Genomic DNA, 71255 nt, shown 5'->3' with positions numbered 1-71255 from the left:
TCATTGATTCTATCATAAACTTTAAAAATCACTTTGACAGTTTCTCAGAGGTCAGCTGGGCTCTTCATTTGGATTGCATTATATTGTATAGGTCTGTGTTTGGGTATATAGCTAGAGATATTAAAAAAGGTTGAGTCTTGACTCTTATATTGCTCAGACAGAAATGTTGCTGCCAAGGACCTGAGTTCAATTCCCAGAACCTGCATTAAAGGCCAGATGGAGGGGTATGTGCCTGTAATCCCGGCATGAGGAGGCAGACACGGGATCCATGGTCCTTGCTGGCCAGCCAGTCTAGACATATTGCTGAGATAAGATTAGGTACCAGAGAGATGGCTCAGCAGTTAAGAGCACTGGCCACTCTTCCAGAAGACCCAGATTCAGTTTTCAGTACACACAGGCATGCTCACAACCATCTGTAACTCCAGTTCCAAGGATCTGCCCTCATCTAGCCTCAGCAGACATAGCACACACAAGGTACACAGACCTACACACAGCCAAATAGTATTCAAATAAAAATAAATACATCTTTAAAATTAAGGTGATTGAGGGTGATTGAGAAAGACACCAAAAGTCAACCTCTGGTCCACATACATGCACTCGAATGTGCACATGACCTGTCCACACACATGTACACACAGCGTTGACCACCCACCAGAGGACACCTCCAGACAAAAGTGACTACAAATGCTGATACTTCTCAGCTAGTGGTAGAGCGTCCAGAGCCCTCTCCCGTCTGTGATGGGATTTTAACTGTCTCATCTTGTGCAGGTGACCACAGCCACGTGACTTCCTGTGTGCAGTTGCGGTATTAGAACATTTCACATTCCTCCCCAGCTCCAGCTCTTACAGTCTTTCTGCCCCCTCTTCCTCTGTGTGCCCCGAGCCCAGGTGAGGGGAGTTGTCACAGAGGGTATCTCTGGTTTGAACAACAAACATAATCATGTTGGCTGGTTTTGTTCTGTCCCTTTTACAGAAGCCTTGCAGACTAAGGAAGAAGATGATGCATCAGTAGAGGCACATGAACAAGGTGAAGAAAATATTTACTTGTGGCCAACCTCTCAGGAGGCTGGGTGAGAGCTGTACATGACATTCAGATGGGAGGTGGGGTCCTGGTGTCACAGGTGTGTCCACCTGAACCCTCCAGGTGAGTCCTGGTTGTGAGCATCACAGACAGAGCCATGTGGCTCAAAGTGATTTGTGTTGGGTGGTGATTTATGAAAAGATCAAAATAACCCCTAATTCCAGCAGACTGGGACAGAGGCACAAGTTTATTTGACTTGTTCTAAACACAGCTGAGGGTGACCACCTCCCCTGATCAAAATTAGAGATTTCATGTAGGATTTAAATGAGCATACACAGTGATGGATTTCAGTGTATTTATTTTCTTCAGTGGTTTTATTATCATACATTGTACATGATGGGTTTGACTCTATTTTCATACACCTAGCCGCCCTTCTGCTTTGACTTTCGGTCACCTGATGTGTTTCATCAGGGTGGCTTACAGGAGCTGGGGTGAGAGGTTATCTACAGAAACCTGGGCCCCTCACCACTGGATACACCACTGAAGACAATCCCATTGCCCCAGCCTCCATTAACTGCCTATAGACCCTCAGGGAGGGGCAGGGCCTCCCAGGACTCAGCTGGCCTCAAACTCTGTATGTAGTTGAGGATGATCTTGAACTCCTGATTCTCCTGCCTCAGCATGTGGACTGGTGGAATTACGTGTGTGTGTGTGTGTGTGTGTGTGTGTGTGTGTGTGTGTGTGTGTGTAGCCACATCCAGTTTATGTGGTGCTGGGGATGAACCCAGGGCTTCATGCATGCTAGGCGAGCACTCTGCCAGCTGAGCCACATCCCAGACCCACTGTGTCGTTGTTCATGGACTTTGTTCTAGTCCGCGCTCCACACCCTGTTGCTGGTCCTCTTCACCCAGTGGCCACCTTCTCATGTCCCTACTTTGCTTTCTCCTCCACCACTGAAGAGCTCTTCTTCCTGTCTCAAGGTCTCATTTCCAGATTCATCACACACACACACACACACACACACACACACACACACACACACACACACACAGCCACGAAAATATGCAGTATTTGTCTTTCTGGTCTGGCACATTTCACCTAACATAGTGATTGCCTGTTCCATCCATTTTACTGAATGAGTAAAAGTCCATTGTACATATGAGTCACAGTTTTTACTCATTCCTTGTGTTGACTTAAAATATTCCACTGTGATGCTTGGCATATCTTCAATCCCAGCACTCAGGAGGCAGAGAAAGGTGGGTCTCTGTAAGTCCCAGGCCAGTCAAGACTACATAGGGGACCCTGTCTCAAAAACATTGAATAAGTGAATAAATTTTTTGTGGAGCCAGAGAGATGGTTCAGTGGCTAAAGAGCACTGGCTGCTATTGTAGAGGTCCAGGGTTCAATTCCCAGCACTCATATGGTAGATTGTAACCATCTGTAACTCCAGTAACCAGCAATCTGAGGCCTCCCCTGACCTTTGCAGACACCAGACATGGGCATGGTACACATACATATATGCAGGTCAAACACTCATACACAGAAAATGTTTAGGTCAAAAAAACATGTATTTCATGAGCAAATGGCACTCTTACATTCTCCTATTGGTGGGGTTTTTCTTTTGCTCTTGTCAGTGGTTAAGATTCCAGCTGCAAACACGTGGTGTCTGCTGAGGCAGTGATTGAAAACAGTGATGGACTTGTGTGAGATATTTACATTGTAAGACTGGTAGAACTGGGGGTCTGACCAGCTCAGAAAAGAGTGGGGGAGCTGCGTCCTGCTTTGCTTCAATAGACTGATGGGAGGCAATGCTTGGAGTCAGGACGCTAGACCAGTGGTTCTCAGCCTGTGGGTCATGACCCATTTGGGGGTCAAGTGACCCTTTCACAGAGGTCACATATCAGATAGCCTGCATACCAGATATTTACATTAGGATTCATAACAGTAGCAGAATTATGGTTATGAAATAGCAATGAAAATAGTTGTATGGTTGGGCTTAGCACAGCATGAGGAACTAACTGTATGAAAAGGTCACTATGAGCCAAGCACTGTGATGTACATGCTCTAAATGCCACAGTATCTGCTCAGCAGCCTTAGTAAGGGAATCAATGTCTCCATTTTACCCATGAGCAAACAGTCATGGAGGATTGATAGTGAACGTTACACTGACTTAGAGAATGAGATCAACCTCTGCTCAAAAGTAAGCTTGCAAATACAAGCTTTTGCCTAGTTATGTCTTAGAGGAATGGGACTGCCACTTTTGTTTGGAGGTAATAGGTAAAATTAGCTTGGGAGATCTCTCTGTCTCTCTCTCTCTCTCTCTCTCTCTCTCTCTCTCTCTCTCTCTCTCTCTGTGTGTGTGTGTGTGTGTGTGTGTGTGTGTGTGTGTGTGTGCAGGATTGGAGTTTGGTTTCCAGCACCCACATCAGGTGTCTCATAACCACCAGTAACTCCAGCTCCAAGAGATCCAACACCTTTGTCCTCTGCGGGCACAGGTGCTCACTCACACCCACATAGACATGTAATTAAAAATTTAAAACCTCTTTTTAAAGGGGGAGTGTTTTTGGAGGAATGAAAGCTAAGGTTGACCTCTGGCACCCACATTAGCATGTACACACATAACCTGCAATTAACACATACCACACACATGTGCACACGCAATTCTACTACATTGTCTAGATTAAGGTGTGGGAGGGTAATTTGGAGTTTCTCAGTCTAGTTGACTGGCCTATGTGCATATGCTTAGACCTCTCCCCCCACTGACTTTTAAGTGTTGTTTCTTTCAGGGCATATGACATTCTACATTTATCTGCAAAATTTTGGAGCCATTTCTTGATCTCATTGATTCTATCATAAACTTTATAATCACTTGGACAGTTTCTCAGAGGTCACCTGGCTCTTCAGTGGATTATATTATATTGCGTAGGTCTGTGTTTGGGTATATAGCTAGCTATATTAAAAAAGGTTGAGTCTTGACTCTTAAATTGCTCAGTCAGTAAAATGTTGGCTGCACAAGGATCTGAGTTCAATTCCCAGAACCTGCATTAAAGGCCAGATGGAGGGGTATGTGCCTGTAATCCCGGCATGAGGAGGCAGACACGGGATCCATGGTCCTTGCTGGCCAGCCAGTCTAGACATATTGCTGAGATAAGATTAGGTACCAGAGAGATGGCTCAGCAGTGAAGAGCACTGGCCACTCTTCCAGAAGACCCAGATTCAGTTTTCAGTACACACACGCATGCTCACAACCATCTGTAACTCCAGTTCCAAGGGATCTGCCCTCATCTAGCCTCAGCAGACATAGCACACACAAGGTACACAGACCTACACACAGCCAAATAGCTATCAAATAAAAATAAATACATCTTTAAAATTAAGGTGTTTGAGGGTGATTGAGAAAGACACCAAAAGTCAACTTCTGGTCCACGTACATGCACTAGAATGTGCACATGACCTGTCCACACACATGTACACACAGCATTGACCACCCACCAGAGGACACCTCCAGACAAAAGTGACTCCAAATGCTGATACTTCTCAGCTAGTGGTAGAGCGTCCAGAGCCCTCTCCCGGTCTGTGATGGGATTTTAACTGTCTCATCTTGTGCAGGTGACCACAGCCACGTGACTTCCTGTGTGCAGTTGCGGTATTAGAACATTTCACATTCCTCCCCAGCTCCAGCTCTTACAGTCTTTCTGCCCCCTCTTCCTCTGTGTGCCCCGAGCCCATGGTGAGGGGAGTTGTCACAGAGGGTATCCCTGGTTTGAACAACAAACATAATCATGTTGGCTGGTTTTGTTCTCTCCCTTTTACAGAAGCCTTGCAGACTGAGGAAAAAGATGCATCAGTAGAGGCACATGAACAAGGTGAAGAAAATATTTACTTGTGGCCAACCTATCAGGAGGCTGGGTGAGAGCTGTACATGACATTCAGATGGGAGGTGGGGTCCTGGTGTCACAGGTGTGTCCACCTGAACCCTCCTTGTGAGTCCTGGGGTGAGCATCACCGACAGAGCCATGTGGCTCAAGGCAATTTATGTTGGGTGGTGATTTATGAAAAGTTCAAAATAACCCCTAATTCCAGCAGAGTGGACAGAGGCACAAGCTTATTTGACTTGTTCTAAACACAGCTGAGGGTGACCACCTCCCCTGATCAAAATTAGAGATTTCAGTAGGTTTTAAATGAGCATGCACAGTGATGGATTTCAGTGTATTTATTTTACTTCAGTGGTTTTATTATCATATACTGCACATGATGGGTTTGACCATATTTTCATACACCTAGCCGCCCTTCTGCTTTGATTGTTGGCCACCTGATGTGTTTCATCAGGGTGGCTTACAGGAGCTGGGGTGAGAGGTTATCTACAGAAACCTGGGCCCCTCACCACTGGATACACCACTGAAGACAATCCCATTGCCCCAGCCTCCATTAACTGCCTCTAGGCCTCAGGGAGGGGCAGGGCCTCCCAGGACTCAGCTGGCCTCAAACTCTGTATGTAGTTGAGGATGATCTTGAACTCCTGATTCTTTGTGGACTGGTGGAATTCGTGTGTGTGTGTGTGTGTGTGTGTGTGTGTGTGTGTGTGTGTGTGTAGCCACATCCAGTTTATGTGGTGCTGGGGATTGAACCCAGGGCTCATGCATGCTAGGCGAGCACTCTGCCAGCTGAGCCACATCCCAGACCCACTGTGTCGTTGTTCATGGACTTTGTTCTAGTACGCGCTCCACACCCTGTTGCTGGTCCTCTTCACCCAGTGGCCACCTTCTCATGTCCCTTTTTGCTTCTCTCCTCCACCACTTAAGATGTCTTCTTCCTGTCTCAATGTCTCTTCCAGATTCATCACAGCACACACACATATGCACAAACACAACACACACACACAAACACACAAAACACACACACATATACACACACACAGGAGAAAAATGCGGTATTTTTCTTTATGGGTCTGGCATATTTCACCTAACACAGCGATTGCCTGTTCCATCCATTTTACTGAATGAGTAAAAGTCCTTTGTACATATAAGTCACAATTTTTACTCATTTCTTGTGTTGACTTAAAATATTCCATTGTGAGGCTTGGCATATCATCAATCCCAGCACTCAGGAGGCAGAGAGAGGTGGGTCTCTGTAAGTCCCAGGCCAGTCAAGACTACATAGGGGACCCTGTCTCAAAAACATTGAATAAGTGAATATAATTTATTGTGGAGCCAGAGAGATGGTTCAGTGGCTAAAGAGCACTGCTGCTATTGTAGAGGTCCAGGGTTCAATTCCCAGCACTCATGGTAGCTTGTAACCATCTGTAACTCCAGTAACCAGCAATCTGAGGCCTCCCTGACCTTTGCAGACACCAGACATGGGCATGGTACACATACATATATGCATGGCAAACACTCATACACAGAAAATGTTTAGATCTAAAAAAAATGATATTCATGAGCAAACGGCACTCTCATTCTCCTATTGTTGGGTTTTTCTTTTGCTCTCGTCAGTGGTTAAGATTCCAGCTGCAAACATGTGGTGTCTGCTGAGGCAGTGATTGAAAACAGTGATGGACTTGTGTGAGATATTTACATTGTAAGACTGGTAGAACTGGGGCTCTGACCAGCTCAGCAAAGAGTGCAGGAGCTGCGTCCTGCTTTGCTTACAAAAGCCTGATGGGAGGCAATGCTGGAGTCAGGACGCTAGACCAGTGGTTCTCAGCCTGTGGGTCATGACCCATTTGGGGGTCAAGTGACCCTTTCACAGAGGGCACATGTCAGATAGCCTGCATACCAGATATTTACATTAGGATTCATAACATTAGCAGAATTATGGTTATGAAATAGCAATGAAAATAGTTGTATGGTTGGACTTAGCACAGCATGAGAAACTGTATGAAAGGTCACTATGAGCCAAGCACTGTGATGTACATGCTATAAATGCCACAGTATCTGCTCAGCAGCTTAGTAAGGGAATCAATGTCTCCACTTTATCCATGAGCAAACAGTCATGGAGAATTGATAGTGAATGTTACACTGACTTGTAGAATGAGATCAACCTCAGCTCAAAAGTTAGCTTGCAAATACAAGGTTTTGCCTAGTTATGTCTTAGAGGAATGGGACTGCCACTTTTGTTTGGAGGTAATAGGTAAAATTAGCTTGGGAGATTTCTCTCTGTCTCTCTGTCTCTCTCTCTCTGTTTCTCTCTCTCTCTCTGTGTGTGTGTGTGTGTGTGTGTGTGTGTGTGTGTGTGTGTGTGTGTGTGCGCATGCGCAGGATTGGAGTTTGGTTTCCAGCACCCACATCAGGTGTCTCCTAACCACCAGTAACTCCAGCTCCAAGAGATCCAACACCTCTGTCCTCTGCAGGCACAGGTGCTCACTCACACCCACACAGACATGTAATTAAAATTTTTAAAACCTCTTTTTAAAGGGGGAGTGTTTTTGGAGGAATGAAAGCTAAGGTTGACCTCTGGCACCCACATTAGCATGTACACACATAACCTGCAATTAACACATACCACACACATGTGCACACACAATTCTACTAAATTGTCAAATTGAGGTGTGGGAGGGTAATTTGGAGTTTCTCAGTCTAGTTGACTGGCCTATGTGCCTATCCTTAGACCTCTCCCCCCACTGACTTTTAAGTGTTGTTTCTTTCAGGGAAATGACATCTCTACATTATCTGCAAAATTTGGGGCCATTTTTGATCTCGTTGATTCTATCATAAACTTTAAAATCACTTTGACAGTTTCTCAGAGGTCACCTGGGCTCTTCATGTGGATTGCATTATATTGTGTAGGTCTGTGTTTGGGTATATAGCTAGCGATATTAAAAAGGTTGAGTCTTGACTCTTAAATTGCTCAGTCAGTAAAATGTTGGCTGCCAAGACTGAGTTCAATTCCAGAACCTGCATTAAAGCCAGATGGAGGGGTATGTGCCTGTAATCCCGGCATGAGGAGGCAGACACGGGATCCATGGTCCTTGCTGGCCAGCCAGTCTAGACATATTGCTGAGATAAGATTAGGTACCAGAGAGATGGCTCAGCAGTTAAGAGCACTGGCCACTCTTCCAGAAGACCCAGATTCAGTTTTCAGTACACACAGCATGCTCACAACCATCTGTAACTCCAGTTCCAAGGGATCTGCCCTCATCTAGCCTCAGCAGACATAGCACACACAAGGTACACAGACCTACACACAGGCCAAATAGTATTCAAATAAAAATAAATACATCTTTAAAATTAAGGTGATTGAGGGTGATTGAGAAAGACACCAAAAGTCAACCTCTGCTCCACATACATGCACTTGAATGTGCACATGACCTGCCCACACACATGTACGCACAGCATCGACCACCCACCAGAGGACACCTCCAGACAAAAGTGACTCCAAATGCTGATACTTCTCAGCTAGTGGTAGAGCGTCCAGAGCCCTCTCCCGGTCTGTGATGGGATTTTAACTGTCTCATCTTGTGCAGGTGACCACAGCCACGTGACTTCCTGTGTGCAGTTGCGGTATTAGAACATTTCACATTCCTCCCCAGCTCCAGCTCTTACAGTCTTTCTGCCCCCTCTTCCTCTGTGTGCCCGAGCCCATGGTGAGGGGAGTTGTCACAGAGGGTATCTCTGGTTTGAACAACAAACATAATCATGTTGGACTGGTTTTGTTCTCTCCCTTTTACAGAAGCCTTGCAGACTGAGGAAGAAGATGCATCAGTAGAGGCACATGAACAAGGTGAAGAAAATATTTACTTGTGGCCAACCTCTCAGGAGGCTGGGTGAGAGCTGTACATGACATTCAGATGGGAGGTGGGGTCCTGGTGTCACAGGTGTGTCCACCTGAACCCTTCTTGTGAGTCCTAGGGGTGAGCATCATGGACAGAGCCACGTAGCTCAAGGCAATTTATGTTGGGTGGTGATTTATGAAAAGTTCAAAATAACCCCTAATTCCAGCAGACTGGGACAGAAGCACAAGCTTATTTGATTTGTTCTAAACACAGCTGAGGGTGACCACCTCCCCTGATCAAAATTAGAGATTTCATTAGGATTTAAATGAGCATGCACAGTGATGGATTTCAGTGTATTTATTTTCTTCAGTGGTTTTATTATCATATTGTACATGATGGGTTTGACTCTATTTTCATACACCTAGCCGCCCTTCTGCTTTGACTTTTGGTCACCTGATGTGTTTCATCAGGGTGGCTTACAGGGGCTGGGGTGAGAGGTTATCTACAGAAACCTGGGCCCCTCACCACTGGATACACCACTGAAGACAATCCCATTGTCCCAGCCGCCATTAACTGCCTCTAGGCCTCAGGGAGGGGCAGGGCCTCCCAGGACTCAGCTGGCCTCAAACTCTGTATGTAGTTGAGGATGATCTTGAACTCCTGATTCTCCTGCCTCAGCCTGTGGACTGATGGAATTACGTACGTGTGTGTGTGTGTGTGTGTGTGTGTGTGTGTGTGTGTAGCCACATCCAGTTTATGTGGTGCTGGGGATCGAACCCAGGGCTTCATGCATGCTAGGCGAGCACTCTGCCAGCTGAGCCACATCCCAGACCCACTGTGTCGTTGTTCATGGACTTTGTTCTAGTCCGCGCTCCACACCCTGTTGCTGGTCCTCTTCACCCAGTGGCCACTTTCTCATGTCCCTTTTTGCTTCTCTCCTCCACCACTGAGATCTCTTCTTCCCGTCTCAAGATCTCCTTCCAGATTCATCACACACACACACACACACACACACACACACACACACACACACACAGAAAATTATGCGGTATTTGTCTTTCTGGGTCTGGCACATTTCACCTAACATAGCGATTGCCTGTTCCATCCATTTTACTGGATGAGTAAAAGTCCATTGTACATATGAGTCACAATTTTTACTCATTCCTTGTGTTGACTTAAAATATTCCATTGTGAGTCTTGGCATATCTTCAATCCCAGCACTCAGGAGGCAGAGAAAGGTGGGTCTCTGTAAGTCCCAGGCCAGTCAAGACTACATAGGGTGATCCTGTCTCAAAAACATTGAATAAGTGAATAAATTTTTTGTGGAGCCAGAGAGATGGTTCAGTGGCTAAAGAGCACTGGCTGCTATTGTAGAGGTCCAGGGTTCAATTCCCAGCACTCATGGTAGCTTGTAACCATCTGTAACTCCAGTAACCAGCAATCTGAGGCCTCCCCTGACCTCTGCAGACACCAGACATGGGCATGGTACACATACATATATGCATGGCAAACACTAATACACAGAAAATGTTTAGATCAAAAAAAAAATATTTCATGAGCAAAGAGCACTCCTCAAATCTCCTATCGGTGGGATTTTTCTTTTGCTCTTGTCATTGGTTAAGAAGCCAGCTGCAAACATGTGGTGTCTGCTGAGGCAGTGATTGAAAACAGTGATGGACTTGTGTGAGATATTTACATTGTAAGACTGGTAGAACTGGGGCTCTGACCAGCTCAGAAAAGAGTGGGGGAGCTGCATCCTGCTTTGCTACAAAAGCCTGATGGGAGGCAATGCCTGGAGTCAGGACGCTAGACCAGTGGTTCTCAGCCTGTGGGTCATGACCCATTTGGGGGTCAAGTGACCCTTTCACAGAGGGCACATGTCAGATAGCCTGCATACCAGATATTTACATTAGATTCATAACAAGTAGCAGAATTATGTTTTTGAAATAGCAATGAAAATAGTTGTATGGTTGGTCTTACCACAGCATGAGGAACTGTATGAAAAGGTCACTATGAGCCAAGCACTATGATGTACATGCTGTAAATGCCACAGTATCTGCTCAGCAGCCTTAGTGAAGGAATCAATGTCTCCATTTTACCCATGAGCAAACAGTCATGGAGGATTGATAGTCAATGTTACACTGACTTGCAGAATGAGATCAAATCAACCTCTGCTCAAAAGTAAGCTTGCAAATGCAAGCTTTTGCCTAGTTATGTCTTAGAGAAATGGGACTGTCACTTTTGTTTGGAGGTAATAGATAAAATTAGTTTGGGAGATGTCTGTCTGTGTGTGTATATATGTATGCACCGGTGTCTGGCACTGGAGATTATGAACTCAGTTCAGTTCCATATGCACTCTGCTGCTGAAAGGAGTGTCTGATGCTCATGAAATCTGAGTCACCTGTGGGTGGCAAGTTAGACACATAAGCATAGACTTCTATGCAGGCATCAAAGAGCACTCTGGAGGATGATTGTAATAATTAAATCTGTAGATGAGAAAACAGCCAGGAGGTCTTGGATCCAGCTGCAGACTGGCTCCCTGGAACTTCTGGGTCTGCAGGAAAACCTAAATTCATTAGCATAGCTAATGTTTAAGATGAGGATATTGCATCGGTCCAATTCAGCAAACAGAGATTAATATCTCAAGATGAAGTGCTTGCCTTGCATGTCCAAGGACCCGAGTTCAGGTCCCAAGAACCCACATAAAAAAGTTGGGTATAAGCCAGGTGGTGGTGGTGCACATGCCTTTAATCTCAGCACTCAGGAGGCAGAGTCAGGCAGATCTGAGTTGGAGGCCAGCCTGATCTATAGATTGAGTCCAGGACAGCCGTGGGTACACAAGAGAGAACCTGTCTTGGAAAAAAAAAAAAAAGAAAGAAAGATGGTTGTGAAAGCAATGTGCTTGTAATCACAGCAGTGGCAAGGTGGGACAGGGAGAAAGGCAAATCTCTAGAGCTCACTGGCCAAAGATGGCCCAGCCTACTTGGATCTTGTTAGAAATACATTGCTCAGAAGAAGCTGGGCTGTGGATGTAATTAAGTTGGCAGAGTGTTTGCACAGGATGTATAAAGCCATGGGCTTCAGTCCCTAGCACCACATAGAATTGGGGCCTGATGGTGCACACCTGTAATCCCATCAGTTGGGTCATAGAGACAGGAGGATCAGAAGTTCAAAGTCAGTGTTGGCTACATAGCAAATATGACGGTCTTTTCTCAAAATAGGTAATGAAGTATCGAGAACACTGTACACAGCCATCTGACTTATAGCAAGAGAGGGGGGAGAGAGGCATATTTGATTCATTATACATATAATAGTGAACAATTAAAGGCAATTAGCATATTCATCACCTTAAATGTCCATCATTACTGAAAGTCCATTCAGATTCCTCCCCTCTAATTTGAGATGTTTTAAGCCATTGTTATTAGACTCATCTTGCAAATATGCATTTCGGTCTCAACTAAAAATAAGATTTTGTTCAAATTTTTCCTTTAGCTGCCTCTCATCTGACTTCAAACCATCTAGGTGACATACAAGGCTATAAGACCCATGTGATAACTAAATTCAACACACATGTGGTTGTACACTCTGACAACCCAGAGATGCGAGTGTTGTTGGAGGCCCTTAAGTCACAACAGAAAACCTTCTCGCCTCACACTGTTATCCTACACGGAAGACAAGGAGTTGGAAAGTCGGCTTTGGCCAGAAGTATCATTCTGGGCTGGGCACAGGGTAAACTCTACCAAGATGTGTCCTATGCCTTCTTCTTCTCTGTTAGAGAAATAAAATGGAGAGAGAAGAGCAGCTTGGCACAGTTGATTTCCAGGGAGTGGCCAGACTCCCGGGCTCCGGTGACAGAGATCGTGTCCAAACCGGAAAGGCTCTTGTTTGTCATGGATGGTTTTGACGATCTGGGTTCTGCCCTTCTCCTTGATGACGTGAGGCTCCCTGAAGACTGGGAGGATGAACAGCCCACATACATCCTGCTGTACAGCCTCCTGACGAAGGCTCTCCTACCCGAGTCCTTTCTCGTGATCACCACCAGAGACACGGGCTTGGAAAAGCTCAAGTCAATGGTGGTGTCCCCCCTCTACATATTCGTGGGAGGACTGTCTGCAACCAGGAGGGCTGAGCTGGTCCTCGAGAACATCTCTGACAGCCACAGAAGCCATCAAGTCGTCCATTCCGTGAGAGATAACCACCAGCTGTTTGATCAGTGTCAAGTCCCCGCCATATGCTCGCTGGTCTGTGAAGCTCTGCAGCTCCAGGAGAAGCTGGGAGAGAAAGCCCCCCGAGTCTGCCAGACCTTCACCAGTTTGTATGCCACCTTGGTGTTTTACCAGCTCACGCCGAGAGAGCCTTCCCGGAGCTGTCTCAATCCGGAAGAGCGCCTTACCCTGATAGGCTTATGCAGGATGGCAGCCGAGGGCGTGTGGAACATGAGGTCGGTGTTCTATTGGACTGACCTGCAGACCCGCGGCCTGAGGGAGTCTGAGATCTCGGCCCTCTTTCACATGAACATCCTCCTCCGGGTTGACCACGGCGCCGAGTGGTACTATGTTTTCTTCCACCTCAGCCTGCAGGATTTCTGTGCTGCCTTGTATTATGTCTTAGAAGGGCTGGAGAAATGGGATCGGCCCTCTTTCATCATTAAAAACCCGAGGAGCCTCAGGCGGACCGACTTCAACACTCACCTCCTTGGGATGAAGCGCTTCTTATTCGGCCTCATGAACAAAGACACAATGGCAACCCTAGAGGTGCTGCTGGGATGTTCCGTGCTCCCCTCTGTGAGGCAGACACTCCAAGACTGGGTCTCGGAGCTAGGTCAGCGGGTCAGTGCCACCAGCCCGATGGATGTCCTGGATGCCTTCCACTATCTCTTCGAATCTCGGGATGAAGAATTTGTTTGCGGGGCGCTGAATAGCTTCCAAGAAGTGTATCTTCTGGTTAACCAGAAGATGGACTTAATGGTATCTTCCTACTGTCTCCAGCACTGTCAGAACCTGAGGACACTGCGGCTGGATGTCAGAGACATCTTCTCAGTGAATAAGAATACTGATCTGTGCCCTTTCGTTCCCCCGGGGTGAGTACCGGGTGATTTTCATCCTAAGCCAATTTGTAAATTTTGTGTTGTTGGGCTTAGATATGACGTTCAGTAATATTCAGGGTACCAGACGGCTCTTTTTTTTTTATTTCTTATTTATTTTTTTTAATTTTCCGGAGCTGAGGACCGAACCCAGGGCCTTGCGCTTGCTAGGCAAGCGCTCTACCACTGAGCTAAATCCCCAACCCCCAGACGGCTCTTAAAGAACAATTCACTTATTAACAGGACCTGATCCAAGTCTGGTTTGTCATTCGCTACTAGATAAGCCCTTTTAAAACCCTTGAGTCCCATGCTGGGGATAGAGATCGGTCCGGAGATAGATCTCGGAAGACTGCTTGCCTGGCATGAATGAAGCCCGGGGTTCGCTCCCCAGCATGGCATAGACTGGGTGGGGCATGGAACACACTGCAAGCCCGTCTCTCAGGAGGCAGGTATCAAGCTAGTTTCTACTACTAAGCCAATCAGAACAGCCCAATTAATAACATACCGAGAAAAGGATTTTTGTTCAGTGTGGCCACATTGGAAAAAAGGGACAAAATAATCAAAGGTCAATAAGTCTCTATTGATCCCCCTCCCCATAGTCCATCTTCTGGATCCTGAAGTGAAGTTAAAATAGAGAGGTAGAGGTCCAAGGACATGTACATCTAACTAGTTCTGATCAAGGTGTGATCCCTGCCTGCCATTGACTCATAGTCTTGTTCCAGTCTCTCCAGCAAGGTGGGCTGCTCTGTGTGGAATTTCTTTCTGGGAGGCAAGTACCCCTCTAGCTGGTGGCAGGCTCCAGCCTTTCCCTTCTCCCAGTGTGAGATTCCTGGGAGATTGGCAGTTTCTTGGGGTCCGTTGTTTCCAAAGTCTGATAGATTGATGGACGAAAAGTATCTAGACTGGAGAGAGGGCTCAGGGGTTATTGCTGCACTTCCAGAGGACCAGGGTTCAGTTCCCAGCACCCAGGTGAGGTGGTTCACAGCTGCCTGCAACCTACAGCTCCAGTGGCCTCTGCAGGAACCTGCATTTATGCACACATAGTCACACACAGGCACATGATGTACAATACACATAAATAAAAATAAACATTGAGCATTTTTAAATAAAGTACCTTCATCTCTGTAAGGTAGTTACAGAGGCAGGAAGATTGGATAGTAAAGATTTTCTAGGACCATTTTAGCAGGTTTTAGATCTGTAATGCATTAATATCATCATATATTAAATCATGATGTGCTCATGATCTCTAAGTTGGATCTCTTGAGATTCTGTGACCTTTGACCAGCTTCCCTTCCCTTCCCCCCAGTCTCTGGTGACTCCACCACTCTCCACTTCTGAGGATTTTTTTTTAATTTTAGTTGCCTTTAGTGTGTTTGCGTGTGTGTGTGTGTGTGTGTTTGCGTGTGTGTGTTTGCGTGTGTTGCGTGTGTGCATGTATGCATATCATGACACACGTGTGGAGATCAGAGGAAGACAATGAGCAGTAATGGATCCTCCCCTTCCTTCCACTATGAGGGTCTCGGGGTTTGAACTCAAGTCTCCAGGCACGTGTGGCAAGTGCCTTTACCCACTCGGCCATCTCAGCGGCTTGGATTTGACCTTTCTCTGAGCCCCGCACACAGGCATGCAACCATTCACCGTTTGCCGTTCAGTTTTGATCAGCCTTTTGTCCTGTTGTTACCCGCAAACACCTGTAACATGAGAGGCACATGGACAGTACGGTGGTCACGAACACCACGTCAGCGACTGACCCTCTGTGCATGTATTTCTACATTCAGCACGTATACCACGGACACATGGCGCAAAGCATGAAGGAGCCAGGTGCCATAAGTTGAGAGCTGGCAAGTCACAGCTCAGGCCACTCCTTAGCTCCCCCCCCCCAGAGAGGTATGCACAGGAAGGCGCATCTGGTCTCTTGAGACCTTAACATCTGGACTTCCTAAGAATGTCTTCAAGGGGCAGGCCCATGTTCTAACAATACTCAACGGTGGGACTGCTGTATCTCGTACTTCTGTCTTAATTCTGGAGGTCCTTGTGTGTTGTTTTTCCATAGCAGTTTGTTAAATCTCCCTGGAGAAATGCAAAGAAATCTCTACTTAGAGTTGGAGAGATGACTCAGAGGTTCAGAGCACTGGCTGTTCTTGCAGAGGTCCTTAGTTCAATGCCCAGCACCTACATGGTGGCTCACAACCATCTGTAAGGAGATCTGGTGCCCTCATACATGCAGACATACATGCAGACAGAACACTTGTATACATAATAAGTAAATCTTTAAAAAAAAAAAACAAAAACAAAACTCTACTCACCCCAATTAGGAAACCAATAAAAATACTAGAGTAATCATTCTATCAAAGTCAGTTTGGTGAAATGGCAAGTTTATAGGGTTGCTTACAGAAACATGGGTGACCCCCAAAATGACTGCATCACAGGAGAGTCTCACCTCTTATAGATAACAGCCTCATGGAAAGCTGTATTGTGGAGTCATGTCTTCAGTTAACCATTTACTTCCACATATATTCTGGCATCCCCCAAGATCACTTGCAGCAGAAGGAGGGAAAGAAAGAGCTAGAGCCCCCAGGCCAAGGGTCCTGTAACCTAGTAAGGATTATCAATAATTCCATTGTCATATACCTGGCTGTTCCTTTATTGTTCTGTTAATTGCCTTAGCTCACTGGACGTGGAGCTCTCTAATCCAAGATGGAGAAGGAAAGATCACATGATCTTCAGAGCTAAAAAAGAGAGACAGAAAGAGAGAGAGAGAGAGAGAGAGAGAGAGAGAGAGAGAGAGAGAGAGAGAGAGAGAGAAAGAAAGAAAGAAAGAAAGAAATCCAGGCTGGAGAGATGGCTCAGCAGGTGAAGAGCGCTTGCTGCTCTTCCAGAGAACCTGGATTTGGTTCCTGACATTACATTGTCTATAACTCCAGCTCCAGGAAGATTTGATGCCCTCTTCTGGCCTCCGTGGGCACAGGCACACATACGTACATACCCACACATAGACACACATGCGCACTCACGCACGCATGCCCGAAGACACCCATACACATAGAAATTAATTTTTTAACAGCATAACAATACAGCTGCACCATTTTGCCACTAGGGGGTGCTAGACTTTAAGTCAACGTGTGTCTGGGCGGGCTGAAGGCTCCTGATCACTCTAGCATACTCCCCAGGGGATGTTGGAGTATGGAGAGAGGCTGAACGTGGGGCTGGTCCCCTAGAGCAGGAAGCAGCATCCACTGAGCTGACTTTATTTTCTCAGCTGTCCTGGGCCGCCTGACAGTCTAGTCTCCCTCCTGTGGCCTCACTGTGGTGGTCACTCGTGTTCAAATCCACCTGCTCAATCCCCTGCCTTTCCCCCCCTCACCGACACAGGACACAGAACAAGCCCCTCATCCTGGAGTGGTGGGAGAAGTTCTGCCGTGTCCTCGGCACCCACAAGAACCTGAAGCAGCTGGACCTGGGCAACAGCGTCCTGAATGAATGGGCCATGAAGACACTATGCCTCAAACTGAGGACTCCGACCTGTAATGTACAGACTCTGACGTAAGTGCCACCCGGTCTGATACAAGCAATCCTTCCCAGGGCTTCTCCTTGCCAAGACAAGGTCCATCTATAAACCCTGAGACGTGTCCTGAGAGGATAAGTGCTTATATTAAAAGATGTATGTAGGAAAGGCGCAAAGCTACACAAAGAAACACTGTCTCAAAAAACCAAAAAAAAAAAAAAGATGTATGAACCAAGTTCCCTGAAGTACAGGATGGGAGCTGACTAAAAGACCTCATTTAAAACTAAACAAAACAATGAGGTGCATAGGTTTGAGGCAGGCTTAATTGCTATGGGTTTTGGAGGGTGCATAGGAGTTGGTTAGCAAAGGAAGACTATGAGAAGGAGGACTTTGGGGGCTGGTCATAGAATATGAGGGAATAGATCAAGGTGCATGACTTACGTAGCTCTCTGGAATCACTCTTTAATGCCTTTAAACTAATGAATATTGTACAAATCTATCGACCGCTGATGGTTAAATATACCAAGAGTAAGAGCAGTGAGTCTGGGAAAGACACCGATGTGAAGATTCAGTTTGCTGGAGGAAATGGGCCCTGACGTGGGAAAGCAGAATTTATAGAAATGATACAGTATAGAGAGATCTAAACATAACAGGGCCTTCAACATGGAGGGGTTTCCCTTTAGAGACTGCAGAGCAGCTGTTGAGTTGAGAACAAGGTGGAGGGGCTGGAGAAGATACTCGGTGATTAAGAGCACTGGCTCTTCTTGCAGAGGACTCGGGCTCTGTTCCCAGCACCCCACAGTGGCTCACAACCTCTGTAACCCCAGCTCCAGGGGGTCCAAGCCCCTCTTGCCGCCTCCACAGGCTCCTGCACACACACTCACGTAGGAACACACACATGCACATTAAGATCTTTTTTAAAAGAGTGTGACTATTAATCCTGGCACTCGAGAGGCAGGGGCAGGTGGACCTCTGTGAGTTTGAGGCTAGCCTGGTCTACAGAGTGAGTTCCAGGACAGCCAGGGCTACAGAGGGGGAAACCCTGTCTCAGAAAAAAAAAAGTGTGAGTGTGAGAATGCCCAATCCAAAGGCACCACTTAACTCAGCAAATCCCCCTGAGAAGTCTATGTCAAACCCCCAGAACAAAGGAAAGGTCTGACTTTGTACACCATTTAGGAGTAGTGAGAAGTTTCACATCATGTGATTTAGTTGTACATGACATATGTAACAAGGAGCATGGAGGACCCAGGTACCTTCAGTTGAGGGCTAAGTCACAACAGAGACAGCTTCATAACTCTTGTCCCAGTGAGAGCTGTAGGAGGCTGACCTGTCCTTGGGCTGTGGTTGGCATGGCCTGTTCTCAGTCTGTGGGAGGCGTGGCCTGTTCACCTCAGGCTGTGGGAGGCGTGGCCTGTTCTCCTGAGACTGCGGGGTCTAGCCTTCTATAATAAATGCTGTCTTTTAAGGGCAGCCCCATGCTCTGACAATATTAAAAATCAGAGCCTGCCACAGATGTCATGTATCTTGGGGTAGGAGAAGATACATCAGCTCTACTTGAGACAAGAAGTCCACCCCTCAACTTGCCCTCCCAACCCAGGGGGAAGCCACATGACATGGGCATGAGGCAGGTTCAGTTCTTGTTGGCTAATGAGCAAACGCCCAGAGTTCCTGCCCTGACTTCCCCAGGTGATGAGCTACAAGCCGTAAGATGAAATAAACCCTTTCCTCCCCAAATTGCTCCTGGTTGTGGTATTTTATCACAGCAACAGAAACCCCAACTAAGACAATGACCCAGAGCAACCATGGGGAGCAAAGGGGTTGTTTCATCGTGTAACTCACACGCTGCTACAAAGTGAGCTTGAGACCAGCTTGGGATAAATTAGACCCTGTCTCTAAAGGGAAAAAAAATTGTCAGGAGCGAAGACGGCACAGGGCTGTAATGGAGGCACTGGAGAGGTGAGTGAAGAAGACCAGGAGTCGAAGGCCCCCAGCACAAGGCACTGTGAGACCTAACTCAGAAACAAAGGGTAGTGTGTACATAGTCACCATTTTGAGAGCTAGTGTAGAAGCTTAAGAGTGTAACGAGTCTTGTTTGGTCCCGCCAGCCAGCTCCCAACTAACAACATGAGGCTTGTTAATTACGAATGCTTGGCCTTAGCTTAGTCTTGTCCCACTAGCTCTTATAACTTAACTTAACCCATTTTTATTAATCTACATTTTGCCTCATGGCTTTGCCTTTCTTTCATTTTGTGTGTCTGGCTCCCTCCAAGTCTATTGGTGTCTGATGGGTGCCTAGATTCATCTCCTCCTTCCTTTCTCTCTGCCCGGAAGTCCCACCTATACCTCCTGCCTAGCTATTGACCATTCAACTCTTTATTAAACCACTCAGTGTACAAACATCTCACCACATGAGAGAAAGAGAATTAGGGTGTATTCCTCACTCACTCTCCATCCCTCTCTCCCTCTCTCCTTTTCTGCAGGTTTAAGGGTGCAGAGGTAACCCTCGGCCTTCAGTACCTCTGGGTGACCCTCATTAGCAACCGGAAGTTAAAATACCTCAACCTGGGGAACACACTCATGAAGGACGATGACGTCAAGTTAGCCTGCGAAGCGTTGAAACACCGGAACTGCTCCCTGGAGACTTTGCGGTAAGCAGCAGCTATGGTTATCAGCGTGGGGCTTTTACTTAAGAGTCTGGAGTCACTTCCAAAAAGTTGCCCCCCCAAAAAAAAAACACTATCAAGAGGATTGGAGAGAGGGGGAAGGAAGTCCTGGGGGAGGTGGCTGTACTAATTTGGCAGCACTATATCATTGGGGGTGGGAGAGCCAAACGAATGGGCTGCATGCCAGCAAACTGAACATGTCAAATAGATGTTAAGGTATGAGTGCTGGACCACAATGACACAATTTCAGTGTGTCGTAAAAATCACAAAACAGGGCCAGTGAGATGGCCCCGGGGGATAAAGTAGTTTGCCACTAAAGCCTGGTGGCCTGAGTTCGATCCCCAGACCCCACTTGTTGGAGAGAGAGAAATGACTACGGAGAGTTGTCCCTGGCCTCCACGGGCACACTGTGGCACGTATTCACATACACACATTAAGTAAATAAATGTAAAAAAAAAAAAAATTGAAAACAAACCTTGCGTGCTGGGGAGGGCAGTGTGTACCTGGAACCCAGCACTGTGGTTGTGGTTGCTGAATCGGGGATGGCAAGTTTGAGAGGCCAACCTGGTTTGCCTAGCAAGACCCTGTCTTCAGAAAAAGCGGTGTTGGGGGGGACAGGGGGGGGGGGGGGGAGTCTGCGAATGTAGCTCAGTTGGTGAAATGCTTGTGCAGCATGCATGAAGTGTCGCTTTTGGTCCACATCCCTGCACAAAACCAAGCATAGTGCCTGAACCTCAAAGCCCAGCGCTGAAGAGGTAGAGGCAGGAAAAGCAGAAGCTTGTAGCATGAATCCAAGAGGTAAGTAGAGGCGGGAAAAGCAGAAACTTGAAGCAGGAATCCAAGAGGTAGGTAGAGACGGGAAAAGCAGAAACTTGTAGCACAAATCCTAATTGGAAGCTCAAGATCAGCCTCGGCTTCTTAGTGGTTTTGAGGCCAACCTGGGCTACCTGAGACCTTGTCTCAACAGGAAGGGGTCCCATGCAACCTCAGGAAGTTACTTCAAATGGTTATGTAACTGTGGCGAGCTTTCTAAATGAGGGCTGATGCAAGCCATCCATCAAGTCGTGCTGAGGAGTTGGCACTTTTTTTTTTGCATTCGATTTTGTTAAGTGCGTGCACGTCCATGCTCGTGCCATGGCGTGTGCGTGGCCAGAGAACCACATATAGTGAGAATGAGTTCTCTCCTTCCACTGTGTGGGTCCTGGGATCAAACTCGGGTCTCGGTCTTGGTGGCAAGATCCTTCAGCCCTGGAGCATCATTCTCACCAGACCTGCATTTTCATTTAGCAAATACAGATAGCCTGTTGGATCTGGTGTGCTGGTTAAGAGTGTTGGCAGGTTACTTATGAGGAAAGGGAAAACTATTTGTGTGCACACACCTCCAGTTCCTAAGGGGCTGAGTCAAGAGTGTCTTACCCTGGGTTACCCAAAAGGGATGAGAAAAAAAAAAAATGTCTCGGGCTGTCTGTCTCTGCAGATTGGATTCCTGCGAGTTAACCTCCGGCTGTTACCTGGAGATCTCCAAGCTGCTTCTCTCAACCACCAGCCTCAAATCTCTCAGCCTGGCAAGAAATAAGGTGGCAGAAAAAAGCATGAGGTCGCTTTGTGAGGCCTTGAGTAGCTCCCAGTGTTCACTGCAGAAGCTGATGTGAGTCTTGCTTCCTCTCACTCTGTGACTGATGTATCAGAAATGTCAGGAGATGGGCGGGTAACTCCAGAATGAGGCCTCATGGCAAAGCCCTGGCGTTGGGGCATAAGAGAAACCCTGTTCATTCAATCATAGCCCTTCCTGTGCAAAGGGAGCCCAGTGGGAGTCAGCCCAAGAGCTCTGTACCCAAGACCTCTGTACTGACAGAGCCCCTTTGGAACGTGACGCCTATGTGAGTCAAGTGGGTTAGTTCGCACTTGACTGCACGGTTAGAGGTAATCCACTCATTCGGTAATTAATGATTTCCTTCTTGCCTGGCCAAGCCCAAAACGGAACATGGACGTGGTCGGCACAGGGTATAGTTGTATATGAATGTAATCCTAGTACCTGGGAGGCTAAGACAGAAGGGTCATAACAAGTGCAGGTGGGCCTGAGCTACAGAATGAGCTCTTGTACACACACACACACACACACACACACACACACACACACACACAAAACAAGAAAATAGGAAGATGTGCTAGGGAGGTGTGTCTAGGTAAAGAGCAGGTAGAGAAAATATGAGGACCCCAGAGTTCAGCTCCCCAGAACCCATGTAAAGCCAGGAGGGCTCGGTGGGTTACACAGCACTAAGGAGGCAGAGACAGGATCTCCAGAGCAAGAGGGCTTGCCAGACTAGCCAAACTGGTAAGCTTCCAGTTCAGTGAGAGACCCTGCCTCAATATATAAAATGGAGAGGGATCAAGGAAGATGTCCTGTATCAACCATCTCAGACCTCCACAAGCATGCCTGCACAGACATTTGCAGCTGCACACAAGTGTGCATCCACAGATACACACATATACATGCATGTGCATACTACGCATGCCAAAATGAAGGAGGGCCCTAACAGAATGTCCTCAAAAATGCCAATCAGGTAGCTCAGACTTCCTAAGGAGACAAAGGGGCCAACAGAGGACCAGTCTAAGAGTGTTGTTTTGTAAACATACTTCAACATGGGAACATGGGGCAGGGCAGTTCCGTGTACCTTACGACCAATGCTCCAAAGGAAGGTCAGTCGTTAACTGGTCAAACTGTCCTGTGATTAGAGCGGAGAGTGAAGGATGAGGTAGTAATTGTCGAAGCCGTTATTTAAATCGTAATGAGATTTACTGGATCTTACCGGTGCCTTTTACTTCCATAGACAAACATGTCTATGGAATGGCCATTGTCTTCAGTCTCATTGGCAAGCAAATGAGGAGGCAGTCTTAGGCTAAGTCACTCATTCATGAGAGAACTGTTAGCAATTGGCAAAACCGGAAATGAAATCTGTGGTCACTGCTCAGAGCTGTGGCCGGCACCTGTCATGGCTCTAAGTTTGTTCCTTTAAAGTCACTGTAAATACTGAACACCAAATAGTACATCACCCTTTAAAGGCCAGAGGCAAGGCTGGAAAGATGGCTTCGAAGTTAAGAGTATTTGGCTGCTCTTATGTAGAGGACTTGGATTTGGTTCCCAGCGCCCATATTAAATTGCTCACAACCACCTGTGACTCCAGGGCCTCTCATGCCCTCTTCTGGCCTCGGCAGGCACTGCACCTACATACACATACACATCATAATCTTGAAGGCTAGAAGCAAAAAAACAAAAAAACAAAATCCCAACAGATGTCAACATAGTTGCTGGACATTGTTCCAATACAACTGGTGTCTATTTCTTCACCAGCAGAGACCCCCATCCCCCTCCCCAATTAGTGATACTGAATATCTGATACATGCACCCTAAGAACTCCAGAAATGTTGGTGCAGTTAGCTGGCCACAGCCCGGTGAGAAGGGGACTACAAAGCTTTTGTTTTCCAGTCTGGCGGCAGCTTTTCCTTTTTATGGATGAGTATGAGGTAATCGAATAGATTACACATTGTCAACTGTGTCAAAATATGTATTCACGTAGATTACACAGTCAGTCTATTGTCACACAGAGGTCCTCCCGCCCCCTAGATTTATAATGTTCAGTGAGAAGGAGAATAACAAAGACCAAAGTTGGCTCAGCTGGCAAAAGATGCCCGACAATGTGAATTCAACCCCCAGGGCCCACACAGCAGAAAGAGAGAATAGACAACCGCTAAGTTGTCCTCCTGACTTCCACGTGCGAGCCAGGGTACACACGTGCTCTCACACATAAAGACAAAAGCTGGTAAGGAAAGGCAGGAGGACAGGGAAGTTTTTAAATATTTAAAAGCTCTTTGTACACACGAAGACTGACTTGACTTCATAGGTATCTGCGCATTTGGGCAGCACCTACGGAGGACAGAGAGCGTCAGATCCCCAGGAACTAGAGTTATAGGTGGTGGGGAGCCACCCAGTATAGATTCTGGGGCCTGAGCTAGGGTCCTCTGGAAAAGCAGCAAGCTCTCTCAGCCATGGAGCCATCCCTCCAGACCCTGTACATGTGTGTGTTTTATGTTCAGCATAGTTACACTCATACCCATATTCTCTTTCTCACCCATATCCCAATGCACTGTTCCTCTTTATTCTCCTGGGCACTTACTCTCCTGTCGTTTCTCATTTTCACGACATTCATGCATACACAATTATATTGTATCTATATAAAATTCTGGGCTGGCTGGTGAGATTGCCACCAAGCCTTGGTGATCTTAGCCCAGGTCCTCGGAGTCATGTGGGAAAAGAGTAAACTGACTCAGTTGCCCTCTGACTAACACACTGTGCCCCCCATACGTGCACATAATAAATGAAATGAGTTTTTAAATCAGTGTGAGGCTGGCCGGGTGGTGGCGGTGCACACTTTTAATCCCAGCACTCGGGAGGCAGAGGCAGGTGGATCTCTGAGTTTAAGGCCAGCCTGGTCTACAGAGTGAGTTCCAGGATAGCCAAGGCTACACAGAGAAACCCTGTCTCAAAAAAAAGTGTGAGGCTGGAGAGATGGCTAAGCAGTTAAAGACCTGTTGCTCTTCCAGAGAACATGGGTTTAGTTACCAGTACCCACATTGGGCATCTCACAGTCCCCTCTAACTCCAGCTCCAGAGAACCTAATGCCCTCTTCTGGTCTTCCTGGGCACCCACGCAACATGCACATAGATACAGACATGCACACATACACATGAACATTTTTTTCTTTTTTTGGTTTTTCAAGACAAGGTTTCTCTATATCGCCTTGGTCATCCTGGAACTCACTCTGTAGACCAGGCTAGCCTGGAACTCACAGAGATCTGCCTGCCTCTGCCTCCCAAGTGCTGGGATTAAAGGCGTGCGCCACTGCCCAGCCACATAACCATTTTAAAATAATTTAAAAGAATTTTAATTTAGATCTAGGAACCACAAATGAAATTGGCTCAATTCACTTAATATGCTTGTCTCTGGTTGCCTCTGTTTTCCTACAAATGATGTAACTCCATTCTTCCTTGTGGCTGAAAAATTCTCCATTTACTGCATGTACGTTTTCCATATCGATTCCTCGATTGCTGGACACTCTGGTTGGTTCCATAGTTTAGGCATCGTGAGTGGTGCTGTGGTAAAGGTCGGTGTGTGAGCGTGGGGGGAGGGAAACATAAGAATGGACCTCATGGGTGCCTCTCCTTGCAGACTGGACAGCTGTGACCTCACATCTGCCAGCTGCCAGGCTCTGGCCTCAGCCCTTCTCAGCAACCGGACCTTGACTCACCTGTGCCTGTCAAACAACAGCCTGAGGGCTGAAGAAGTGATGAGGCTGTGTCAATTCATCCGACATCCAGAATGTGCTCTGCAGAGACTGATGTGAGTCTGGGTCGGTTCTCACGGGGGCGCCGACTGGAGCCGTGGTGTGTGGTAGGAACGGCATCCTGCGGTGTACTTGTTAACTTTCCTGTTGCTGCATTGTAACACCCTGACCAAAGGCAATTTAAAGGAGTTTATTTTAGCTTGTGGCTCCAGAGGGATAGAGTCCAGCATGGTGGAGGAGACTTGGCTACAGTCATAAAAAAAAACACAATGGCAGGATCAGAAAGCGGCTGGGTACATGTTTATACACACACAGGAAGCAGCAAGAACAGGAAGTGAGATGAGGTTCAGCACTGACATGCCTCCTCCAGCAAGGCTCCACCTCCTAATGGTTCCACGACCTCCCTAAAGAGCGCCCCCGACTGGGAAGGAGTGTTCAAACACAAGCCTTAGGGAGGACATTTCGAATTCAACCCACCGCGCTCAGCATGTTTGGGGCTCTGGTTCTAGGACCCTCCTTGGTATAAAGACCACTTTGTTACTGCACGTTCATAAATGTTTTTAAGATGACTCCAGGCTTTTATTATGTGTATGTCGCGGTGGGGATGGATGCCCCAGCACACACAGGCAGGTCACAGGGCCAGCTGCAGGAGTTGGTTCTCCCCTTCCATGTGGGTCCCAGGATCAAACTCAAATCCTGGGGCTTCGTGCCCTTACCCACTGAGACATCTCATCAGCCCTCAAGATTTTTGTCTAAATACTGTAACCTTTGTTTTTTAATTTGTTTGTGTGTGTACATACAGGTGTGTCTGTGTGTGTACACAGGGGTGTGTATGTGTATAGAGGTGTGTATGTGTGTGTGTACAGATTGGTGTATATGTGGATAAAGGTGTGTGTATAGAGAGGTGTGTGTGTGTGTGTGTGTATGTATGTATGTATGTACAAAGGGGTGTGTATGTGTATAGAGGTGTGTGTATAGAGGTGTGTGTGTATACAGGTGTGTGTGTATATAAAGGTGTGTGTGTGTATATACAGGGGTGTATGTGTGTATATATATATATATACAGGGGTGTGTGTGTATGTGTGTGTATACAGGTATGTGTGTGTGTGTGTATATATGTATATATATATGGGTATGTGTGTATACAGCTGTGTGTGTGTCTATACAGCTGTGTGTGTGTCTATACAGCTGTGTGTGTGTCTATACAGCTGTGTGTGTGTCTATACAGCTGTGTGTGTGTCTATACAGCTGTGTGTGTGTCTATACAGCTGTGTGTATGCACATGCATGTAGAAGCCAAAAGTTGCTCCATCTTCTATATGAAGGCAGGCTCTCTCACTTGAACCCAGCTTGCTAATTCAACTAGACTAGCTGGCCAGCTGGCGCAGGGCATCTCCGTCTCTGCCTCCCATGCCCTGAGATTGCAGGAGGGTCACCAAGCGCCCCACCCCCACATTTATATGGATCGCTGGGATCTGAACTCGGGTCCCTGTGCTTGCAGGGCCAACACTTGACCCACGGAGCCATATTAGTTACTGGCAATACAGAGTGGAGAGGTGTGGTGCCTGTCTGTACAGAGCTGAGAGTCTGTGTGTGAGGACTGAGATTACTAGGGAAGCTGGGCAGACAGCCCAGTGGTGAAGGGCCTGCCACAGACGCACTGGGACCTCCGTTCAGATCCCCTGAACTCACATCATAACTAAAACAGATGATTGGTTCACCATTGTAACCCCAGTGCTGTGACGCAGGAGCCCAGCCAGCCCCACTGACTCAGCAGCAAATTAGAGGCCTTGTCCCCAAAAACGAGGTAGGCTTGGACTGAGAGATCATGGCTCAGCAGTTAAGAGCACTTGCTGATTTTGGAACCCAGGTTCAGTTCCCAGCCCCCAAATGGAGGTTCACAGCCATCCATAACTTCAGTTCCGGGGATCTCGGACCCTCTTTTGGCCACTGTGGGCACTGTACATGCACATGGTAAATATGTGTATTGCATCCAGACACTTAGACATATAAACTAAAAATCTTTAGAACTGTAAGTGGATCACTCATGAGAAAGCAACTAGGTGGCCTCCACATATATGCACACAGAGCATAGACACACACACACACACACACACACACACACACACAACAGCACTGCTGCGCATGCACTCGCTGACACATATAATGTAATTTGGAAACGTGTGTATGCCTCTGTCATCAACCAGGAAGTGTGTTAAGGTACCTTTAGCCTGGTGGGGTGGTGTTTTACTTATAGCTACAATATTCAGGATGTGGAGGCAGGAATGTTCTAGGTCATCCTCATCTACAAAATGAGTCCCAGCCAGCCTGGCCTACTGAAGACCCTGTCTCAAAAACATAAACTAGAAGCCTCAGCAGGTGAAGGCGCTCGCTGCCACGTCTAACAGTGTGAGTTTGATCCCGGGACTGGTATGGTGCAAGGAGAGAACCCACTTCCACCAATTGTCCTCCGACCTCCATTCATACACCTTAGCGTATGTGCAATCACACACGCGTGCGCGCGCGCGCACGCGCGCGCACACACACACACACACACACGCGCACACACAGTGTAATTTAAAATTAGATTCTATGAAAATATTTATAATATTAAAATATTCCTGTGTATTCTATTATACAGGAGAAATAATAATGCAGGAGGGTTGGAGAATCTGTGTGCCTGCATGCATGTGCGCGCACACACACACACACACACACACATGCAAGCACACGCACACACACCTGCCACAGCATGCATGAGAAGGCAGAGAAGGTAGGAGCAGGTTATCTCCTTCCACCATGCAGTTCCCAGAGAATGATTTCAAGTTGAAGTTCTTGGCCTTGACGACAAGCGCTTGTACCTGCCAGGCCATCCTGCTGGCCCGGTCAGAGTTCTCCTCGCTTCCAATAGTTCCCCCAGTAACTACCAAGTTCTTTACCCACCCCTGAAGGCTGACAGCAATGGCCAACGTAAATATGAACCCCATTCTACAGAAGAGTAAACTGAGGCAGAGAGGTGTCTCTTATCCAAGGCTGTGTGTGCCGTGTGTGTGCAGTGCCCATCCTGCCCTCTTCCCATTTGTGTCCCCACAGACTGAACCAGTGCGACCTCAAAGGAGACGCCTATGGTTTCCTGGCGCTGATGCTTATCAACAACAAAAAGCTGACCCACCTGAGCCTGACGATGAACCCCATGGAGGATGGCGGGGTGAAGCTTCTGTGTGAGGCTCTCCGGGAGCCGACATGTCACCTCCAAGAGCTGGAGTGAGTAGGCAGTGGTGTTGGAGGGTCATCTCTACCACCCAGGTTTCCCGAAGGCGACAGAGATGGACAGGGAGACACGAGAAATTAAATTCGATGGTTAAGTGCTCAGGCTGCGGGGAATCACACGAGCTGGGTAAAGTGATGTGTTGAGTCGGCAGAGTTGAGGGAACGAAGGAATGACTGAACAGAAGCCCTGAGGTAGGATTACGAGTTCAGGGTCACACTTGATCCCTTAGAGTCTGTTCGTTTCTTCAGAGATTATTTGGTTTGGTGGGTTTTTTGTTCAGTTGGTTGGGTTTGGGTTTTGGTTTTATTGTTTCTGTTTGTAGTGCTCCAGGCATGGAATTAAGATCTTTGTATGTGCACTCTACCACTGAGCCACACCTCCAGCCCCTCACTGGGGGATTCTAGGCAGGGGCTCTACCACTGAGCCACACCCCAGCCCCTCACTGGGGATTCCCCCCCACCCCCCCCAGCCCTCCCTAGCAGGGCTCTACCACGAGCCACACCCCCCCCTCACTGGGGGATTCTAGCAGGGGCTCTACCACTGAGCCACACCCCCCCCCTCACCACCCCCACCCCACCCCCCCCCCCCCCCCCCCCCCCCCCCCACCCCAGCCCTCACTGGGGATTCTAGGCAGGGGCTCTACCACTGAGCCACACCCCAGCCCCTCACTGGGGGATTCTAGGCAGGGGCTCTACCACTGAGCCACACCCCAGCCCCTCACTGGGGGATTCTAGGCAGGGGCTCTACCACTGAGCCACACCCCCAGCCCCTCACTGGGGATTCTAGGCAGGGCTCTACACTGAGCCACACCCCCAGCCCCTCACTGGGGATTCTAGCAGGGGCTCACCACTGAGCCACACCCCAGCCCCTCACTGGGGGATTGTAGGCAGGTGGCTCCTACCACTGAGCCACACCCCAGCCCCTCACTGGGGGATTCTAGGCAGGGGCTCTACCACTGAGCCACACCCCAGCCCCTCACTGGGGGATTGTAGGCAGGGCTCTACCACTGAGCCACACCCCAGCCCCTCACTGTGGGATTGTAGGCAGGGTGTCCACTCTACCACTGAGCCACACCCCAGCCCCTCACTAGGGGAGTCTAGGCAGGGGCTCTACCACTGAGCCACACCCCAGCCCCTCACTGGGGGATTCTAGGCAGGGACTCTACCACTGAGCCACATCCCCAGCCCCTCACTGGGGGATTCTAGGCAGGGACTCTACCACTGAGCCACACCCCAGCCCCTCACTGGGGATTCTAGGCAGGGGCTCTACCACTGAGCCACACCCCCAGCCCCTCACTGGGGGATTCTAGGCAGGCGCTCTACTGCTGAGCCACACCCCAGCCTAGTATACAGTTATTTTTCCAAAGATGCCCCCATTCATCCATACCTACTCCACTGCTGTCTCCCAGACTCATGTGCCATCCACTCTGTGCCATTCATGAGAGTAGACAGAAAGGCCATCTCTTGGGGATGGGGGGATGGCTTCATGGATACAGCGCCTGCTGAGCAAACATGAAGACCTGCACTGAGATTTGCAGCGTTCATGTAGGAGCCCCTGCACATGCTTGTAACAACCCCAACACTAAGGGAGGAGGCGGCCATGCAGATCCCAGGGGTTCACTGGCCAGCAAGTCTCTCTAAAATGACAAGTTTAAGGCATAGCGAGATAGAGGAGTGTACCTGAGGTGTTGATCTCTGGACTCCACACAGGCACGCACAGGTGTGGATACACCCATACCCACGCACACATGCAACCGCCACACACAGAATAAAGACCATCTCTCTTTAAATTACATGTGTTTATTTCCTTATTTGGAGTGAGGGCCTTTATGGGTAACAATGCCCACTTGGAGCTCAGAAGACAGCTTGCGGGACTCAGTTCTACCTTCAACCACGTGGTTCCAGGGGCTCAAACTTAGGATCATCACTGGTGGTGGCAAATACCTTCATCCACTGAGCCATCTCGCTGATCCCAAGACAGTCTCTTAGAAGAAAATACAGACAGTGTTTCTGAATATTACTCCCGCCGTAGTCCTTCCCCGCTGAAGGACGTGGATTTCCCGTGTCTCCTGCAGACTGGTGGGCTGCCAGCTCACGGAGGATTGCTGTGAAGATCTGGCCTGCGTGATCACAGCCAACAAGCAATTGACGAGCTTGGATCTCGGTAACAACGCCCTGGGTGACGTCGGAGTCATGGCCCTGTGCAAGGGGCTGAGGCATGAGGACAGCTCCCTGAAGAGACTTGGGTAATTCTTGGGGGTCACTTCTTTGAAGACATGAGCATGACACCAGGGTGGTGGTGTGATGTTAAGGACCCTTGTGGCGTCATGGGTCTGGGTGTCAGAGACTCACTGAACTTCCGTTCTGTGACGGGCATGATGCTGGGTACTGGGTGGTGGAAGCAGAGACAACCAAGACCTTGGTGGTGCAGCACATGGAATCTAGCAAGAAGAATGAACCCAAAGCAGCCAGTTACACCGGTGGACCTGAAGACGTTAGTGTCTCCACCCCCTGGGGAGCCTCTTAGACCAGAGTGCTCCCCAGATATGATGGCTCACACCCGTCAGTCTAGCTCACAATAGGATGAAGTAGGAGGATCGCCTTGAGTTTGAGGCCAGTCTGGGCTATGCTGCGAGGTTCTCTGAGATCCTAACACGCGCGCATGCACACATGCACGGTCCCACAGACACACGAGATACACAGACATAAAAATAAACTTTTTTTTAAATACTAGAATATGGGCCAGTGAGATGGCTCAGCATAAAGGCGCCCAACAACCCGAGTTCCGATGTTGGGATTCAAACGATAAGAGAAAAGCAACTGGAGTAAATTGTCCTTTGACCTTCGCACATGCACCGCAGCAAGCATACACATGCACGCGTGCATGCACAAAACAAGTGCAACTTTTTAAATATCAGCGCTCTGATATACCATCATCAATTGATTTTCTTCCCTTTGAGGTGGAATCTTTCTGTGCAGCCCAAGTGGCCTGGATCTTACGATCTTCCTGTCTCAGCCTTGTGAGTGTGAGGATTACAGGCATGTGCTGCCATGCCCAGCTCCGTGGTGGTTTAATCTTTTTATTTAAAATGTGCCGTGTGTGCATATGTATGTGTGCCTGCTTGTCTTTATTTGCATCACAAGCATGTGTGTGACCAGAAAGGCCAGAAGGAAGGCATCAGATCTCTCAGAGCTAGAGTTACAGGCAGCTGTCAGCCGCCTGGTGTGAGTGCTGATACCCAAGCCTGAGTCCTCTGCAAGAGCAGCAAATGCTTTCAGCCACTGCGCCACCTCTCCAGCCCCTTGTCAATGACATCCTCTGGCATGCTGCTCTTCTTGGAATAAAGCTCTAAACTTTTATTGCCATACATTCATCCTACATAATATTGGGTTTCACAGGGACATTTTCATACAAATATATATAATATACTTTGACCAAGTTTACACACACACACACACACACACACACACACACACACACACCACACACCTCTGCTCGGCCTCATCCCATCAGTCCCCTTCCTTCCCCTAGACAACTTCACATCTACTTTTAGAGGCGTGTATGACCTTATCTATCTACTTACAATCTGGGCTCCAAGACCAAGAGAAAACAATGCATTATTTCTTGCCACGTCTGACTTAATTCATTTAACATGCTAATCTCCAGTTTTATCCATTTTCCTAGACCGCTAAACCTTCAAAGTTTTCCGTTTCATCTCATAAGGTCATAGTCTCTGGCTAAGTTCTGACTGTCTGGACATGGCTATCTGTTAAGGGTCCTCCTGCAGTATCCATGTGGCTTCTTGGGTATCGTGTGCATGTCTGGACATCCTGCCTCCCTGATGCAGCACCCCATCCTTTGAGTTGCTGGTGCAATATGACTTTGGGGGCGGGCGAGGGGAGAAGGGTTTCTCTGTGTGTCCCTGGCTGTCCTAGAACTCACTCTGTAAGACCAGGCTGGCCTCAAACTCACAGGATCCAGCCTGCCTCTGCCTCCTGATGCTGGGATTAAAGGCGTGCGCCACCACTGCCAGGCATGATATCACTTATTAATCAGCAAGCATTTCTGTGTTCCTCATGTCCCCTGTTGTGTTCCCTATTTCAGTGTCTCTAGACCTTTTCACAAAGACAGTTTGGGGTGTACCCAGCAGCTCTCAGATCCAGAACCAGAACTTAGAATTGGGAATGTTCGAGCTCTTCCACTAGAGCAAACTCTGGGGATAAGGCCCCACTCGCCTTTTTAAACATTGGGTTGAAACGCTTATGGGCTGAATGAAGGATCCACCACTGACGACGGCTCTTCCTTGGGCTTCCTTCCGGGTAGGTTGGAGGCCTGCGGGTTGACTTCCGAATGCTGTGAGGCACTGTCACTGGCCCTGTCTTCCAACCAGCTCCTCACCAGCCTAAACCTGATCAAGAATGACTTCAATACGTCGGGGATGTTGAAGCTGTGCTCTGCATTCCTGCATTCCACCTCTAAACTGCGGATCATCGGGTAAGTCAGACCAGATGAGGCTGATGGTGAAATGACTATTGAGCGACTTCCCCAGATACTAGCCAGGCGCGTTATCCAAAGCACAAGTTGTATCACGCAGATATAAACGCAAAAGGCCGAGGAGCGACTCTAGGGAGGGAGCGTGCCATTGAAGGTAGGCAGGGAGAGGGTGGTGGATTGGGAACCTGGCTGGGTGAGGTTGGCAATCTTTACCTAAACATGTCACAAGGCACACGCACAAACAAGCCCAAAGGGCCAACTGGAGCCACGCAGTGGTGGTGCACGCCTTTAATCCCAGCACTCAGGAGGCAGAGACAGGCAGATCTCTGTGAGTTCGAGGCCAGCCTGGTCTACAGAGTGAGTTCAAGGACAGCCAGGGCTACACAGAGAAACCCTATCTTGGAAAAAAAAAACAATTAAAAAAAAATCCACTTGTACCAGTGAGGCCCAGGGCACAGCGGTCTTTGACTTAGCAGTTGTCTGTGAATTGTTTCCCACACAAGCCCGAGGGTTGAGAGTCCTGCTGCCTAGAACCCATGTGAAAGCCAGATGTGGTGGTACACATGCCTGCAGTCCCAGCGCTGCGGAGACAGAGACCGGAAGACCCTGGAGGAGTTCATTGGTCTTTCAGCCTGTCTAGCCAATCAGGAAGCTCTATCTAGGTTTAGGGAGTTTGTCTCAAAGTGAAGAATGATGTGCGGGCTGGAGAGATGGCTCAGAGGTTCAGAGCACTGGCTGCTCTTCCAGAGGTCCTCTTTCAGAGGGCACCAGATCTCATTACCCTCTACTGGCATGCAGGCATACATCAATAAATCTTTAAAAAAGAGAGAGAATGATCACCTGAACACTCGAGTCTGTGTGCACACATACACACAAAACACACATACAACACACACACACACACACACATATGCACACACGCATGTACCACTCTAATTGAGGGTTCTCAAACAGGTTTGTAGTCCTTGATTTGGCTTCCAGGACATCTGAGGAAGGGGGGAACAAGTCCAAGATGGGTCCTAGTGTGACGGTCCCTTTCTTCCCATCTTCCCAGCCTGTGGAAGCAGCAGTACTATGCCCAGGTGAGAAGGCAGCTGGAGGAATTGCAGTTTACCAAGCCCCAAATGGTGATTGATGGTGACTGGTATTCCTTTGACGACGATGACGACCGTAACTGGTGGAAAAACTGAAGACATGAGTCCCCTTCTGCCCCGGGTCCTAGGACCTCCGTGTCTGGGAACCTCGGATGATGTAGCAGGAATAAAATAAACACTTAGCATTTGGAAAAGCATCAGGTGGTCGTGTTGATCAATGGGCGTATGATTTAAGGGCAGAGACGAGATGAGATGGGGGAGATGGGGGAGATGGGGGAGATGGGGGAGATGGGGCAGATGGGGCAGATGGCGCAGATGGGGCAGATGGCGCAGATGGCGCAGATGGCGCAGATGGCGCAGATGGCGCAGATGGCGCAGATGGCGCAGATGGCGCAGATGGCGCAGATGGCGCAGATGGCGCAGATGGCGCAGATGGCGCAGATGGCGCAGATGGCGCAGATGGCGCAGATGGCGCAGGGCTTACTGTGCCCTTCCATGCACAGGTGTGTTGGCACGTGCTCAGAATCCCGGCACTGGGGGATGGAGAAACAAAAGATTCTGACAAAGTCACCTGAAGGGGAGGGAGGATTGGTATTTGGCTAATGACTCAAGAGGAGACAGTCCACCATGTCAGGGAAGGTGTGTCGCATCACACCCACACTCAGGAAGTAGGGAGGGACGGATGTGTAACGCTGCTTAACCCCATTTTTCCATTTGTACCATCAGGGGATGGATGGCGCCGCCTACAATGGGGTGAGGCTTCCCATCTGGTGTAGTTGTTAGCTTTCTGTTGCCAACTTGCGGAGGAAAGGGCTTATTGGACATTTCCACGTCACAGTCCGTGACTGAGGGAAGTCAGGGCAGGAGCTGGAGCAGAGGCCATGCAGGAATGCTTTTACTGGCTGGCTCCTCATGGCTTGCTCAGCTGGCTTCCTTACACAACCAGGACTTCGTTCCTATGGGTGGCGTTGCCCACAGTAGGTTGGGCCCTTCTACATGAATCACCCATCAAGAAAAACGTCCCACAGGCCAATCTGAGGGAGGCCTTGTCCCAGCTGACTTTTTCTTCTTCCCAAGTAACCTAGCCTGTGTCAAGCTGACAACTGAGCACACTACCTCAACATAATATAGTACCCCAGACACTGGACTCCAGGTGATTTTAGGTTCTGTCAAGTTGATAACACTAACCCTCACGGGGAGGAGACAGAGGATCCCTGGAGCTCACTGGCTGCCAGTCTAGCCTACTTGGAGAATTCCAGGACAATGAGAAACTGTCTCAAAAAAAAAAAAAAAAAAAAAAAACACAGAAAGGTGGATAGCACCTGAGGAATGATACCCAAGGTTGTCCTCTGGGCCCTACACACACACACACACACACACACACACACACACACACACACACATTCTGAGCAGAGGTGGAGGAGGATTGGCCTCCATTTTCAGATCATGAAGGTGCTGGTTGCAGCACACACACCCATCAAAGGGTGGTGAGACTGTCACAGCGGCCCTGCCAGTGAGCCAGCATGTTCTGCCACTTCCCCATTGGCTGACTTTCCAAAGCCAAGAGCAGCCATTGGTTGGCATGCACGAGCATGTTCACCTGCAAATTGTCCTGTATCTATTGGCTAGACTTAAGCCTGTTTGTACAGCTCCTTGTTGCCAGGAATATAGAGCAAATATCCTGACCCTGAGAGGGCTGGGATGAAGCGTGGTTGGTAGAGCACTTGCCTAGCATGCAGGAAGCCCTGGCTCACCCCAGCACCGCACCCCATAACCCATGCATAGCTGTTGTAATCCGTTTCTCTTCCCTTCCCCCATCCTGCTAAGCCTCTTCATCTGGGACTGGGGAAGACAGCTGAGCAGTTAAGCTCTTGCCATGCATGTGTGAAGACCAGGATGAGGGCTAGGTATGGTAACCTTCCCAGGCTCCAAAATCAGAGACAAGGGGTTCCCAGAGCAAGCTGCCTACACAAAACTGGCCATATTGATGAGCTCTAGGCTTGACTGAGACCCTGTCTCAGTAAGGTGAGAAAGCAATGAAGTGTGACTTCCCAAAATCAAACTCTGGCCTCTACACGCACATTCACACACAAGTATGTGTGTTTATGTACATGTGCACACCACACATGGAAAGTCAACTCTTCATCCCCCCCCCCAGACCAGGGATTCTCAACCTTCCTGATGCTGCAATCCTTTTATGCAGTTCCCCAACTGTAAAATTATTTTGTTGCCACTGAACTGTAATTTTGCTATTGTTATAAATTGTAAAGATCTGATATGCAGCATATTTGATCTGTGACCCCCAGAGGGGTCGAGACCCACAGGTGGAGAACTGCTGATCTCCTATGATGCATATGTACACTTCATGTCTCTACAGACCTTCACAGCACCTTGGAAGTACCTTGTCCCCATCTTACAGATAAGTAAGTTGAGGCAATGGGATGCCTGAGCTTTCCCATGGAGTGGGTAGGAGAGCTGTCACTCAAACCCAGTCAATCTACTTCTGGGCGCCATTGTCTTGCCAGGGAATGTCCAAGAAGCTTTCAGCCCCTTCCACGTGCCTCAAATGGCTTTGTTTGGAGCCCCATTATTCAGGCAGCATTTCTGAAGCCTGAGAATGTTCTAGGCCTGTTCCGTGTGTGTGTGTGTGTGTGTGTGTGTGTGTGTGTGTGTGTGTGTACATATATATGCCTAAAAGTTGCCAGGCATAGTGGCGCACACCTTTGATCCCAGTATTTGGGAGGGCAGAGTCAGGCAGATCTCTGTGGGTCTGAGGCTAGCCTGGCCTACATAGTTCTAGGACAGCAGAGCTACATAATGAGACACTGTCTTAGGGGAAAAAAAAGGCTAAAAGTCAGGTGACTGGCCTGACTTCCCTACCAACCCATCAAATGAGAGTGAAAAGCTTATTTCTGGGAGGTAGGAGCAAGATGGCCCAGTGGGTACAGGCACTTGTCACCAAGACTGACAACATGAGTTAGATTCCTAAGACTCAGATGAGGGAAAGGGAGAGCCGAGTCCCCAAGTTATCCTCTGACCTGCACACACGCACTGTGACATGCACCCATCTATTCACACACAAATATTTAAGGCTTTCCAGAAGCACACAGTTATTCTGTGCTGGCACTATTAGCGTTGAGCCTATTGGGGCTTCTTTGCAAGAACGCCTCTCCCGTCCTGGGAGATTTCACATTATGTAACACACAGACATTTGGCCAATGTGACCTGATCTATGAGGAGACTGGGGGGAAGAAGGGGCCATAGCGGTTTCCCACAGGCTAGGGAAATGTCAATCCTTCGGGACATTTTGGCCACCTTGACCATCTGACAGACAGATACAACATATTTTTTTGTCTTGCCTACTTTTTATATGTAATACTTTTTACCTGATTTTATTTTTTTCAACTCTGCTGACAGGTGCCTATCACTGTTCCTCAGATTTTTATCAAGTTGACACATGCTGGAGTTGTCTAGGCTGTGTGTGAGGTTTTGTTTGTTTTGTTTTTGTTTTGCCTTTATGTGTATATGGGTACCACATGTGGACCTGATGCCTTCAGGCAGAGGTCAGAAGAAGGCATCGGACCCAGCAAGGAAGGCAGGAGAATCTTAAGATCAAGGTCAGCCTCAGCTGTGTAATGTTCAAAGCCAGACTGGGATACATGCGAAATCTGGGGGGAAAAAATCCCAAAGTAGAGTGTGGTAGCGATTGATCCGTATGGTCCCCAGCAGCTGTGTGTTATATGGACAGGTAAAGGCCCTGCACAGTCTTACAGCTCATCCCACCCACAAGGACAGATGCAAAAATAACCTGGGGGGGGGGTGGCTAGAAAGATCGCTCAGTGGTTAACAGTACCGGCTGCTCTTAACCACTGAGTTCGATTTCCCAGCACCCAGATAATGGCTCATGTCTATAACTCCTGTTCTGGGGGATCCACTGCCCCTTTCTGGCCCCTGTCTGTGGAGAGCAGTGGGGGGTCCAGCAAGAGAGCCCTGAGGTTCAAGTGGCTTGGCTTTGGGCTACTGCTGAACCTTGGGAACTAAAACCACCCTCCCAAAGAAGACAGACTCTGAAATGTTGAAGGTTCTCAACAACCGATACTCAGAGTAAGCCCCAAATGTTGACTTTCTGTTGTTCACATTTTTCTTTTTGCAAAGGGAGAGCCATGGAGGACACACTCATCTTGGTGAGTATGGTAACGTTGCATTGAGCAGGGTATCTGGGTGGGACAAGGCTGGGAGATGCCCATTCTTTGCATTGTGCAGATGCCCTCAGAGGCCAGAGGTGTTTGGTCCCCTGGAGCTGGAGTTACAGGAGGTTGTGAGCTACCAATGTGGGTGCTGGGGTCTGGTGTCCGGTGCAAGAGCAGTCAGTGCTCTTAACTACTGAGCCATTTCTCCAGCCAATCTTCTTCACGTTTTATTGTAGATCTCAGCTTAGGTCACTTTTCTTGTCTCTGCCTGCCTTGCCACACCTGCAGATTGGTGAAGCGGTGTGCGCAGCTAAAGCCGTTGAAACGTTTCCTGTGGTTCCAGGAGGTAGAACGCTTCAGGTTCCCTTTCATCCCTGTAGTCTCTTATGCTCTTGATGTTCTCTCAGTGTACACCAGGTGGCAGTAGAGCACCATGCCTCAGCAGGGAGGCGCGGGAGGAGAGGAAGGTGCCTCTCCTTTGCTCCTGGTAGGTTACCAGACACTGGGGCTACCTGTTTCTTTGTGAAGGGGCTTCCTGTCCACTAAAGAATGCAGGAAAGCATGTCTGGCTTCCATACACCACGTGCCCACAGGAAGACTCACCAGCTCCAGCTGCAGCAGCCAGAATTGTCACTAGACATTGCTGGGGGCAATTCCTGGGAATCTCAGTAGCACCCAATGGCTTTGCAGAGTACTGTTTCAGATACAGTCTGTCACGAGGTGTCTGCTAATTTCTGGTGCTGTCATGGGGAAGTAACAGCCCTTTGGGATTGTCTGTCCTTGGCGAAGCTGATCCATGTTGTAAGTTGTCTGGTGTCTTCACTCCTTTTGGCGGGATATTCCCAAGGCAGTAGTGGTGCACGCCTTTAATCTCGGCACTCAGGAGGCAGAGGCAGGCAGATCTCTGTGAGTTCGAGGCCAGCCTGGTCTACAGATCGTGTTCCAGGACAGGCACCAAAGCTACACAGAGAAACCCTGTCTTGGGGGAGGAAAGAGAGAGAGAGAGAGAGAGAGAGAGAGAGAGAGAGAGAGAGAGAGAGAGAGAGGAGAAATCAAGAGGACTACTTTTGTGCAAGAGCTTTCTCTTTCCACCATGTGGGTCCCGGAGATGGAACGTGGGGTTGTCAGGTTTGGAGACAGGCACCTTTGTCTACTGAACCGCCTCACTGGCCTCAGCCAGGTCTTTAGAGTATAGTGGAAACTGTTAGCCAAGGCTAGACTTCCTGTGCCATCTCAAAAGCCCCTAATCAGCACCTCGGTTCTCTGGGTCCACTCTCTGCATCTGCTAAGGGACGTGACATCTACTATGATCCAAGCAAATCACTGATGTACATTAAACTCTCCCTTCCTAGAATCAGGCATCTACTCGTGACCATGTCTTGCCTAGAGAAGGTGGGGGTAAGGGTCAGCAGCCACTGTGTGCACTGCTTGCTAAAGAGCACTGTAAATAGTCTGATCTCTCCAGAGTGAAATAGCCTTATCTGTCAGAATCAAGCAAACACACACACACACACACACACCTCTCATGGGCATAATAGGTTTTTGCAGTGGTATTGATAAGCAGCAGGGAGCCAGAAACAAATTGTGCATCCACCGAGAATGAACTGGACCCTTTGTGTCCATGCAGGGAGCCGTGTGCTTGCTGGTCAAGGAAACAGACAGGGGCCCCGCCTGTGGCTCTGTTGGCAGAGAACTTGCCTGGCACACATGAAGCCCTGGATTTTACCCCAGCACCACTTAAAACCCATCATAGTGGCATATGCTCGTAACCCCAGCACTCAGGAAGGGGAAGCAGGTTATTCTCGGCTATGTAGCAAGTTTGAGGTCAGGTTGGGATGGGGAAGGGAAACGGGAAGAGAGGGAGAAAGGGGGACATAGAGGAAGAGAGGATACAGAGAGGAGAGAGAAAGTGGGGAGAGAATGAGCAAGGGAGAGAGTAGGGGACAGAAATTGAGAGATGTGTACTGGCCCTTCTAGACAATCGTAGATAAATGCACAGTTGGCGGAAACATGGATGATGATGATAAAGATGTCACGAGCTGAGTGGGAGCTGGGGATCTAGCTCAGTGGCAGAGTTTGCTGTAAGTGCAGAAGGAATGGATGACAGAGTGGGGTGAATGGGAGATACAGAGTTCATATATTGATTACTGGTAATATATTCACTGTAGATGGTGAGTGTGTGAATGATGGTGTGTAGGGCATGCTCCCACTGAAAGGAATTTTATTTCTGTGTGGGAGCCTGTAGGTGTGGGCATAGACACATGTATGCCGCAGCACACATGTGGAGGTCAAAGGACACCTTTGGGGAGTCCGTTCTCTCCATCCACTGTGTGGATCCCAGGAAGTAAAGTCTGGTTGTCAGGCTTGCATGGCCAGGGCTTTCACCACCGAGTTCTCACTGGCCCTGAAACGGCGATTCTTCCAGCCCCCTAGTGTGCATTTCCCTGTATGCAGAAACCAGATGTGTCTCTGTGAGTGTATGGCATGAAACCAGAAGGGGGCTCTTTGTAGGACCGTAGGAACTATCCAGAGAGGTAGAAGAGGAGGTCGGGGAGGGGAGGGGCAAGTATGAGCAAAGTACAAATATGTGTTATAGTGAGACATGTGCATTAAGATTATGTGTATGTACGTGTGTGCTCACATATGCACTAACGTGAGTGCAGGTGCATCAGATACCCTGGAGCTGGAGTTACAAGCAATTGTGAGCTGCTTGATGTGGGTGCTAGGAACTGAACCTGGGTCCCCCACAGGAGCAAGAGGTGCTTTGAACCACAGAGCCATGTCTCTGCCCCAAGGACACATTGCTTTTTTGGCTGTGTGAGGCAGCGCACATCTGCAGTCTCCACACTGGGAGGTGGAGTTAGGAGGGTCAGTTGATGGTCATTGTCAACCACACAGCAGGTTCCGGGTTAGCCTGGACTACATGACACCATGGAGTCTAGATAGATAGATAGATAGATAGATAGATAGATAGATAGATAGATAGATAGATAGATAGATAGATAGATAGATAGATAGATAGATAGATAGATAGGATAGATGGATGGATAGATAGATAGATAGATAGATAGATAGATAGATAGATAGACAGACAGATAGATCAGATAGATAGATATTGTACACTAACATTTTTTAAAAGCCCTATTTTTGTACTAAGCATTGTCCAAGGATGGTGCATGGAGTAAGGACTCCAGAAGCTGCTGCAGGAGGAATTCATTAGCATTTCCTCCAAGTATCCATGACTTTACAAAAAAATCTTACTGTGACCAAACATCGATTCCTTGCCCAAATTCCCTCAATATAGCTCCCATCAGCCCAAATAATTATATCCATCAAAACAGTGTGGGCTGATTGGACGGCTCAGCAAGTAAAGGCACCCACCTCCAAGACCCCCCACCTGAGCGGGAGCCTCGGAACCCACACGGTGGAAGTAAAGAAATGACTCCTGCCGCTGTCCTCTGACTGCCATGTGTGAAGGAATGTGCACAACAAATCAATGTCAAAAAATCAATTTACTCTGTGGGCTAGTTTCAGCAAAGCATAATATATGGACTTAGACTCTAAATGGTTAACCTCTGCTATTCATCTCTTGGGGGAGCCTAGGCACAGTGCTTGGCCTACACTGACCTCTGTTTCCTTTGGTGGATAATGGGACGCTGCTCCCTTAATGGGGCATAAGGTGGGTAAGAGAGCAGGATGCCTGTGGACTGAGCTGGGGGCTCCACTGGGAGACCTAGAGCAGGGCTCTCTGTCCATGGTGCTGACGGGCAGGGCTTGGGCATCACACAGTGGTGGAATTCAGCATACCAGCCCCAAGATGCTCTATGAATGGAAGGATTCCTGACCAAGCTAGTTCGGAAAACACTGGATACTATATCCCAAGCTGTTTCTCTGCTCTTCCTCCTGCTCTTCCTCCTCCTCCCGTGGTCCCCCTCCTCACTGGACAGCAGCATCCCACCCCTCACAGCCTGCTCTGCAGAGAATGTGGCTTCAGGACTAGCTTGGAACGGGTTTGGGCAGGGAAGGGGTGTGCCGTTGTCCTCTGAGAGCTTGCACGGGCATGGGGGAGGGGCACCTGGCATCGTGACACATGCCAAGCCCTGCTGTGTGCGTTAGAACACTTGAATGTGGCACGTTCCCAAGTTACTTGAGCATAGACCCCAGTTTTCTCCACACATCGCTATTCCCTCGAGCCACCCTCCAAGACACACTGGGAAGCAGATATGCATTAGGAATGTTCCTGGATGCCCACAGCACACAGGGATGGGAAGAGACCGAGGAGACTCTTTCCTCTCTCCCGTGTCTGTCCGTTCTACACTCCCTGGGGCCCCTCTCTAAGCAACTGTGTCCTGCCTTGCTGGTGTGTCTCCCTCCACCCCAGAGGGCAAGCTTCACGAGGGCACAGACTGGCTGTCACAGTCACCACCGTGTCCCTGGAACTCAGCTGAATCCCTCGTGTCCAGTACATGCTCAGTAAATACAACCAAGGAGGACGATTCTGGGGAGAGTGTGGGTTTGGGGCTGTGGACTGGGGGTGGGGTGGCATGGGTGTTCTGCTTCGCACTGGGATTGGGGTCAAACTGTCCGGTCCCCATGCTGTAGCAGCAGCAGCTCCACATAAAAAGCAGAGCTGGGGCTTAGATGGTTCAGTGGGTAAAGAGGTTTGCCGCCAAGCCTGCCACAACCAGACTCCAATCCCTGGGACTCACGCGGTGGAAGAAAACTGATGCTCGTAACTTGTCCTCCATATGTACACACATACACACACACACACACACACACACACACACACACACAAATTTTTAGAGAAATGCATAGCATCGTGGATGCAGAGCTAACTAAATGGCTTGTACAAAAGCAAACACCAAATGATGTTCGCACTGATAACTACTTCTGTTTTCCCAAAATTGAGGTTGCCCAGCCTTATTTGTCCTCCATCTGTCCACCTGTACACTGGGACAGCTACACCTCAGGCTGAGGACTAGGTGATTCCCAAGGCAGGATCTCAAGAGACTGAGGTTGGCGCTGGGTGGACTTGGGAGGGAGCGGGCTGGGACAACCCTGACCTAAGTGCATAGACACATTGGCTCAGTAAATTCTTTACTGAGTTACATTAAGTACCTGAGGCCCAAATGGATAGCACAGAGATGGGATTCAAGCATCAGCTCATCATTGCATTCAGTTCCTGCTTAGGGGAGGTGCAGAGGCCCATGACCTCACATCTGGCTTAGATCACCTTCAACAGCTCATGAGATAGGCCAGCTCTTCCCTCCACAGAGAAGAGAGCCAATCAAGGACTAGAGAGGTTGGTTCACCTGCCCAGAGTAACACAGTGTATAAGCAGCAGAGTGGAAACTGATCTTCAGCTTGTCCATGTCCTGGAGGTACGCTCTGCCTTACCTCTACAAGAACAGAGCATCTCTCCTCCATCTCTGGCCTCCAACAATGTCCCAGGTCAGCATTTGGCAGGAAGAATTGAAGGGTTTTTAAGCACCATTTCCACGATCTTTACTAACCTGTGCCCATTCCATATATAACTCCACCTCCCCTTTGGGACAGTAGCCACTAAGCTATTCTAGTGCCACCCACCCAGGGCAGGCAGTGGCCACCTGAGTGTTTTCCTGATAACTACAACTACTGACAAACCTTCCCGAGGGTGATCATGCCCTGGCCCACCAGTTGCCCATTGTGACCTTCACTTTTGACCTCATCCTTCAGATGGGATAGGACAGACGGACACAGATGGGCACACTCAGGACTCATACCTCCTCCCACAACACCCATTGACAAGAGGCCTCATTACTCCGTCGGGATGGTTGGAAGAAACCTACAGTTTACCCCTCACTTCCCCAGACTAGCCTGAAAGTACTCCCTGGCTAAGTCCACAATACAGCCCTGCAAAACCCTGGAACAGGCGACAATGAGCTGAGTGAGGATTGTGAGTCCAGGAAAACTACGCCTAACACTGAAGGTCCCTCCAGCAGCAGTGTTCTGGGGGATGCACTGGACTGGAACTGAATGAGCAGCACCGGAACAAACATGCCATGCTAACTGCCAACATCCTGTCCTCATTCAGGTGCTGGGTCCAGAGACATTGTCTACCCATAGCTCATCTTCCTCCTTTGAGATCTCCTTCACTGGACGGTAGCAGCCACAAAGACACAGCCCGCTCTGCAGAGAAGGCAGACATGTGGCTAACTGGTAACCAGCACTTGGATGAGTCACAGCACAGGAGTCCCTGGGAGCTGCACCTTTCTGTGGAGATGGTAGTGCCTGAAGCCCTTTCTCAGCAGGAGCTCCTCAGCAAGCAGGCCTCCTTCCTGGGATGGCTGAGGACACTCGGGGCCCAGCATGGTCACCTCTGGTCTGGCACTTGTCACTGGTGGTCACCAAAGTGGGCTGTCTCCATTCAACCTCTTTCCCTTCTCCGTCCCAAACTCAAGAACCAGGCAGTGCTGGGACAATTGAATAGTGCCATTTATTGCTCCCACATCCCTTCTTCCACCGCCAGGACAGGGAGCACACAGGACCCCGTCCGTCCATCCGTCCGTCCTCTCAATGAGACCGTGCTGGGAGCAGGCTGCTACTTCTTCACTCCTCGGCTACTGCAAATCCAGGAGGGAGAGGGACGACTTGGGCTAGGAAATCGACAAGGACCCACGGGGCAGAAAAATTAATGAACGGGAGAGGTCAAAAAGGTATGATTAAAAGAAAATTCTAGAAGGGAAGGAAGACCCTCTTGGTGCACAAGGCCAGGATTTCCTCCATTCCTTAGGACACCGTGGCCCCACACCTGCGGTGGGTCTTGTGCCGATTGGTCTACACAGTTCTCTCACACACTGTCTCTGGCTCCCAGGCTGGGAACCTACACAGGGCCGGTGCAGGTCAGCAGAGAGGCTGTGGGCAGTCCTGAGAACCTGTCCGCTGGCCGAGGGTCCCCCTCACACCCAGGACAGCGTGGGCCGAGGAAGGAGGGAGGCCGCTGCTCCTCTCGGTCCGGTTCTCCCTGGGCCTCGTGGTCTTGCTCGCTGATAGTCCCCACTGAGCCCGAGGGGCCCTGCCCACCCCTCGGGCACCCCCGTCCCTACCGGGCCTCCCCACCGCGACACTCGGCACACCGCGCACCCGCCGACTGGTCCTCGCCGTCGTCCTCCCCGCCTGCCCGATAGAAACTCTGTCCGCAGCTGCTGCAGACCGACGGCGCCCCAACCACGTGGATCTTCTTGTGTCTCCGCAGCGCAGCGCCCTGCACGAAGCCCTCGCCACACTCCACGCAGATGTGTGCGGGCTCTTCGCCACCCGCTGCCCCCAGCCCGTCCCCGTGCTGCGCGCACTGGTGGGCCAGCAGCCCGGCCCCGTGCCCAAAGCCCTTCCCGCACTCCATGCACACGTACGGCTTGGGCGCCGGCGCCCTCCGAGACCGCGGCCCCGCTGCCCGCTGCCCTGTCCCCGCCAGGGCTGCGGCTGCTGCAGCACCGTCCCCCGGTGCGCCCACCACAATGATGCCCTCGCCATCACCCATGGGGATGGCGATCTCGCCGTCCACCGCCGCCGCCTCCTCAGGCGCCTTGGCACGCCGCACGCTGGCCGCTAGCACCTTGGCCGCCACACCCGGCCCTGACAGCTCTGGGTGCAGCCGCAGGTGGCGCGCCAGGCTCTTGGGCTGGCTGAAGCCGCGGCCACAGCGCGGGCACACGAAGGGCTTGAGGCCACTGTGTGAGCGCCGGTGTTTGGCTAGGCTCTTGCTCTGTGTGAAGCTGCGGCCGCAGTCGGGGCAGGTGTAGGGCTTCTCGCCCGTGTGGATGCGCTGGTGCTGCATGAGGTTGGAGCTCCAGCTGAAGCGCTTGCCGCACTCGGAGCAGGCGTAGGGCTTCTCGCCCGTGTGGATGCGCCGATGCTGCACCAGGTGCGAGCTCTGCGAGAAGGTCTTGCCGCAGTCGCTGCAAGCGTTGGGCCGCTCGCCTGTGTGCGTGCGCTGATGCCGCGTCAGCTTTGACCAGTGGCTGAAGCTCTTGCCGCACTCGTTGCAGATGTAGGGTGCAGGCGGCCGCGGCCGGGGAGGGGGCCCAGGTGGAGGCGCGGACTGGGGTGGGGACAGCTTGGTCGGGGGCCAGCTGGGGACGTCGTCGTCATCCATGATGAGGATGTCCACTGCAAGGCAAGAGGGAAGGAGGAGGCAAGTCAGAGGTGGCGGGCCCACAGCGACTGTCCACGTGTGGGTTGCCGATGGATTCGTTTAGAGAGCCGCCCAGGGCAGCTCATCCTTTCAGGGTTCGTGCAACCCAGGAGCAGCTGGGTTGTGCCAGCTTGCAGACCGCACCTCTTATCCCACGGGGCACTGATTACTCCAGGTATTTCACTACTATTTTTGTGTTCCTAACCCATCTCCCTAAGACCTGTTCTCCTTCCCTCAGAGTGGACGTTCCCTCTGCTAGCCTTTCTCTGGACCTGTAGACCAATGCCTAAGGCCTACAGGGCCCCCGAAAAGGTCTACCGACCAAAGCTATAGAGGGTCAAGGGTTCTGAGAGGCCCCAGCACAAATGACACCTGAACATCAACGCAGATGGGAGGGCCAGAATGATGCCGCTGGAAAGAGGTCTTACAAGGTATGCAGGTTAGGACGTAATGGTGTCTCATCTGGGCAACCCTAGCTGCAGGGTGGGAAACAGAAACAGGGCAAAGAGTTGGACAAATGGGATGGGACACCAGCTTGGGAGGTGCACTAGCCTGACTACTGGGCATGCAAGCCCTCCCCCCAGTTATCCTGTTACCCCCCCCTCTGCCTACCAAGGACAACTACAGGGTAGGGGCCTTGGTCTGGACAACTGAAGACACCCACCTCTCAGGACAGCCCCGAGCCGCTCTGCATATGCATCCGGCCTGTCCTGGAAGCCTGCCTCCCATCCAATCCCAACTTGTCCTGCTCTTGAGGCCTGGGTACCTCTTCCTTGGCATCTTTCCTCCAGGGGCCTACCCCCCTTAAACTCCTTCAGCCTCCCGACTTTACAGAACCAAGGCCTGCAGTCACATGTCAAGGGCTCACCAGGTCCAGCCTGCCAACCAACTCAGGTGGCGCCCTGAAGTCTCCTTTCAAAGCCGGGTCTCACGGTCCACTGGAAGCTCTCTTCCCGTCACCAGCTCCCAGTGCTCACACGCAGCCTCTGAGGCAATGCGGGCAAATGAGGAACAGTGGCCCACTGGGCTGGAGGGACACCTGAGGCCTGGCAACCCCATATCTGGTGGCTACAAGACAACCTGCAATGCAACGGGAAGCTAGGGAGGGAGGAAGGGAAGGGTCCTTTGCCCCAGGACACATGACGATCACAGTTGGCTTCCTGAGACAAATGGGCCCTTATGAAGGCCGCCCACAGGTGTTCAGGAGCCCCATCGTAAGATGCTCCCTGCAGACCTCCACAGCTGGGCCTCGTGGGTATGGGTGTGCGTGTGCATGTGTGTAAAATTTGAAAGGAGGCCTATTTCAAAGGTCTAGACTAGAACTCTCCAAGCAGCCCAGAGCTCACAGTCAGGCACTGGCCCTCAGGAGCTAAATGAAAAATAAACTCAGCGGAGGATAAAGATCACAGACCGTGGAGGCTGACGGGGTGAGGCTGAAGCAATGGACTGAGGCTTGAAACTGGCCCCACAGGTAAAGCGGGGACAGGTGAGAGAAAACACGGCTGTTGTCAGGGCCCAAAGCTGAGACAAATGGAGCCTTCCTAGACATCTGAGTTCCAGGCCACACACAGCCACTCTTAGCTGACGGAAAGGTTAAAACAAATACTGCAAAGAGTATATACTTCCTCCTTGGTTGATCCCAAAGGATAAAGAGCGGCTCTTTCACCTAATGCCCTGGGAGAACTGTGTGCACCCTCAGCAACTCCAGGAAGCAAGGCCTTGGGCCCTAGCCTTCCTCCCGTCTCCCATGCTCTATTCAGAGTATGGCTTTCTATCTCTCTTCTTTCCTTTCTCCCAGTACCTGGACCCTTATGCTCACGGCAGTATCTGTAGGAAGAATTTGACTCCAGTGTTAGCACCCTGCCTTTTGTTTCCCGGTACCCTCTATGTGAATCTGAAGTGCAAAGCCTATGTATGCAGCAAATTGGGCTGAAGAAGAACCCAGAACATCGCAGGTGGCATTGTCCCTTTGGGAAGCTTAGATGAGAGGTGTTGGGGTACAAAGATTAACTTGCTCAAAGGTGTAAACTGGAGGATAAAAGGGCCCTTTGCCAAGCAACAGTGGTTCAGTTCAGAGAAATGACCTCCCTGCAGCTGGGAAAGGCTAGAATCATCCTTGAGGTGCCTGTTTCTTGATTCCACAGACCCATGTGAATACCCACACCCCATATACAGTAAGTCTCTCTCCCTCTAACATAATCGAACTGTCTGTCCAAGTCCCCTTCGATCAAGAACAAGAACCTTGGGGGCAGGGGTTGGGCTCTGTGCCCCAGCAACACCACTTTCAGAAATGTTCCTAGTTCAGGTACTAAACAACAGTCTATGCATCAATTGGGTAAAAGTACTTGCTGTGGAAGCAAGAGGTCCCAAGTTCAAATCCCTAGAGCCCATACAAAAGCCAGGGATGGAGACCTGACTCTCCAATTCTGGCTAGTGGGTAGAGACAAATGGATTCCAGGAGTTTCCAGGCAAGGCAACCTAGCCAACACATGCAGCTTCAGTGTCTACGTGAAGATCAATACACTTCATCTGCCTCTGGCCTGTGCATACTTGTGGATGGGCACACAGAGTGGGCAGACATATGTATATACACGCGCGCGCGCGCGCGCACACACACGCTCGCAAATGCATGCGGAAAATGAAGGCAGAAAGACGGGGAGGAAGAAGTCTAAAAGGACAGACAATGAAAGAATAATGAGATATATGAGAGAAGCAGGAGGGACTATTTAAGAGGGGGAAGGGGCCCAGTACCTGGATGGTGGAGGAAGTAAGTAAAAACAAAATAGTGACACATATGTATTCAAATGTCATAATGGGGTCTGGGAGATGGTTCAGCAAGCCAATGTGTTTGCCCTAAACCCGACGATCTGAATTCAACCGTAATACCCACATGATGGAAGGAGAACCCCAACTTCCTCAGGTTTTCCTTGGCCTCCACATGTGCGTGGTGGCATGCTTGTCCCAACACCCCCCCCCATGCACACACAAAATACAACACCAAGTTTAAAGATTCTGAGTGCCAGTGTACTGTGTGTATGTGCATCTCTGAACAGTATTTGCAGTCATGACATGAAGTCTGAATGTTGAAGACAGCAAGAAGTGTGGGAGCTCAGGACAGAGACCTGCAGGGGTGGAAGACACATCCACCACCCCTCAGGGCCATCAATGGCTAAGGCAGTAAGGGGCAAGGAGAATTCAGGCATGTTCTTTCCTTAGGCTCTGACTTTTTCTAAGTTGTCTGGTTATTCAGTTAAGTGTGCCTGTTCTGTAAATAAGCAAACTGTTAAGTGACCAGAAGGTGGAGTTCCATTTTTAGCTGATGCCTGGGCTCAACAGGGACAGTCGGTTCTGAAGGGCAGTGGCGTTTGGAAGTGGTACTGTGGACATTTAGCAGGGGACTGAAGAGTCAGCTTCTCCCGGCTGCACTGTCTCAGGAAAAACAGGACTGGCTCAGCTGTTAAGGGCACTTGTGGTCCTTGCAGAGAACTCAAGTTCGATTCCCAGCACCCACATGGTGCCTCAAAACCATCTGAAACTCCAGTTCCAGGGGCTGTGACACCCTCTTGACCTCCACAGGCACCAGGCAAGCATGTGGTATACAGACATGCATGTAGGCACAACTCTCACACACATAACATTTGAAACTATTAGAAAGCAGGCCCATATGGCCCTGCTGGCTACACAGTACACTCATGCCACCTCTGGACTAGTGGGCTGACAGCCCACCCCTTCGTAGCCCAGCCTCGTCAAAGAGGCTTGCGATGCTGTCTTGTCCTCTCCCAGAAAAAAGGCTTCTTGTATTGCCCTGGGACAATGCTCAGATCATGGAAGGGGCAGCTATTCTGTTTGTGGGACAGCAGCTGTAATGATTTCAAGACACATCAGAGTCAAGCTCTTGGTACTCAGTTCACTTCAGGAGGTTGTAGGCAGGACATCTGCCCAGTTTTCAAGCGTAGGTTGGTTCTCTAGTCTTCACCAAAGTGACCAAATGAGTCTCTCCCTTCCCTGTCCTGGTGGCACAGGTCTGCAGTGTCAGCTACCTGGGAGGCTGAGGCCTGCCTGGGCTATGAGTTCAAGGCCAATCTGGGCAACTTAGCAAGATCTTGTTTCAAAATAAGAAGCAGAAAGAGGGCTGGCAATGCAGCTCTGTGGCAGGGCCCTGATCTAGACTGTCCAAGACTCTAGGTTGGATCCCAGTACCACAGCAAAAACAAACGTTGGTTTAAATTCACCAGGCTAAAACTGCCCATCTCTGGTGTGAGCCTCCTCCATGCTTGTCGTCCTCCCTGGGTCCAGTGCCCTCAGCAGCATCCCGTTTGTTTTGTATGCCGCTTACCCCAGACCCACCACCGACAGCTTTCCAAAAGCAGTACTCGGGAGCAAAATCAGTTAGTGCCTGTTCTGGGTTTTGTTTTCAAATAAAAACTCGTGAATCCACAGTGGCAATTGCCATAAGTACTCTCAGCAACTGGAAGTTTTTATTGAAACTCTTTAGTACCTCCCACTTGACACAGCTCCCATCACCACTGTGGGTGACGATGGAATCACAACAGGAATCACTTCCTGGTTTGACGCAGGCTGCCTTCTGGGCACAGGCACACTAAATGCCCTAACGAGTCCTTTTCCATTTTCACAGCGTCCCCATAGGCAGGTGTCTGGCCCTGTGCTTGAAGCCAGCCCTGCTCACTGCCACCTTTTGTCTGCCTCTCTCTGGTCACTGGGCTTGTCCAAAGCTCAGTCACCATTACATTTCCGGGAAAGGCACACAGGTGAGGGGCTTAACTGGGCTCTTGTTCTGTTGGTACCCTTCAAATCCTTGGCTCACTGTTCTCACCCTGAGGACTGTCAGTGATGCTTTTCTTGGGCTGAAATGTTGACGTCTACCCGTTTTTTACTTTTCCTTATAAACTCCTCATTCCTTCTGCCCAGGAGTTTGGATTTTGATTTTCAACAGGTGGCATCAAACACCCCGGGCATGTGAAACGAGTGCACTATCACTGAGCCACATCCTGGCCCTCAGCTCTTTATGGCTGCTCTCAATGTTTGTGACTTGTTCTCTCAACAGAGCTCAATTTCAGGGCTTTTCTCTGGAATTAGTTTTCAGGACGGATCTGTATCTGTGTGTGCGTGTGTCTGTGTAAATGCATGCCCCAAGTGTATAGGTAATGGAGAGGCCAGAAGGCGGCATTGGATCCCGAGGTTGGAATTGCAGGCAGTTGTGAGCTGCCAGACACGGGTGCTGGGAGCAGAACCTGGGTCCCCAACAAGAGCAGCAAGTGCTCCTAACCACTGAGCCATGCAGCCATGAATAGTTCTGCCATATAGTCTATTCCTTTGCTTTGCATACATCAGGGTTTCGGTCTAAATGTATATCACACTTTCTCTGCCTAACTTCAATACTCTTTACTCCATTTTAATCTTCTAAAAATTTCATTTTTGCTGGGAGATGGTGCGTGCCTTTAATCCCAGTGCTCAGGAGGCAGAGGCAGACAGATCTGTTTGAGGCCAGCTGGTCTACAGAGTTCCAAGACAGCCAGCGCTACAGAGAAACCCTGTCTCAAAAATTCAAAAGTAAATAACTCATCTTCATCTTACAATTATCCTGTTTTCAGCTCTTCAGAAGTTTTAATTATATGTATTGCTGATGCGGCTGTATGTGGGTGCAGGTGCAGAGTCCATTATCAGACTCTGGAGCCGAGTCACAGGTGGAGGGGTCCCTCTGGAAGGAAGTCTTCTCTCTGGCTCCTCCTCACCTTTAATGTTTGGGACAATGTGCTTACTCACTTGAGTTCCTTCTAGTCTTTCCTTTCTGGGTTTGGATTTTACTCCTCATCTCTGCTGAGTCTGCCCATTGAAGAGTTCTAGAATCACATCGTTTTTCTGTGGGCCAGGTCCTCTCTCAACACACTTAAGCAATCTGCACTTCTAGGAGGCACTCCCAGTCACCTGGTTCCTTTTCACAAACACCTTCTAGGGCACGGCCACAGTTCCTGTGACAGGCAGGCTTCCTGGCCTGCGAGGCAACGGGATGGAATTCTCGCTGTTTGCATACCGTGGTCACACAAATGCCACTTGCCACCCTATTTCCATCAGAACAGTCTCTTCTGCCTCCCTCCCTGCTCATAATTCGCTCCCTAGGCCGTACCCTTCAGGGCTGAACCGAGATGGTTCAAGAACCCAGGTTTCTTCTCCCTGGCCTCCCTGGCCTCTCATGTCCCACACAGTTCTGCACAAAACACCTACTTTATAGCCATGGATCCCCAAGTGTGTCCCTGCCCCCGAACTTCCCAATGAACTCCTGAAGGCCATCTCCTCCACTTCCTTCCCCTAAGCCACCCCTACACACCCAGGCTGAGGTGGCTCATCCCATAAGGTCTGCTAGAGCTAGCAGCCATGCTCAAGGCCTGGTATTTGTCAGTGTGGTCTAAGGGCCTGGGGTTTGGTTATGCGTTGCTGTATTCCTACACAGGGACCTGGGAAGAGCCTATAGTTTTGAAGTGAGCTCTCCCGCTGACCGAGCTGCATGGCGGGTGAGTGCTACGTTCCACAGGAGGACAGAGCCTCACCACCCAGTGGGGGACTACCCCGACAGCAGCTGAAAGCCCCTCTCTATTGGGACTACTCTACTTCTCTTTCTGGATAGCCTGTTGCTGAGCTAAGGACCAAGACAGTCTGGAAGGACCTCTCTGACCATGGCCACTGCCCATCTCACATGGCAGCTGGAATAATCGGGAGAAAGGGAGCCTGAGAGACTGACTGTGAAACTGCTTCAGCCCCAGGGAGCCCCAGCTCACCTCTGCAGCCCATTCCTAGGCAAGCTGTCCGCTTCCGTCCCAATTCCATCCCCCGCAACCCCACCAATATCCTTTTGAAAATAAAGTGGATCAACAGGCAGCCTGACCTCCGAGGCTCTGTGCGCTCTCAGAGAGATGACCCACGTGGAGGCTGGCAATGATGTCGAGACACACCGAAAGTGCCATTCTCAGTAACAGCATTAGCCTCACTCGGCTGAACAGGCTTCCCAGAAATATGCAAGAGTCAAAAAATAAAATAAAATCTAAAAGCCTGCCACCTGATTCTCTGGCATGCCTCTTGCTCTCTCAGCAAGCACGCAGCAGAACGAGGCAGTACAGCTCCCGCTGTCCAGAGCCAGGGTTCTGATGGGGACCACCAACTGAGGGCCACCTTCAGAGGCCAGTCGTGGGTGGTCAACAGGCCAGCACTTAAACAAGGTAGAGCCCAGGGAAAGCAACGTCAGAGTGCCGGCCAGCTTTAACTGTCAACCTTGACACAGCCGGAATGACCTCTACACAGGGCTGTCCTGTGGGCACGTCTGTAGGAGCTGTCACCAGTTAACGGCCATGGGAAGAGCCAGCCCACTGGGAGGGCATCACTGATCTTAGACTGCTATGGGTGAAAAGAAATCAAACTGGGCCCAAGCAAGCAAACATGCGTTTATTTCTCTCTGCTGTTGACTGGATGTGCTGTGACTAGCTGTTTCAAGCTCCTGCCCGTGACTTCACGGCATGATGGACTGTAACCTGGAATTAGAAGTTCAAATGAGCCCTTTCTCCCCTAAGTTTTCATGTTGAGTTCTCTTCACAGTAACCGAAGGGAAGCTACGACCGTCTGCACGTTCTTCAGGTGCTCAGGGTCGTGCCACACTTGTACTGTAACCCCACACGATGGGTTCGTGGCTGTGTACGGGTGGGGGTGACGAGACAAGCAACCCGGGGCCATGCAGCGGCGTCTAAGGAACACCGGAGCAATGTGTTGGAAGCACCGATTTATTAAAAGGGAGGAAGGCAGCGCCATCCGCCCCAGGCAGCAGATACAGTGTGCACTGTGCCTTCTTGTCACCACGCTGGTACCACCAGGGAGAGGGATGAGGGTGTCGGTGGGCCAGCATGGGTTTACCCCCAAACCTGGGCACCACATAACCCACAGGAGTTTTGTTCCACCCAATAATACTTTATTTAAAAAAATGAACACATGTGCCAACACTTAAAAATGAATGGTTTCATATTTAATCCAGCCCACCCTTCCCAAATCTTACCACATGACTACAGATTCCCCTTCCTAGTCCTTCACTCATTCATTACAACTTCCAGACCTTGGGTTTAGGGGCCACCCTGATGTGAGGAGCACCCATAAAGCAGTCAGTGTTCCTGGAACCAGAACAGGGCATAGGGCACAAAAACGGTGCTCAACAACAGCCAGCTGGAGGGAGACATGAGGCGAAAGATCTGGACGGTCCCGTTAAAAGGACCCTTGGGGACCAGAGCATCAACCTCTCATTCTAAGCTGTGGGTGTGGGGCTCTTAAAGGGAAAGGGGCAGGAGTCCAGGCACCCCAGAGTGACAAAGGATGGTTCCCCGGCCTGGTGGTGGAAAGGCAGCGGGGCTGGCTGGTGAACCACCGAGGCCACCTCACCTGGGTTCTCATGACTGGCCATCTGCTGGTCCTCAGAGTCCAGCGGCCCCGGAGACCAAGCTTCTTCCCGCAGCTCCATGTCTGGGTCCCTGTAGGAAGGGATAACGCAGAAGACAGAGCTTACTTACAGGTGGTGTGAGGACAGAGCACTCTCCCAGGCAGGCACAGTCACCCAGCCACAGGAGCCTGCACTGAGACGGCTAGGGCTGCGGCGCCCCGGACTCAGGAGATAAGACTATTCAGCCCCCACTGGCTACACGGGCTGCAGCCATATTCCCAGACCCCTCCCTCCCCAGATCCACCCAACTGGAATGTAGCAGAGCAACTCCATCGCCATGACTCAGTTTCCTCATGGGCAAGATGGAGAACAGAGGGGGTTACACGACCATGCAGATTTGACACTTGGTAGAAGAGGCCGTTATGCCTCCAGAGTGTGGAAGTGGCGCTCGGGTACGACTGGGAAGAGAGAGCAGTGACAGGAGACTGTCAACTTCTACATCGAGTAAGAGCAACAAGAAGAAATTTCAAAGGCAGAAAGCCTGACTTCCTATAGCAAACGTTCTGGGCTGCCGGGCTGCCTAAATGTATCAACTGCAGGCAGGTCTGCACATCCTGCTCCGTAAGACAACTCTAACGCCAGGGTCTTCTAGGCCAGGACCAGGCCTCAGGAAAGCCTGAACCACAGGTCCCTACCGGCACAGCCACCTGGGACCCTGCAGCTGTGTTCCTCCTGGCTCCTGAGAACCTGTGAGCGAGTGAAGACCACTCTCCCTGCCACACTGTTTGAAGTGAGTCACCTTGGAAGGCCTGTCTAGCCACCGTCTACCCCGACCCGGCCTTCTCTCCTCCTCACCCCTAGTGCTCCTTCATGTCACACCAAGTCAGTCTGCCCTCCCACGTCCACTCCTCCGCCAGCACTACCCAGAGGAACCCCGACACGCACAGCGGCACCAGGTAGCCCAAGTGCCCCACAACAACGGTATGAACACACAGCTGAATGAAACTGGGCCAAGGAAAGGCTTAAAGGACAAAACTCAATGAATTCCAGCACTTGGTCCTGCCACGAACCTGGCTCAGGAGGGAGAACCACACACAGCAGACAAAAAGACCCAAGTGGGCCCCAGTTGCTGGAGCCAGGTCTGAATGGTCCCATGAATGTGCGCAAGGCGGCCATGTGGCCCAAGAGCTGGGTGCAAATGCTTATAGGAATCCCAGGTGATGATTGGGAGAAAAAATCCAAAACTCTGAAGTTGCTTCTCAAAAGAACAGCAAGGTTTAAACTGGGAAACATGGAAGGCCCCATCAGCCTGTGGATGGGACAGAATGTCAGCAAACCACAGGCATCTGTCTGTTCCACAGCGAACGTGTGCATGCGTGGGAGTGGGGGTCGGGAAGGCAGTCATGGGTCACAGGCCTATGACACCAGTAGATTCTCCTGCTCACAAAAGGGAGTCCAAATGTCTTCTGTCCTCTTCTTTTCCCCCCAGCAGGTGTGAGGGCAGAAACCCATCAGAACCCCCCCAGGCGGGGGAGGACTGCCATCCAAGGTCTGGGGACAGCAGTGACTCCCTTTTCTTTCTCTTGAGACACGCCATCTGTGTTCCAGGGGAGTAAACCACCATATCAAGGACAGGAGCCAAGGCCAAGGGACTTCTGAATCAACAAGGCTCCCCCTCCACACTCCACAGCACAACTCCAGTCACCAGCACAGAAGCCCCAAGGGCCTTGCTTTCACAGGATGCCACACACAAGAAGGCACCTGAATTTTCTTTCTGGGTGACCTGCTTTGTGGCAGCTGATTTTTTGGACATAGCAGGGAACTCTGAGAGAGTGAAAGTTTCATCTCTCCTACACAAGACACAAGGCTGCAGGGCTCCCAGAGGGCACGTCATGGCACCAAAACTCCAAAGGAAGCTGGGTATGGTGGTGTACATGTGGTAATAGCAGCACCTGAGAGGTAGGCAGGAGGATCCAACGTTCCAGGCCAGCTTTAGCTACACCAGCTCTTGTCCCAAAGTGAAACAAGCAAGCAAACAACTCCAGGAGAACTTACAAGTACACCAGAAAGCGTCAGGTGAACTGTCGCTTTGGAAAACAGCCCATTTCTCAAATGGTAAGGAGTTACCAAGTAACCCTATGGTTGCACTCTTGGCATACACCCAAGAGAAGAAAACACACACCTGCACAACAGCATGAGTGACCAGGCATGCAGTGCTGTGTGTGACAGCTAAAAGGCAGAAAGCCAATACTAGGGAAAGAAACAGACCTAAGCCTATTATCCCGTGTGCATGGACTTCCCAAGGTCATAGGCCTATTAAGCCCAGGGCCACATGGTTGCATGAAATGCCAAAGGTCACTACACCCAGGGCACCACAATATATGACTCATTGTACATGAACTGCCAAGGTCACTAAGCCCAGAGTCACAAGGTGTATGGCTCCAGGTGCATGAGCTACCCAAGGTCACAAAGCCCAGGGCACCAGAAATAGGTTCGTGCGTGAACTGCCCAAGATCACTAAACTCAGGGTCAAATAAGTCCAGGGCCACGTGGTGTAAGATTCTGTGTGCATGAACTACTCAAGGTCACTAAGTCCAGGGCCACATGGTGTAAGATTCTGCATGTATGAACTTCCAAGGTCACTAAGTCCACAGCCACATAGTCTAAGATTCTGCATGCATGAACTTCCAAGGTCACTAAGTGCACGGCCACATGGCATAGGACTCCATGGGTATGGACTCTCTAGATAAATCCACAGACAAGAAGTAGACTAGGACCGGGAAGTGCTGCATGCCTTTAATCCCAGCACTCTGGAGGCAGAGGCAGGTGACTCTCTATGAGTTCAAGGCCAGCCTGGTCTACAGAGCAAGCTCTAGAACAGCCAGGGCTACACAGAGAGACCTTGTGACGGGGACAGGAGTGGAAGTGACTGAAAAATAGGTATGGGCTTCCTGACAAGGAATGAGAACATTCAGGACTAGACAGCGGAGACTGCTATGTGACTCTGCATATATTAACTCACCCAATGATGGGCTTTAAAACAGCGTATTTTCAGCACACAAATACCTTTAATAGAAAGTCAACTTTAAAAAAGTATACATGCCTGATGATTATAAAACCGTCAACATTACAAGTACCTAAGAGAAAGAAAAAGCTCCAGGCACTGCAGGGGTCAAAGAGGTGGACAGAGAGGGTTGTCCTGAGAAAGGCTGCTGCCAAGTGTGATACTGTGTTCCCATTTAAATAATAAACCCAGAGCTCAAGCAGCCGGGGATTCCCAGCTCCAGCCAAATTCCTGCAGGGAGGAGGGCCGGGCTATGGCTGAGCTTTCTACTCACCTCACCCCTGCAAAATGCCCTCAGTGGTCAGAGGAGGCCAGCCTCTACTTCCTGAAAGACAGGCAGCCTTCCTATTCTGACCAGGCAGTGAGGCAACCCTCAAGGGGCTAAAGCCCAAAGAGCTGGCAGAGTGAGAGGCAACGCCGCAGGGCCTAACCTGCGCTGGCTGGAAAAGGTCTGCCCGACTAGCCAAACTCCTACTAACACCGACACCATGGTGTCTCCCCTCAAATGGTCCCATTTTATATATTCTAGTCACCTATTAAGAATGACAGTTTTGGTTTGCACTATGATCCATAAAGCCTAAAATATTTTATATCTGGCCAAATACAAGGAAAAGTCTGGTTGACTCCTAATGTTAAAGAGCAAGAGATACAAAAATAAGGACAGCTTTCAAAGCCAAGGGCTGTGAGAGCCGTGAGGAGCCATGGGTTGGGAGCAGAGCCAGCAGGAGGCAGCCTAGCTTGTGCTCCAGGCCATGTGCTGCTGTGCTGATTTCTGTCTGCGAAGCCAAGTGTTGTGAGTAAGTTCCCCTGAACCAAGGACGCACACAAGTCCACAGCACTGGTGGGCCCAGGGGAGGGGAGGGGTTGGCTCCTACCCCACGGGTGAATGCCCCGGAAGGCGTCGAGGAGAGGGACAGCTCAGTCCGCAGAGGCCTGCCACCCATGGCAGTGCACCTGGGCCCCAGTGCTGGAGAAGCAGACACTAGGATTCCTGAGGCTTGCTGGCCAGGCAGTCTAGCAAAATGGTGAGCCCCAGGTTCAGTCAAAGCCAGTTTTCAAAACTAAGAGGACAACTGGGAAAGACTCGCCTCAATCCACACCTGGCCTCCCCACTCACACAAATGTCCTGAGAGGTCTGCACTTCAGAAGGAAGGGAAAGGCATTCTGCTCCTCCTGCCTTGTCACCGGCCTTTCTGTCTTGCCCAGGCCCCTGCTGGCAAGCTGGGAAGCCAGAGGGGTGCCGCAGACCACACACACAGTAGCCTGGGTTTATCTGTGGGGTAGGAGATCTTCAGCAAGCCTCAAAGGTGCCCGCCCACCTGCCCTTCTTATGTCCTGCCCCCTCTAGGTAGCAGAGCTGTAGGGCAGCACATAGTGCTCTTCAGGAGCTGAAACCCTGACAGACGTAAGCGAACAAGTTGAAAGCAGGCCCGGGACTAGACAGGGGCACAAGCCTCTCCTCCTCACTGGCAAATCCCACCCCGCCCGGAAGCTCTGCCTCAGTGTTCCCACAGCTGCACGCTGTGACCCTGAGCAAGTAGGGCTCTTAGGGCTCAGCTGTGTGTGTCTTTGCAGGACAGGTATTTATTTCACAGGGCTGTGAGAAGCCGCCGTGGCACCAAGCTTGTGGGGATGAAATCAGGGATCTTGCAAAGGCTTTAAGAAGGGCATCCAGTCCTCTTTCTGTCCCATCCACTGATTCACCCACTCATGAAGACAGATAGCTACTGGCCCTCTAGTTCTAGGTCTGGAGGCGCAGGGCCCACCTGAGATCTCACAGCCTGGGGAGTAGGATGTTGCGTCTGCAGGGGAGGCACAGAGGAACCAGGCGAACCTTAGGAGCCACAAACCTAGCTCCCTGGAGAAGAGCCCAACCTGAAGACAAGAAAACTCCCAGATGTGCAAGAGCGTTCGGTGGCAAAGCTTATGCCTGCCATGTGATGGACGCCCTAGGTTTGATCCTCTAGGTTCAGGCCCCAGCACCTACGAAGAAACAACCAACAGCCCAAGCAACCCGACGCTTCTGACCAGGAACCCTGGGGGTGCAGTCCACCCTTGCCTTTCCTCCTCCTTCTCCCTCAGCCAGCACCTCCAGCCTCTCAGATGCTCACCCTGCTCTGACCTCCACCTTGCAGAGGTAGAAGAAAGGGCACCCCCCCCCCAGCCCCCAGCCCTCCCAGCAGAGCCCTTAAGCAATCCAATTAGCACATGGATCTGACGGGGTTATTAAGCCCAGACAAATTATTGTTATTATTGTTGTTATTAGGTCCCACCCACCCCCTCTGGATGCCTGCCCACCAATTATCCCCTTGCTTTCTTCTGCTGCCAATCTGGCCTCCTCCTCCCCCGCCCGCTGGGGCTGGGTGCAGAAGCCGCCCCTCCTGCCCCTCATCCTCTCTCACACTCACGTCTCCCTTGCTCCTCTCCCCCACCTGCAGGCAGGAGTGGTGACCCCCAGCGCACCTCCTTCCTTACCTGCCAGCACCACCTGCCTCACCTTCCATTTTCATCAGCAAACACACTGACTTTCTGTCACCAAGTGTACCATCTACTTCTGGGCCTCAAACACCCTCACCCCCCAAATCCCTGGGACAACAGCAAGGATACCAATGCCACCATCAGCTCCCCTTTTCTCAAAGGCCCCAACCAAGCCATTGCCTCCTCTGTTCTTTCCCTCTGCTCCCTCCACCCCCGACCCCAGGGCCTGCTTCTGGGTACCTCCCCTCACTGGCACCCCAGTTCTAGATGCAGCCTGTGCCTCTCAAGACCCCTCTCCACTCCACGAGCAAATGAATCCTTTGTAAAAAGTCACTCAGGTCAAATAACCTAAATAAAAACTGGGCAAGCAAGCTGCGGCACTCGGCTCAGTGGTTGCACAGGTGTGAGGACCGAGTACACATCCCCAGCATCCACATAAAATACTAGGTGTGGCGGTCCACACCTGTAACCCCAGCGCCGGGAAGCAGAGCCAGGCCGATTTGGGGAGAGGGACTCGCAAAGCCGACTAACTCATCTACCCCCAAAGGGTGAGCTCCAGGCTCAGTGTGACCCCCATCTCAAAAACCAAGTGGGGAGGCTGGAGAGATGCGCAGGGAGGAAGAGCCTGACTGCTCTTACAGAGGACATGGGTTAGGTTCTCAGCACCCACATGGCTGTCCACAACTGCCTATCTCCAGTTTCAGAGGACCCAATGCTCTTCTGCCTCAAGTACTTGCATGTACATGGCACATATAAACAGCTACATACATGTTAAATAAATAAATCTTTAAAAATAAGCAGTGGTGGTGCACACCTTTGATCCCAGCATTTGGGAGGCAGAGGCAGGAGGATCTCTGTGAGTTTGAGGCAGCCTGGTCTACAGAACGAGTTCCAGGACAGCCAAGGCTACACAGAGAAAGCCTGTCTTGAAAAAAAACAAAAATAATAAATAAAAATCAGACAGAGAAGTGACTGAAGTCAACCTCTGTGTGTGCTCACACTCATAAGCATCTGAACACACGTGCACACACAGAGACAACACACACACGCCGCCCTAGGGAAAAGGTCTGAATACCTTTCTCCAAAGAAGACATCCAGAGGGCCAGTGGGCACATGAAACGAAGCCTGCCCTGGGGAAATTCAAGCTCAGCCACAAAGAGGTTCCACTTCACACTGCAGGTCACTGTCATGAAAGTGCAGGTGAGAGGCCAGGCGGGACACCTGCTTCAGAAAACACCTGGCAGTCCTTCAAGGTCAGGCACAATCGCCATCCACCCAGCAATTCCACTACAGTCTACACCCTAGAGCAGTGCATGGGAAAAATTCCTGCCACACGGAAATCTAGATGTGAATGCTCAGAGAATATAATCACAAAAGCCAAAAAGCCAATACAGCCAGGCAGTGATGGCGCACACCTTTAATCCCAGCACTCAGAAGCAGATCTCTCTATCTCTATGAGTTCAAGGCCAGCCTGGTCTACAGAGCTAGTTCCAGGACAGCCAGGGCTATGCAGAGAAACCCTGTTTCGAAAAAACAAAAAACAAAAAGAAGCCATACACATGGCCATCAGGAGAAGCATGGCACTCAGCCACAGCAGGAGTGAGGCACTGACACACACACAAAGTTGAACCTCGAAGGCTCTCTGCTTGTAAAGCAAGTCAAATTCTGGAAAGCACATTCTGCTCAACTCCACGTAAGACAGCTAAAATAAGCAAACCCAGAGAACAGCAGTTCTCAACCTGTGCGCTGTGACCTGTGGGGGTGAGTGACCCTTTCATTGGGTTGCATATCAGATATCCTGCATATCAGATATTTACGATGCACAACAGCAGCAAAATTACAGCTATGAAGTAGCAATGAAAAGAACTTTATAGTGGGGGGTCACCACGAGGACTTAGCCTCTTTTTGTATCAAGGAAATTTTCCAAAATCTCATGTGGTGATGCACACACAAAGCAGTGACCATGCTGAAAGCCAGCAAACAGTATGCTTTCAGTGGGCAAATTGTACCTTATGGAAAGGATCCCCTAATTTAGGTAAACTGCCATGGGCAAGAAACATTACCCTGCCTAAAACAGCCCCATCACACAGACCCACTGCACTAGCCATAAAACCGACTTTCGCCCCAGACCCCCAGGACCCTGGTCTGGCCTAGCCTAGGCCCTGCAAACTCCCACCTTCTCCCAGAGCCCCAATCTCACTGTCTACCCCCACTGGGGCCATCTGGAGAATCCTGGCCCAGATCTTCCAGCTGCCTACTCCTCCTCCCCTCTCAAGGGCTGACTCAAGTGTCTCCTCCTCCGGTGCCCAGCCCCGCCTCGTATCACATGCCAGCTTTGTCATTATCTCTGGTTTTCTCTCCATTTCCTTCTGCGGAGGCTCCCCGAGGGCAGTCACTAAGTGTGCCAGGTACCTATCACTCCAGAATATGCTGCAGACGGCCATCAGCCCAGTGCCCTGCTGTCTGTCCTTCACTAGAGTGCTCCATAGAGCAACCTCTCTGCTCTCCCTAGCAGATCCCTTCCCGCCTCCTTGTCTGTGCCTGTCCCCTCACTCCAGGCCCTTCAGCTTCCTCTCTAACCACGCCCTTCATCCAACACCAGACCAAAGCTAAGCCCTCATCTCCTCAGCCCTAGGACGAGGCCTGAGCATCCAAGGGATGAACCCCACTGTTTGCCGCCACTGGGCTCTTACACTTGTCCTTCAGGGGTGAGCCGTGCGTGGGGACTATTCCATCTCATCCGGTCAGTTTTGGCAGTCACAATCTGAGAACATCGTCTGCACCTCATCCGGATCTGAGGGTGTATTTAGACAAGGCATGGAGCCAGGCAGAACTTCCTGGTCCTCATGGTCTTCCCCTCCAGTGTTTTAGCTGAGAAGATGCCTTTGCCTCCTAACTGGTCTAGTACATCCACTTCCTGTAGGCTCTAGTCTCTTCAGCAGAGCATGGACACTGTCCACCTGGGCTAGCAGGGCCTGATGATCAATATGATCAGAATAGAGAAAGACCTTGGCCTCACCTACCTCAGGAGAGCTGTCTAGGTTCTTAATGCACTGTACACCTGTGACACACCTGGCACTCAGCTGGAGCAGTCCCTGAGGGGCACCCTGCTCCTCCCTGGCCACGCACAGCCATGCCAGCCATGGATCTGCAGCATTAGCCCTCAGCCTCAGTGTGTCTGCAGATCTTCAGGGTCACTCCTGAGCAACTGATTCTTAACCACTGGCATGTAACTGCAAACTGCCAAAAGCAAACCCTCTTCAGGAATCCACTGTGCATGCTGGGCAATTGATCACAAGGTCTGCACAGGTTTCTCGATAACAGCAAGCTAACCCGGGATGGGGGTGGAATGGGATACCAACAGTGAGGAACCTGGGATTGGTGGGAGGGGCATAACGGAACTGTGCCTCCTGCTCAACTTTTCTGTGAACCTAAAACTCTCTAAAAACTACATTTCGCATTACAGACAGACAAAAAACTCATGAGCCACCTCAGACCCACACTCTGGGCCGGGCTGTTTTCTAGGTGTGCAGATACCACCTGGCCTTACGCCTTTCTAGATCTGCGTAGCACGCCCAAGTGCCAAGGCCCAGCATCAACAGTTCCTCCCCCTGGGAAGCCTTCGCAACTGCTCCTTTCTCTCCGCTGCATCTGTCCTCCTTGGCCAACAGTAACAGATCACATTCACCAAGTGCAGATTAAACCCCAAGCCCTGGGGTACATGGTGCTGTAAGCGCATAAGCTTGGATCCTGATCCCCTGAACGGCCAGGGAGAGGCCAGAGGACAATCCCTACAGGCAAGCTGCCACGGTCAGAACCTACCCCACTGCTGACCAACCATGTGACCGAGGCAAGGTGCCTCATCTCACCCTGTGCCAGTAGTAAATCATGACACATGCCCAGGTTTGAACAAGAAACCTGTAGGCACTTCATGCCGGCAGACAAGGCAAGGAAGCATTTATTGCCCGGCATAACCGTTGTACCTGTTTCAGAGATCAGAAGGCCGCAATCTAGACAACTGTGTGGCTAATACAATGTTATACAGCCACAGAGCAAACTCCAGGTCAAATCTGGGTCGGCCAGACTTCCTCTCAGGACACTGGCACTGCTCCCAATTAATGTTTGATCCTGTGGCTGAGTCCTCCGTCCTCTGGGAGAGATTCCTATCTTAACCCTAAAGTTCCCCTTTGGGTTTCCCACCCCCAAACATCACAGGGAATGTCCAGCAGACTGAGTCCTCAAAAGGAGGGCAGGACCTATACTCAGCCCTGACCAACTGACCCTGCACAGAGCCCCAAAGCAATGCTTTGAGCAACCTGACCCTGAGGCTGAGGTTTTATCTGATGTCCAGTCCCCAGCATTATCCACTTCGGGCAGGCACTCCTGTACAGAGCTAGACAGAGCTCCCCACTGGGCACAGCAGAGAAGCCTCTGTTCTGGGAGCGCAGAAGGAGAGGCCAAGAGGCCAAGGCAGAAGAGGAAAAGCAGAGGCACCAGCAACCTGGGTAATTCTACAGCTCTCTACACTCCACCTCAGGGCCACTGGTACAAGGACCATGACAGCTCAGCTTCCTACCCACTCTGCTGGCTAGTGAGGCCTCCACCACAGTTGACATGAATCTCCAGTCTCATCACCCATCCCAGCCACCAGCAGAAGTCACCTCTGCTCATCCAACTATGCTCTAGGTCCCCTATAATAAGAGACTAGGTCTCAAGAGTCTTCCAGCCAGCAGCCCTGTAAGCAGGAGTCTTCCTGACAGTTTAACCACAGAATGGGGAACCAGGAACCCCAACCCAATGGCTAGCACCTAAGAATAGGCCTGTGATCTCAGATCCAGCCTTGCCCAAAAGAACTGTTCCAATAGAAGGGATGGCACTACAATCAGAGGCCAGCTCTGGGCTCCTACAGACTATATTCTGAAGCTGCTTTAGGGCCTAGGCCTCACGAATACCAGCGCAAGCATCTGTCCTATCTTGTCAAAACCAAGGTGACCACCTCTGTCCCAGGGCCTCAAAGAACGTAGCACCAGGTGCCTGCCAAGCTCTCAGTCTCTCCTCAATATGGAGGCCCAAAACTGGGTGCAGCCCTAGTTAGTCAGAGGATGCCAATATGGATGTGGAATGCCTGTGAAGTGTATCTGGGCACCCCACCCCCAAGAGCTATGGGTGCCCATCAGTGACTACATAGTTGTTGACGGCCTTGAGCTATGTATGCATCCCGCCATCTCCCATAAGTCCCAGGGACCCCTTGTCCAAGACCCACCAATGCTAATGCCACTGCCCCTGCACTGAGATCACGGCATCCTTTCCCTGTAGGCCCCCAGAACTCCCATGGCCACTCTGGTATATCTCCCCCTTGACCTGAACAACTCCCAAAAGGACTACAAGATCCCTGTCAAGTTGACCAGCGTCACCCACCAGCAGGCCTGGCCCATGGAAACCTTGGGAATTGTTCTCCGACCTATGGGGTGTCCCCAGCAGAGCAATTCGATGTGCTGGGATTAGCTGTGTCTGCGGTCGTGACAGACTAGGCTTATTCAGGGAACCGTGACCACTTCAGGAGACTGAGGGGGAAAGAGCCTGGGACAGGGGAAGTGGACACATCCAAGGTCACAGAACTGTAAAAGAGCCAAGGCTGGGACTCAGGAGTGCTGGCTTCAGAGACCTTTTGAGTAACTTCTGCCGGAAAGGATGACAAGCCTCGCAACGGGGAGAATGCTGTCATCACCTCCACTGTGTCCTCATGGGAACAGAGTGGTGTTTCTTTATCTACAGCCACAGAACTGAGGACGCTGAAGGATCTGAGCTACAGAGCTCTTAGTGAGGAATACTCCCAGTGGCTGCCACTCAGGCACCTCACCATGGTCCAAGCCAGAGGATATATATGCCCTTCCCCTCCCACCCTCAGCCTAGATGGAGAGTGGATGAGATAAGCCAAGTCGGAACCTGATGTCAGAGTTCTCTGGGCCACGGCAGCACAGCACTCGGTAACTCCAGAGAGGCAGGCAGGGAGAGCTGGCTGCACCTTACCCAGGAGGCTTATCCCTGCCCCAGGGCTGAGGCCAGATCCCACCCACCTGGATCCTCAACAAGGCCCAACACAGAGCCTGACTCGGCAACTACAGAGAGAGAGGGACAAAAGAAAACAAAACCAAACCAAGTCGCTGCCTTTTTAATAAGGCCCTGAGCAATCAACCCCCGTGGCCTGCGCTGGGTCAGGTCTCAGCTTCTGCTTTCCACACCTACTTCTTGTTCACCTCCCTATCCTGCAGCCACACTCCCTTCAGCGCCTGGGCATCGCTTTTCCCGCTGACCTCTGCAGGTGCCGGGGCACTGGACGCCTGGGATGGGAGGGTCACCCCGGGACCTGCGCTGGGGCAGCCTGGGGGTGGAGGCGGGAGCGGTGTGGAGGGGCGGGGCTCGGCGCGGGACCCCTGCCCTCCCCCGGGGTGGGTGGGGGGGGAGGCAACTGTCCAGGCCCACGCGGCGCTGACCTTGGCCTGCCGGGTGCTCCCCCGTCCCGGGACCTGTTTCCTGCCGCCCGCCCGCCCGCCGCCAGCACGCGCGGGGGAAACAGATGAATGGGCCTCCCGCCGCCTGCACCCCGTCATTACCCGCCGGATCAAAAGACCGGCGCCCGGCGCCCGGGGCAGCAACGGACCAGGGCGACCGGAGATGGGGACGGAGGGGAGGACATGGGAGGACTGAGGCCTAGACTGTCCCCGGGGCCGCCGTTTCCGGTCAGCCCGGTCCAGGCGGCGGGGCCCCTTCTCCCCCCCATCAGCCCTCGACTCCGACTCCCCCCCCCCACAACCCAGAGTCCCCGGCACTTCCGGCCATGGCCGGCGGCAAGTACGGACCGGACCGGGCCCGGGCCCCACCACCACCCCCGGGGGCGCGTAGCGGAGGTGACAGACGGCGCGCACGGCCTCCGGAGGCGCGCACGCGCACTGCCCCGGCTCGCGGCGCCGAGTGCGAGCCCCCCCCCTCCCCCGGCCCCGCGCGCGCGTGCGCGCTCGCTCGCTCACGCCCCCCCACCCCCCCACGCCCACCCCTCACCACGCGCGCGCACGCGCGCTCGCCCTCCCGCCTCCCACCCACCCCCGCCCGAAGCCCGGCTTCCAGGCGCGCGCCCACCCCAGCCACCCCCCACCCCACCCCGGCGCACGCCCCGCTGAGCCCGAGCCGCCCTCACCTCCTCGGCCCGGGGCCGCCGCGCTGCACTCTTCCTCCTCTCGCCTGCCTCGCGGATGGTGGTGGTGGCGGCGGCGGCAGCAGCGGCGACTCAGACCCTGGGGTCAGGGGGACGGGCGCCCAGGCCGGAAGTGACCTTCCCGGCCGCTTCCGCTCGCGCCTCTCCCGCTCTTCCCCCGCCCGGGCCGCCACCGCTTCCTCGCCGCTCTAGGCGGGCGAGCTCCGCGACCCCTGGCCTCCTCCACCACCACCACCACCCCCTCCGGCTCTATGGTCACCGAGAGGCGCCTTAGGGCGCCACTTCCGGATACGTCTAGGACCCGGGTCCTCCGTCCGGCTCTATGGCGCCCGGCTCCGAGGGGCTCCGGCCCCGCCCCCTCCCAGGGCCGAAGGCCGGGCTCGACCCGTTAGGCGCACACTTCCGGGTGTCGGGGCGGCCCCCAACCCAGCCTCCCCACCCGCGCCTGCGCGCTGAGCTGCCCGCGGGGACGCTCCCGCCACTCCGGTCCTCCTGGCGTCTCTATCATCGTAACCCCTTCCGCCCCGGGACGCCTCCAGGTCAACGCCGGTCTTTTGTAAACCTCGGTTCCCGAGATCTGTGATCCTGTATCTTCTGGACTGAGGGTTGTCCTCTGGGACGACTCATCTTGAGGTCTGTCCCCGTTTTGCAGAGGACCAGAGGTCACATCACCTTATTAAGTGACGCAGCTAGAATGACGGAGCCTGGGCTCGAACCTGCGGAGGAGTGTGCCTCCAAATTAAGTGTTTCTCTATGCAATGTAACTTTGCAAGGATGCTGATGGTGAAGAAACGGAATGAAAGAACCCTCTGTATCTACTGCATTCAAGGCACAATGTGAAGCATAAATGTCAATGTTCGCTTCTCTGAGACGAATGGCATTGATCAGTGGTCTGTAACTAACTTTAGGAAAGCAGATGTCAGGTGCTGCCCGTGTTTGGAGTAAGCGAGGGTTGGATCGTCTTTGAAACAACCCCTTCTGCGCTAGAGAAAGTACTGTAACAGCCTAGAGAAACAAAGCCTAAAGGCAAAAAGATACATGACACCTGAGGACAAGCTAAGAAAATGGAAAACATAACCTTTCCCTTAACAAGATTGCCGACTTTATATGCCCCAGAAGCACCACCCAACCTTCGCGGCTGGGTCTGTTAGGGTGGGTGGGTAGAGAAGTCGGAAATTCAAGAGGTGGCCTATGCTGAGCCCTGTAATGGAAAATCTCCAAGCTGCCAGTAACTCATGTCCAAGGCTGGATTTCCATGGCTAGATTAAAGATAAACTAGCCGGGACCTTTCAGCTTGTGATAAAGATCACGGGCTGCTTGTAACTGATTGAAAGGCTAGAGGTGGTGGTGGGGGCTTTAAAATGGCCCCAAAGCTAAAGAGTATACAGAGGACAGTAAATATAATTAACTGCTCCTTCCTGGCTCAAAGCTAACAGAACTAAAAGGCAAGCTGGCAGCAGTGAACGTGGTTAGTTATCATCCCATCCTGAGCCCTAGGCCACAACAGAGGAATTCTTAGAATGTTAAACTAAGTACTATGAAGGTTAAGTGTTTCCTCCATGGTGAGCCTCAGAGGGATGCATGCTCACTCACCTCATACCCATGAAACCCTGAGAGGACCAGCTTTGTGTCCCCTTCAAAAACAGCTATAAGGAACAAAGGCCCTGAGCACCCCAGGCTATCTCTTACCTCTCCAAACTATCTTCTTTTCTCCAGTAAAGTGCAATTCTGCTTAGGCCTCTCACCACCCCCCACCCCCAGCCCTCCCCCCACTCCACCCCCACCCCGCTTTCCCATTACATCTCCACCCTGATGCTCAGGGCACACTCCCTAACTCCAACCAACTATCCTCAAGTCACTTTTTGTATCTGATTTGTTTGGGTTTCTTTTTTTCATTGGGGTGGGGGGGCTGGTGCTCAGCTCTCCAGAAACTCCAGCTGGAGGGATGGAACAATACCAACCACAGTGGGTCTTCCTCTGTCGAGGAACCTAATCCAGATAATCCCTCACCGTATGCTTGGGGGCTAGTCTAGGTGACTCTAGAGCTGCTCAAATCGGTCGTCAATCTTTTTTAAAATCTTCATTCCATTTTTAACTACATGTATGCATGCATGCCAGTATGTGCACGTGAGTACAGGTGCCTGCAGAGGCCAGAAGTGTTAGATTCCCTTGGTGCTGGAGTTACAGGTGCTTTTCCTGTTTGTTTGTTTTTGTTTTTCCAGACAGGGTTTCTCTGTGTAGATTTGACTGTCCTGGATCTCGCTCTGTAGACCAGGCTGGCCTTGAACTCACAGAGATTGGCCTGCCTCTGCCTCTCAAGTGCTGGGATTAAAGGTGTGTGCCACCACCACCCGGCGTTACAGGTGCTTTTAAGGTGCCCAACATGGATGCTGGGATCCAAACTCGGCTCCCCTGCAAGAGGACCAAGTGCTCCTCACTGCTGAGCCACTTCTCCAGTTTGGCAATCAATCTTTTCTATTTATTAATTTATTTTTATTTTATATGCATTGGTGTTTTGCCATGGGTGTCCGGTCCCCTGGAACTGGAATTACAGACAGTTGTTTACAGACAGTTGTGAGCTGCCATGTGGGTGCTGGGGATTGAACCCCGGTCCTCTGACAGAGCAGTCAGTGCTCTTAACCACTGAGCCGTCTCTGCAGCCCCTTGGCAATCAATTTTAACCATCACAGTTTCCCACACATGGCTCAGTGACTGCTATGGTTGGCTCTTCTTTTTCACGGAGTTACGTCAAATTATTCCTGGGGTGTCTCTCCACACCCAAGGGTTACACTTCTTCTCTAAGCATCTAAGTGTGGCCTTGTGTTTGGTTCTCACCAGTAAGATGGAGCAGAAAATACATAGGCCACTTCCAGGCTAAGATGCTTAGGAAACAAATGTGCCTGCCTGGCATTCGCTTGCTTTTTGCTAGATATTACACAGGCCAGAGAAAGTGGTAAAGCCAGAGAAACCTGCGTGTATGAATAGGGTACCTTGTGGAGACCTGTCCCAGCCCCAATCCAAGATGGTTACATGATCAAAAACCAAACATCTTGGGGTTGGAGGGATGGCTCAGAAGTTAAGATTGCTTGACAGTCTTCCAGAGTCCCCAAGTTTTGGTCCCAGCACCCACACAGTGGGGCTCTCAACCTCCAGCTCGAGGAGATCCAGCTGCCTGGTCTGGCCTCGGCAGGCACCTACACTCACATGCACAAACCCACACATACAGACACACATATATACACATAATTAAAAATAAAGTCTTTAAAATACAAAGCCGAGAAACAGAATAAGACAGGATGAGGGAAAGAGTTTAAGTAGAGAAAGGACAGCAAACTGGTGGACACGGAACTGTCATTTTACCCAAAGTGGCCCATCAGTGGCCTTCCCTGGCATTCTCTGGAACTGGGGTGAGAGAGTCTGTGGGTCCTGAGGTTCCTGACGTGGGCAAGCTCTGGAGCTGGGAGCAGCCTTGTCTCTCAGCCTGTGGGACGAGCCTGTCTGTAGAAGGGAGGCTACACAA

At 50.7% G+C, this 71255-nt stretch overlaps 2 protein-coding genes across 11 annotated transcripts; one reads left to right on the top strand and one right to left on the bottom strand.

Annotated features, from left to right (window-relative positions):
• Positions 1-12331: 12331 nt before the first annotated feature.
• Positions 12332-34305, top strand: Nlrp5 (NLR family pyrin domain containing 5). Its single transcript, XM_028863449.2, has 8 exons — positions 12332-13812; positions 17188-17358; positions 19801-19968; positions 21461-21631; positions 28418-28588; positions 30670-30840; positions 32919-33089; positions 34144-34305. The coding sequence occupies exons 1-8, from the start codon at positions 12332-12334 to the stop codon at positions 34277-34279; spliced, it is 2640 nt and encodes an 879-aa protein (XP_028719282.1). The 3' UTR covers positions 34280-34305.
• Positions 34306-44829: 10524 nt separating this feature from the next.
• On the bottom strand, positions 44830-67922 carry Znf787 (zinc finger protein 787). 10 transcript variants are annotated; one of them, XM_028863459.2, is made up of 3 exons: positions 67718-67922; positions 54983-55071; positions 44830-46524 (listed from the first exon to the last, which is right to left on the bottom strand). In XM_028863459.2, the coding sequence occupies exons 2-3, from the start codon at positions 55059-55061 to the stop codon at positions 45458-45460; spliced, it is 1146 nt and encodes a 381-aa protein (XP_028719292.1). In that variant the 5' UTR covers positions 55062-55071; positions 67718-67922; the 3' UTR covers positions 44830-45457. The 10 variants fall into 10 exon arrangements, with proteins under 10 accessions (XP_028719292.1, XP_028719286.1, XP_028719289.1 ...); XM_028863453.1 differs by lacking the exon at positions 67718-67922 and adding an exon at positions 67404-67481; XM_028863456.2 differs by lacking the exon at positions 67718-67922 and adding an exon at positions 67383-67454.
• Between the last annotated feature and the right edge of the window lie 3333 nt (positions 67923-71255).

The sequence above is a fragment of the Peromyscus leucopus genome, chromosome 1 (assembly GCF_004664715.2).
Source record: "Peromyscus leucopus breed LL Stock chromosome 1, UCI_PerLeu_2.1, whole genome shotgun sequence".
NCBI classification, from domain to species: domain Eukaryota; kingdom Metazoa; phylum Chordata; class Mammalia; order Rodentia; family Cricetidae; genus Peromyscus; species Peromyscus leucopus.
Note: the sequence above shows the minus strand (reverse complement) of the source record. Positions and strands in the feature narration are given on the sequence as shown.

Bases quoted from the DNA above. Each gene is read 5' to 3' on its own strand.
- Znf787 (XM_028863459.2), bottom strand. From the start codon at position 55,061: ATGGAGCTGCGGGAAGAAGCTTGGTCTCCGGGGCCGCTGGACTCTGAG. The intron at 46,525-54,982 runs GTGAGGTGGCCT...CTTGCCTTGCAG, and splicing joins GGCCAGTCATGAGAACCCAG to TGGACATCCTCATCATGGAT.
- Nlrp5 (XM_028863449.2), top strand. From the start codon at position 12,332: ATGCGAGTGTTGTTGGAGGCCCTTAAGTCACAACAGAAAACCTTCTCG. The intron at 13,813-17,187 runs GTGAGTACCGGG...TCACCGACACAG, and splicing joins TGCCCTTTCGTTCCCCCGGG to GACACAGAACAAGCCCCTCA. The intron at 19,969-21,460 runs GTAAGCAGCAGC...CTGTCTCTGCAG, and splicing joins TGCTCCCTGGAGACTTTGCG to ATTGGATTCCTGCGAGTTAA.